The 72,089-nt window shown below is 45.2% G+C and overlaps 1 protein-coding gene and 2 long non-coding RNA genes across 27 annotated transcripts; 2 read left to right on the plus strand and 1 right to left on the minus strand.

Annotated features, from left to right (window-relative positions):
• Window positions 1-17,589: 17,589 nt before the first annotated feature.
• Window positions 17,590-19,144, plus strand: LOC120320559. The gene is made up of 2 exons (XR_005560076.1): window positions 17,590-17,724; window positions 18,852-19,144. It is a non-coding gene; the product is annotated as an uncharacterized LOC120320559 (long non-coding RNA).
• Window positions 18,994-28,985, minus strand: LOC26535904. Of its 24 annotated transcripts, none has more exons than XR_005560073.1 (6): window positions 28,959-28,973; window positions 20,187-20,283; window positions 20,062-20,102; window positions 19,666-19,823; window positions 19,309-19,604; window positions 18,994-19,246 (listed from the first exon to the last, which is right to left on the minus strand). It is a non-coding gene; the product is annotated as an uncharacterized LOC26535904 (long non-coding RNA). The 24 variants fall into 24 exon arrangements; XR_005560069.1 differs by having other exon boundaries at window positions 20,062-20,119; XR_005560072.2 differs by lacking the exon at window positions 28,959-28,973 and adding an exon at window positions 28,639-28,934.
• Window positions 28,986-29,977: 992 nt separating this feature from the next.
• On the plus strand, window positions 29,978-32,011 carry LOC6539194 (zinc finger protein ubi-d4). Of its 2 annotated transcripts, none has more exons than XM_015189786.3 (3): window positions 29,978-30,614; window positions 30,689-30,949; window positions 31,008-32,011. In XM_015189786.3, the coding sequence occupies exons 1-3, from the start codon at window positions 30,167-30,169 to the stop codon at window positions 31,784-31,786; spliced, it is 1,488 nt and encodes a 495-aa protein (XP_015045272.1). In that variant the 5' UTR covers window positions 29,978-30,166; the 3' UTR covers window positions 31,787-32,011. The 2 variants fall into 2 exon arrangements, with proteins under 2 accessions (XP_015045272.1, XP_002086095.1); XM_002086059.4 differs by having other exon boundaries at window positions 29,981-30,614; window positions 30,689-30,955.
• The last annotated feature ends 40,078 nt before the right edge of the window (window positions 32,012-72,089 follow it).

A 72,089-nucleotide genomic window follows, 5' to 3' on the forward strand; every position in this document is an offset into this window, starting at 1 on the left:
GCACTGGTCTTACAGTTGATGTGGCAACGCCACTCGCTCATGATTGCCCTCCAAGATAAGTTGGCAGCGCTGTCAGCTGTTTTATCAGCTGCAAAAATTGCAAACTTATATATTTTGCTAACCACCTGCAACACGCGGTCATTCAGCACGCCTATGTTATGAACTATGGCACACGTCCACCGTTTGTTTTTGCAGATTTGCCGCTAACACTGTTCAACCACGTTAACACGAGATTTTCGCGCAGCGCTATCGAAAGACGTCCGCTTCCACGAATGTGTTGACTTGATTCCGATAAATGTTTTGATATTTTAAAATTTGTTGATTAGGTTTGTAAATTTCCTAAATGTGTTTATTTTTACTATTTCTCATGGATTTATCCATCGATATCCATCCACTCTAAAGTGCACAAACCACCCAAAACTGCAACGTCTACACTTTTGAAAAATATGATTTCATTGTTTTATTAGTGTTGTATATTTCAATCGATATGCCAAATATTTTTTGCTACATCCCCAGTTTTAAAAATTTTTATGGTATCTGTTAATCGAAGAAGTCGACTATAGCGTTCTCTTTTATTTTAAATTTTCGGCGGGACTAGAAACGGTTCAGTTTGCTGCGGACATGTGTTGAAAGTTGGCGAAAGAAGTGCAAGCCAACCACGAGCACTGATGGTTGAAGCCAGGCTGATTCTCAAGCGCCTTTGAAAACCAAACCTGGACGACGAGCACAACTACAGACAGCTAAGAACCCCAGTAGAGCAAATAATTGGGCTGCAACAACGCGGAAGAGCGGACTGGATATCTGAAGGGACCTGGGACCTGATTAGAAGGAGGAACAAAGCCTCTGGCGGACCAGCTCATACAGAATCGGTGGCGCCAACACTTCATGGGAATTAGCCACACCACATCACCAAACGTAGCTACGGACTATAGAAGCATTGCTCCACCAAGTGGAAATACCAGGATACCCTCTACACCCCCGCATGTAAAAGAGATTGTGAATGCAATAAAGAAGCTAAAGCGCAACAGGGCAGCCGGCGAGGACAACATACCAGCCGAACTGCTTCAAGTTGATACTCAGCTGATGGCTGATACGCTGCATTTCGCACGCATATGGGAAGGCGAGACTGTACCTGACTCCTGGAAAAGCGAAATCATCGTGAAGCTCCGCAAGAAAGGCGACCTCTGCGACTGCAACAACTGGAGAGGGATAACACTGCTCAACACTAGCTATAAAATCCTAGCTACACTGCTGAACGAACGCCTCCAGGAAAAAATTGAGCCAACAATCCGAGATGAACAGGCAGGCTTCAGACCACACAGGAGTTGCGTAGATCACGCAAACACACTACGAATGATTACCGAGCCAGGAATGGGTGTGAATGTGGAATGGAGAGCCCCGCTTTACCTCCTGTTCATCGACTTCTAGAAGGCGTTCGACTCAGTTGAAAGGGCAGCAATATGGCGATCACTTGCAAGAAAAGGAGTACCTGCGAACCTTATCGCTGTCATCAAATCGATGTATGACGATGCCAAGTTGGTGGTACTGCACAACGGGAAATTAAGTGAACCTTTCCAGACGAACACCGGAATTCGGCACTTTAGGAATTAAGCATTTTCCATACCTCAATACTAAATTTTTAATATAATATGAGAATCAAAGAGGAAAGAGATTTTTACGTGTAATGCAAAAAACAATTTACCTAAAAAAATGAACCCTTTGTCACTGGTGCAAATGCAGACCGTATATTAATGACAACTTTTATACCTAAAATAAGAATGAAGGAGGAAAGTGATTTTTAAATACTGACAAGTGTTTTTCATTCAGAAATTTTGTTTAAAGTCACAGGTGTAAATGCAGACCGTATATTAATGTAAGGTTTGAAAATTATAATATATATTTAAGAAATCAAAAATAATGGTTGTGTAGCATATCTACCCTACCAATACATTAAATGATTGGGTATAACTTAGCGGCATTCCAATACCCAAGTAATACGATCTAACGCTCATACATAAGCCGATCGCTGAGCGTGGGAATGCTGAGCTTGCACTTTGCAGCTCAAGTGGTCAAGCTATACATAACATATGCATGCTTTCTGCATACATTTTTTTTTTTTTTTTTTTTGTATCGCCTTACGGTAGGAAAATTAAAATCTTCTAAAGATACCACCTACCGTCCGTAGGTGGCATGCACGATTCATAACCCCTAGTGGGATTATGCCTACGTACTAAAACAAAAACCTCCGTATGCTCCTCTGTCCTATAAACGCTCACCGGAACTGCCAGTCAAGGTAAGACTTCGATGAGCAGGATGTGAAGCCAGGTCGCTCTCCCTTCCTGATGCATTGGCCATGTAGCGCTCCTCCTTTCCACCCTTTAGTCGCCTTTTACGACAAGCCTGGAACGCTGAGGTAGTATTCTTATCCCGCTCCTCACAGGAACACTCCTTCTGTGTTTTAATTGCCAACTCTGTTGGCCGTCTCGTCGGCACGGACTCGTTTCATCATATTTATGATGATGCGGTGTCCCAGCTCCCATTTATTTACATTCGCTGTCATCGCCGTGATCAATCCATTTGGACTAAGCGGGTCTCCAGAAAACGCTTTCAGCTGTTCGCTCTCCGCCGAGAACCTAGAACAGTGCATTAGCACTTGTTCCGCGGTTTCCACCGCATCAATGCAGTATAGGCATTGGGCTGAGTCTACATGGCGGAAACGATGTAGGTAGGCCCGGAAGCAGCCATGGTCCGTGAGGAATTGGGACATGTGGTAGTCCAAGGTTTTATGGCTGCACTGCGTCCATGCGTCTATCTCCGGGATGAGTTGGTAGGTCCACCTTCCCCGTTGCGACATTTGCCATCTCGTCTGCCACTCTCCAACCACCTGTTCGTAGGCCTCGTCCCGTGTAGCACCATTGCTGATGAGAACAAGAGCCTTGATCTCCAGATCGGCTGGTGGCATGCCTGCTAGAACTAATGCTGCATCCTGAGATATCGTTCTAAAGCCTCTTATTAGCCTAAGGGCCATCGACCTTATCACCATCCGCGCTCCATTTAAGTATGAGCCTTTCTTTGTGGCGTCACTCCAAATTGGCGCAGCGTATAAAAGCGTTGCCTTTGCTACGGTTACCAATAGCCTCCTGGCTGGGTCTCTGGGGCCTCCCACGTTGGGCATTAGTCGAGATAAGGCTGCCGATGTGATGGCTGCCTTTCTGCTAGCGTATTTAGCATGGTCCTTGAAAGATAGCCTGTGGTCTATGAGGACTCCGAGGTACTTCAAGCACTCAGCTGAAGACACCTGGGTTCCGCTGACTGAGACTTGCATGCTCTCCACCTTTTTCCTGCTGCTTAATAGGACAGCTTCAGTTTAATGTGCCGCTATTGCTAGACCAGCTTTTCAAACCAGTCGATGGCCGCTCGAATTGTTGAGTTACACTTCTCCTGGGTTTCCATAATCGTTTTGGCGACTGCAGTTATAGCCACGTCATCTGCGAAGCAGTGCAGCCCAGCTCCTGAGGGCTTCCTGATTGCCAGTAAGCCATCGTACATGATGTTCCACAGGATCGGTCCAAGTACAGATCCTTGTGGAACACCAGCTGAGACTCGGTAGCTTTTTGGTCCATTTTCCGTATCATACCAGAGGATACGATTTCTGAAATAGCTGCCTACAGCTATGGTTGAGGGTACTCTTTCCCTTTCGAAAGCCATATTGGTGGCTGCTTAGACCGTGTGTGCTCTCGGTTACCGCCTCTATTCGGGCATATAGGATGCGCTCAAATAGCTTTCCTACTATGTCCAGAAGGCATAGTGGGCGGTAGCTGACTGCAGCTTGTGCTGGACCTTTCCCTTTAGGTAAAAGTACCAGCTTCTGGCTTTTCCACCTTGCCGGAAAGACTCTGTCCAGAAGGCACTGCTGAAAAGTGTCCCTGAAGATGTCCGGTCTAGACAACGCCACTGCTTTGACGACTACTCCCGGAATGCCATCAAGTCCAGGGGCTTTGTTAGCCTTGATGCGCCTTGCTGCCTCCCCAACCTCCTGTGCAGTGATGTTAGGGAAGTCGGACACTGGAGCTGTGGCTAATGGCTGCCATGTGGTCGACTGCATCGGAAAAAGCTCCGCAACGATGTTGGCCAGGACATCAGGGTCCGAAGGGGGGACATCTCTCTTCCGCAGTTTGTTGCTTACCAGCTTATAGGCCAGACCCCAGGTGTCGTCGTCTACGCTATCCAGCAGATTCTTGTAGGCCTGTGCCTTGGCCGCCGAGATTCCGTGCTTGAACGCGGTTCGCTTGGCTTTAAAAGCTTCCAGCAGCTCCGTTTGATGAGGGCTACCTCTGGCTCGTTGTGCTCTCCTCCTAGCCTTGAGGCATTCCGATCGCATCTGTTGAAGGACGGGGCTCCACCAGTATACGGGGGGCTTACGCTGCACCTTTTTTTTGCGAGGCATTGTCGCATCGCACATTGCTACGAGTATTTTCATAAGCTCCGCCGCCATTGTCTCTGCGTCACCCGTTGGGATTAGTAGGGTGTCGATCTGATATTGCAGCATATCCTTATCGAACTTCCGGGTATCCCATGCTTGCCCCAGTGATCTTCTCGGTTGACTTCTGGTTGTGCCAGTCAAAGAGACGCTAAAGGTGATCAGAGCGTGATCGCTCAGCGTTACCACGTCCAGTACCGTCCAGCTTGAGTTAGCCACTAGGCCTCTGCTGACAAAAGTGACGTCAATAAATGAGGTTCCCCTGTCATTATTAAACGTGGGCACGCGGCCGTCGTTCAGCAAGGTCAGGTCCAGCATCATCATAGCATCTATCACCGCTCTGCCTCTGGGATTGGATACCCTGCTGCCCCATTCGACTGCCCAGGCATTAAAGTCCCCAGCAATAATTGTCGGACAGCGCCCTCTCGCATGATTGACAAGAGTGTCCAGCATCTCCTCGAATTGGTCAGTGCTATCGCTAGGCGGGGCGTAGCAGCTATAAATATGCACACCCTTCACCCTGGCATATGCTATGCCGCGCATCGGCAGGTAGGCCCGTTCCTGGACGTGTAGAGGGCTGCAACACTTTATGGCCGCTTTGCCTGACTCGTCCAAGATCATCGAAGGGTTTCCAATTCCCGGAGAATAGGGCTCGCTTAAGAGCATGATGTCTACGCTGCGCTCCGCCGCAGTATGAGCCAGCAGGCTCTGAGCAGCTGCGCAATGGTTGACATTAAGCTGGATGATTTTAATTGCGTCCAGCATCATCGCGACGGCACTTGACTCCTTTTACGATGTTCGCCTTATAGGTGGGGCACGCAAAGCCACCTGTCGAGTGATTCCTATCAACATTCTCGCTGCAAATGAGGCATTTTGGTGGGGCCACGCATCCTTTTGCCTTATGCCCTTTCACGCCGCACCGCAGACAGCAGTCGGAGCGGTCGGCTGCCTTGCAGTTGGTTGCCCTATGGCCATATCCCAAGCACCTGAAGCATCTTGTAGGACGTACATCCTGATTGATGCGGCACCGAGACCAGCCTACGTTAACCGAGCCCCTTTTAAGCACGGTGATTGCATCGTTTGCACTGAGCATCACAGTCGCTATCTGTGTGCCGTCACGCATTTCGCGCAGGCCCCTCACATCTTCTTGGGCAACATTGATGCCTTCAAATTGTGAGACCATGCATCTATGGAGTTCCTCAGCCGTGGTCGCCTCATCCATTCCGCTACAAGTTAGCGCCATTCTCTGCGTACCCGTGCGTACCGCCGCCATTTCCTTAAGGGACTCTTCGATGGCTCCTCTGTATAAGGGTACGTTTTCGGAGGCTTTGCCCTTCACCTCGAGCAGTAGCTCCCCCTGTTGAGTCCTTCTAATTCTCCTCACTTGGTTGCCAAACTCGCTTAGGTTCGGATCTGCTCTCATCTTAAGCAGTATATCGGCATACGATGCTTCGCCAGTTTTCTTTAATATGAACGCCTCGGGCTTTTTGCGTATGCGCTTAGGCTTCACCTTTGTCCATTCAACCGTGCTGCTAGCGTTCTTAGCAACCCCTGCATAGCTGGCTGGGTTTGGTACCTTTGCCTTGGTAGCAGCCGCTTTGGGAGCCTTGTTTGGAGGAGGTAACACTGGAAACTTCTCCGTTACGCTTTTTAAGGCCGACGATGCTGGACGCTTCTTCTGAGCCTCTGTCTGTGTAGCGATGTCTTTAGCGGGGGCCGCTACGTTGACTGTGCTCTGCTGCAGCTGGATCGCTCTTGTATTAAATGCAGCCAGATCCGTTATTGCACCTTTAGTCTCCTTGGTGACATGTCGCTGCGTCTCAAATGCGCACAACACCATATTTATCTTGGCATTCATCATGTCCAAGATGCTCCTCAGATTCTCGTGCTGGAGCGCTGACAGGTCTAAAGGTCGTATTGGCGAACCAGGTGGAAATTTCGACGCTAAATTCTGCGTCGGCACGCTGATGAGATCACTGATCTTTTTCTGGCTTGTTGTTATGGTTGCTGCCGGAGCCAGGCTAGCTACCGCAGCAGTGCGGTTGCTCGTTATCGCCGCCGTCGTATGGGGGCCCGTTTGATCCCCTTTCTCAACCGCCGGCGCGTGGGTACCAGCACCCTGCACCGTTATTTCTACTCCTCTCGTAGGAGACCGCGACATCCTGGAGCTTCTCCTGATGGGGTCGTCGCCTTTGGGGGCACTGCCCCCCGCTGGACTATCCATTGTACAAACGTGGCACAAGAAGGGTGAGAGGATGCTTCTCGGTCTGTCCCAACACGCGGATCAGCTTTTTTGAAAAGAGAGTTCCCACGTAGGCCACAGATTTCCCCTAGGCGTTGACTGCTGGAGGTTATTCCGCCTCTTCTCGGACACCAGAGCCTCTACTTAGGCACCGCAAGGGTGAGAGGTTGATTTTCGGTCTGTCCGCGACCTTTGTGCCGACTCCCTTTTCCGAAAGCGACCGCGAATTTGAATTTAGCTGGTTGCGCGCCCTAACCGATCTCCAATGCAGGTCTGGTAGCGCCGTTTGTCTGGCAACGCCGCTCGGACTAGATCGCCAACTGCGATAGGTTGGCAGCACCAACAGCTGATTTAACAGCTGACCTACAACAAAAAATTGCAAAATTGCAGTGTCAGACCTATTGCAATAATACCACCTTCTGTTTTATTGTTTACGCGCTCCTTTATGTCGATTCGATAGTGCGGCGAACACCCGCGCACTACCGCTATGGAACACTGCACGAAAACCAATTGTTCTGGCCACGGTGACACCAAAATAATCGAAATTTTGCGCAGCGTATAAAAAACACGTCCGTATTAGAAAACACTTTCTCACTTCTCGTCCTCTGCATACATATGTATATGTATATATGTAATCAATAACACAGATATAAGCATTATATGAGCGGGTTAGCTGAACCCAACATTGGTCATTCCAATAAAAACCTCAACCAGAGCAGAAGCCCACTCTTCAGCAGTGACACGAAAGGGCAAGAGAGATTGCTAGTCCCTGTTGAAGAGTGGGTACTTGTTGTGTGTGTTGAAAAAATGAAGCAAAAAATAAAAGCGCTGAGAGCAACTAGAGAAAACCAAACGCATTCGGCATTTTCAGCAGGAAAAGTGCTATAAAAATAGCATAATTAGCCATTGAAACAAAAAATTCAATTACTCGAAAATAATCCTAACAAAGAAAAGTTACCGCAAAGTCATCGAAACGTACATTTAAATACAGCCACAATTATTGACGACTGCGCCCACCAAACGAGGCACTTGCCGACACTGCAAGAGGTCTTGCGAGACCACTAACAATAGCTGAGTACCGGGCCAGACAAGAGAAAAAGGCACCTAAAAAACACAAAAGAAGTGGACAACGGATAAAACCACTACAGCACCGGCGACTGGTCAAGGAGATGACACAGTTAGCAAAGGACGAGGCATCCCGACAACGCTATCTTCGTTATCTTCATTAAATATATTATTATTATTATTATTATATTAAGGTGGACCAAGACTTGGAAAGTCTGGGCCACTGAGTTTTAGGAGCCATGGCAACTCAGGCCATCAGCTGCAGAAGTGCAAGATAATGCTAATTACAATATATCTTATTATAAATTTATGTCTAGATGTGAATATACATATGTACATAATTCATTGTGTTGGACATGATAAATAATAGATATACAGATAATCTTAAATACTATTGTATAAGTTTACACTTTTTAGTGTCTTTAATAAGAGTGTAATATTTTCGTATGATGGGTTTGTTAATGTGGCTAATGGGGAGGGGTTGAGTCTGAGTTGGGTTATAGAAGGACATGATGCTATAACGTGATCAAGTTTAATTGGGTGGAGGTTACGTAATAAGCAAGTTGGCAGAGGGCTTTTACTTATATAGTGTGCATGAGTTAACTTTGTATGACCTAATCTAAGGCGAAGAAATTTTATTTCGTCCAGTCGAGATATTCGATGTGTTTTTTTTAGAAAATGGGAAATGTTTAATTTATTTTTATTTATGTTTTCGTACCAATTTGAGGAGTGCAGAAATGTGTCATTGGCAAGGGAGTTGAAATATTTAGAGACATATTTTTTTATGTCTCCGCAATTGATGTTAATTGTGTAAACAAGTGGGTAGCGTAGAGCATTTTTGGCTGCTAAATCAGCAAATTCATTGCTAGTTATGTTGACATGGCTGGGAATCCACAATAGAGTGAATTTTGGAAAGTGTCTAAAAAGTAAGTTTCGAATTTCGGTGGCATAATACGAACGATTAGAAGTGTTTTTAATAGCTTTGAGGGATGATAATGAATCTGAGCAAATTATGTAATTTACCCCGATTTGTTTTGAGTGTCATAATGGATTCATAAATGGCTATTATTTCTGCTGTGTAGACGGTAAATTAGGTTGGAAGAATTCCCATTTTTAAGATGCTAGAATTGGTTGTCACTGCAAAGCCAGTGAGATTGTTTATTTGTGACCCATCCGTGTTAATAAAGGATGTTTTATTGCCATTGAGTTCGGTTTGTATTTTGACAAATTTCTTTTCTGAACGTTTCGGAAGATGTAACGTTTTTATTGAGGTAGCTAAGGGAGGTATTTATGGCTTTTTGGTTAAGTGCCCAGGGAGGTGATTTTTGGATATGTTTTTTTGGCCGATTTAATTGTATTTCGAGGTGTTTGTGTGATTATATAATTTTGTCAAGAACAGACAAGTTTTAGGGGTTTTATATTTTTTTATAATATTACAAATGGGCGCATCTGCGCTATTGGTGATGCATGTAAATAGATTAGTGGTAAGGAGCTTTTGTCTAATGGCGAGAGGCGCAATGTTGGCCTCAAACAGCAAATTTCGTGTTGCTGTTGAACGAACGGCACCAAGAGCAATTCTAATAGCTGAATGTAAAGTTGAGTTAACTTTTTTTAGGACAGTTTTTGGGGCAGTTCCGTAGAGTGGTAAAGCGAAATCAATTTTTGATACTATTAAAGCTTTCACTACAGAAATGAGTGTTAATGTGCTACAATTGTATTTTGGATAAGATAGGCATTTAATAATGTTAAGCCGTTCCAGCAAAGCAACGACAAGATGGTCTATGTGTGAGTTCTACTTGTTTATTGTTAAATATATCAGGCCTAAGATTTTAAGTGAGGTTACATTGGGAAGTTGAAAGCTTCCAAAGGATACATCGTATCTGCAATTGTGTTTGTTGCATATATGCACGTGCTTACACTTTTCGGGTGAAAGGATAGCACCAGAATAAGAACACCAGTTAACTATGTCATTATTTAGCACATCTAAATTTAATATCCCGTTTTTTGTTTTATTCATTTTAATAAGCAAGTTGACATCGTAAGCATAGGCGCTTATTTGTATTTCTTTGTGCAACGCTATCAACTCGACAAGATTTTGGTAAGCTATGACAAATAGTACCACATATAAAGGCGAACCTTGTGGGATACCATTGTTGTCGATTGGCAGTGCGTTGGAGAAATGTTTGCCAACTCTAACTTTTATCTTCCTGTTGGTCTTAAAGTTGCGAACATAATTAATGATTTTGGGGCCTAGTTTCCACTTTAATAGCTGGTTGATAATCGCATGTAAACCAATTTTATCAAACGCTTTGTAAAAGTCGAGCGAGATAATAGAAAGATGATGCTTGGTACTCCATAAAGAGTAGACTGTCCATAACTGATTTGCCTTTCCCAAATCCTGATTGGCTGTTGTGGAGAAGTTTGTAGTTAGTTACAAAGCACCATAGCCTTCTGGCCACAATTTTATCCAGCAGTTTGGCCATGCAAGAGTTAAGCGAAATTGGGCGGTATGATATGTCGGTTTTATTTTTGGCAGGCTTGAGAATGGGAATGATTACACTAACTTTATATTGTTGCGGTATATGGCCGCATAGTATAAGATTATATAAGTCGATTATCCGGTGCTGAAGATTCATAGATAGAGCTTTAATCATGTCGTAATTAATTCTGTCAAAGCCTGGATTAATCTCCTCAGTAAACTTGTTAATTGCGTCTCTTTTTAAGATTCTTAGGGAGCGCCTGAAGATCGCTTCTTTTTTCCTGTAGTTGATAATGTTTATGGTGGTTATATTTCTTTTAAGAGCGTGCCATGCAGTATTTTTGGCAATGCGTAGGGTTTGGAGCTCTTTGTTCCACCAAGGTACTGACCTTTGTGCTTTTGAAGAAAATTTGGGTATGCTTTGTGTGCACTTTTTAAAATAATATTATTGATAATGGCTGCTACGTGATTGATATTCGGGCTATTGGGGGTTGTCAGATTAAGTGAGTTGGACAGCGATTCAAACAATTTCCAGTCAGCTTTGTCTGTATTAAATGGAGATCTTTTTATCATTGAGCTGTTTTGGGTGGAATGAAATAAATGCGTGATGATTGGAAGGTGATCGCTTCCGAAAAAATTTGGTTTCTATTTCCCACTCTGCATGTATTGCCAGCTCTGATGAGCAAAGAGTGAGGTCTATATGTGTGAGAGTGTTGTGTGTGCTCAAGTGTGTGGGGCTCTTGTCATTAAGAATGATATAGTTTGACTGCATAATGAATTTTTCCAGGATGATTCCTTTTTTGTTGTTAGTGGGGCAACCCCAGGTTCTATGCCACGAGTTGAAGTTTTTGGGAGCATAGCTCAATGCAGATTGCATTGAAATCAGTGGGGAGAGAAATTTCTTTGAACTGGATTGTCTTGTGAATAAGTATTCCAACACCACCATAAGAAGGTGATGAACTGAGTGTGAGAAAAAGATAGTTTGTGGGAATCGGGTAGATTGAGTTGAATCTAAGATGAGTCTCTTGCAGAGTTAATATATGTGGGTGGTGTTCTTTTATTAATGTTTGCAGTTCACTGTAGTTATTGACATAGCCATTTATGTTCCATTGTAGAGTTTTTAGAGACATAACATTGGTAGGGAATTAGAGAAATGCTATTAGAGAGGGAGCTAAGATGATATGCAGATGTCTGGAGGCCAACACTCTCCGACATCGACAACAGTGAGTACTGCTGTACCCTCCCCCGCCAAGCGCCAGTCCCCACGCCTAGCGCAAATCGATTGATTTGCCGGCACCGGGAGGAGCGCTCGGCGGGGAAAGGGGAGCGTACTTCGTGAACTACGGTAGATAATTAAGTGTCAACATCTGAGTTGTCGGGTGACATGTCTACGTCTGAGAAATTGACATCGTTTGTCTTGTCATAGCTTGTAAGTGCATCGGAAGGTAAATTCTTTTTTAAAGTGTTTAGTTGTTTTTTTTCTTTCGCCTTAAGTAGGGTCTTCGCACGATTAGATAGGTTTTTGGGAAATATTTTAACTGGGGAGTTGAGAAGGGTAGTTGTAGGTGAGGTGGAAGAGTGATTGATTTCACTAGTGGTATTTAGTGGTGTAATATCATTGTACGTGATAAGTTTTCGAGCAGCAATAATTGCCGTATCTTTGGATGTGGATGGGCTTGAATCAGATTTATGTTTTGAATCGTGGTTAGTGGGATTGTCTTTCTTATTATAGTTTATTGTTAGGTTGGTCTTAACTACACTGGAGTACATTGATCCGTCGTGGGGGTGTCTCGAGTTGTAGATAGAAATAGCCTTTTTAACGTCGACTTTTTCTGGAGTTTTTATGGCTTGGATTTCTTGCTGCTCGACAAAGATCAAGATATTGAATATATTATTATATATATAAAACAACATAATGGGATGGTTTAGCGATTCTAGCGAGGCAAAAGATCAGTATTATCTTGAATAGTGGTGAATAGTGTCAAAGTAATAGATCACAGGGTCGATACCCACAAAGAGGGGTCTTATTATTTATCATAACAATAATAATTACTATAATAACCGTGGAGAAAGAGGAGGCCAAAACCAAGGAAGAGGCCGAGGTAACTCGAACCAGGTCAACAATAACAACAATGTGAGAATGGCGCAAAATACGTCGGAAAACTCACAGGACCCTTTAGGAAACGATCAATAAATGCAAAATGTTTGCAATGTTTATCACATCAATTATAGTATTAAAATAATACTTTAAAATTCAAGATGAAAAAATAATAAACACCCAAGGCATAGGCCAAGGTGTGATAAAGTCTCGAGAAACAACCTCAATAGAACTTCAATCAACGAAATATATTATTCGACATGAATATCATATGGATGACTCAATGGTGATAGGATGTTCCGAAACACACATTAAAAACCTAACTGATGATTTTAATTTATGTAGGAAATATAACCTAAAAATGCATCCAGAAAAATTTTCATTTTTCAAGCATAAAGTGACATTCCTAGGTCACAAATGCACCGACAAAAGAGTCCCTTATGATGCAAGACGATTTGTAGCATTCTGCAACTATTATCGTCGATTTATATGGAACTTCGCCGATTATTCACGGCACATAACTAGATCATGTAAAAAGAATGTCCCTTTTGAATAGTCAAGCGAATGCCAAAACGCATCCGAATACCTTAAAGAAAAGCTTATGCACCCCACATTATTACAATATCCTAATTTTTTATTTAAATGGTAAACTCAATTTTTATTCTTTATTCCATTACCTTTATTCAAGGTAATCAAGAACACATATATATAAGCATTATATGAGCAGGTTAGCTGAACCCAACATTGGTCATTCAAATAAAAAACCTCAACCAGAGCAGAAACTCTTTTTTTCGTAACACTTATAACAGTTGCTCTTTGAATCAGCAAACGTACGTTTTTTATTCAAACATTTTTGAATAACTAAAAAATTCATATTGTCTGCGCTGACACCTCCATCGACATAAGCAAAGGAAGCTGCCATCAGTTTTATAATGTTTTCATCCTTGCATCTCACAATTTACGCAGAAATCTCTCTCTTTCTCTTTATTATGAAAACTCAAAATTATGTTGAAAAACGATATGGTAAAGCAAACACAATATTTTTTTCTGGGTTGTATATATGTATGTATGTATTTGCCAGTAACGAAACGTACGACTGATTTTTAGCTATGGAGCTTTTCAGTCGGAAAGCAAACTGTTAAGCATATGAAATTTTGGTTGCTCATCATAAGGTGTTGCGGCCTACTTTTTTTGATGGGACATAGCCGGCTAGACAGTCATCATCAGGGTGGATTTTTCTCCATGTGCCCACAGGTCGCACATAAACAAGGAATAATTACAACTGAAATACGACAAAACTAACTTCGATCTCTTGAACGTGGGCTCGGGGTGTGTATGTTAACAACCCCTTTTACGCACCCTCCCTGCCTGAGATCTGGACTTCTTCCATTTTGGGTTCCTCATTATAATATTTGCTTATATATCAAACTTATATTAGTTAACATTTTCTTTCAAATTTTTAGGGTTTTCATCGCCCTGTGCCAAAGCAAACAATAAAAACAAAGACGACTAACGATCAGAATGAAGAAGATGGGGACACGAAACTATTGCACGGGTGTGTCAGTACAAATATACAAATATATTAAAGAAATCAATAAACCTTCATATTCCTTCAAATTTTCCTGCCTAAATGGAATTCCAATGAGGATCAGGGGCTGAGACGGGTCGTGTTGCTTAAGAAAGGTTCTCACAAGACCGGCCTTGTCTCCTCGCGGATATCGTTTTAATTTGCTTGGACTCGTGCTTGGATTACATATTTGTTTTTGTGTTTATAATTAATCAATTATCGTGTTACGTGCCTTCGGAGGTTGGAATCGATCCACAATGGCACGGGTCCAAGAAAAAGGATCTCGGATCCAAGAAAAATTTCTTCCCGGGTCCAGAATGAGAATATCCCGGGGCCGAGAAAATGCGTTTTCGACCTTCTAAAACACAGATATATTTTATTCCTAATTCTGTTCCCATTTGAAACGGACTCACTTTTCTTTTCTTTCTCCTGTCTGGTATCTTTCTGTTCCTGCCTTCTTCTCCTCGTCGATCTCCGGATTGTTTTTTCTTTTCTGAATAATTTCCCTACAACAAAAAACATCACTAACGATTATATTGGAGCTTTCACCTCCAGAAGACCGACCAAACTAACAAGTTTATTTGCATCACACGATTTTGAACACGGTTCGTATCGCAGTCGCGGATAGCGGTTCGTCCGATTTGCAAATTTTCACTGGCCCACATGGCGGTCACCTTGTCCTATGGTCACCTATATGGGCTCGGTTCTGACGGTTTCCATTCCAAATTCTATTTCATCTTTTTCTCAATCCCTCCCATAGGTCGAGACCCGACTTAAAGGCCAGTGCTCTTGTCTCATATCAGTGTGCGTGGATGCACTCCATCCGTGTTCTCCCTCTCCCCACCCGCAATCCACACTTCCCCTTTTATTGGGTGTAGACGGTAGGGGGCGCTCTAATTGTTTTCTCCTTTCCCCTCCTTCTCGTGGGACTGCCAACATCGCCTACTGGGTCACCTTCGGCTCTACCAACCCACTTTCGGTGCTTATTCCAGACGATATTTGTTTCGCCCGCGTCTATCGATCACCGTCAGGATGAAACAAAGGAACTAGTGAAGAATAAGAAGAATACACAATATTGTTTTTTTAATATGTATGTAAGCCCCAACAACACCGGACAAAGATCTGTCATGGGCCAACATGGAACTGGGACTCGCAACGACAACGGAGAGAGATAAGTGGAACTCTGCCAACTATTCTAACTGGTCATCGGCGGAACAATATTCCCACACATCGCCTACTGGGTCACCTTCGGCTCTACCAACCCACTTTCGGTGCTTATTCCAGACGATATTTGTTTCGCCCGCGTCTATCGATCACCGTCAGGATGAAACAAAGGAACTAGTGAAGAATAATCAGAATACACAATATTGTTTTTTTAATATGTATGTAAGCCCCAACAACACCGGACAAAGATCTGTCATGGGCCAACATGGAACTGGGACTCGCAACGACAACGGAGAGATTAGTGGAACTCTACCAACTATTCTAACTGGTCATCGGCGGAACAATATTCCCACACATCGCCTACTGGGTCACCTTCGGCTCTACACGCGCAACCAGATCGACCACATTTGCATTAGCAGGAAATGGAGACCCTCACTACTGGACGTACGGAACAAAAGGGGAGCATCTATAGACAGTCATTGGAGAACTTAAAATAATGTTGAACCAACTACTCAAGGAACACGGATAACAGCCAACACCAACGAGCGCCCCCCCTGAACCTGCAACTCCTTAGCGACTCCACTCTGAGGACGAGAATGACGTCCACATTGCGGGAACAACTAATCCCCCTAGAAGACCACCCATAGGAGCACACCTGCAGACAGCTAATTACCGCAGCTGAGCAAATAATTGGGCTGCAACAACGCGGAAGATCGGACTGTATATCTGAAGGGACCTGGGAGCTGATTAGAAGCAGGAACAATCTGAAGCCTCTGGCGGACCAGCTCATACAGAATCGTGATGAATATCGCAAACTGTGCAGAGCTGTGAAAAGAGCGGTCAGAAAGGACAAACGAGCGCTACTGGATAGACTTGCGACAGACACAGAACGAGCAGCCGGCGAGAACAACATGCGCTCGTTATACTAGCAGATTGCACGGATTGCCGGAACCCACCACAGACGGAACCAGCCAGTCTGATACCTAGAAGGCAACCTCTTATCCAATGATGAAGCACAGATGCGGAGGTGGCGCCAACACTTCATGGGAATTAGCCACACCACATCACCAAACGTGGCTACGGACTATAGAAGCATTGCGCCACCAAGTGGAAATACCAGGATACCCTCTACACCCCCGCATGTAAGAGAGATTGTGAATGCAATAAAGAAGCTAAAGCGCAACAGGGCAGCCGGCGGGGACAACATACCAGCCGAACTGCTTCAAGTTGATACTCAGCTGATGGCTGATACGCTGCATCCACATTTCCCACCCATATGGGATGGCGAGACCGTACCTGACTTCTGGAAAAGCGAAATCATCGTGAAGCTCCCCAAGAAAGGCGACCTCTGCGACTGCGACAACTGGAGAGGGATAACACTGCTCAACACTAGCTATAAAATCCTAGCTACACTGCTGAACGAACGCCTCCAGGAAAAAATCGAGCCAACAATCCGAGACGAACAGGCAGGCTTCAGACCACACAGGAGTTGCGTATATCACGCAAACACCCTACGCATAATTACCGAGCCAGGAATGGATGTGAATGTGGAATGAAGAGCCCCGCTTTACCTCCTGTTCATCGACTTCTAGAAGGCGATCGACTCAGTTAAAAGGGCAGCAATATGGCGATCACTTGCAAGGAAAGGAGTACCTGCGAACCTCATCGCTATCATCAAATCGATTTATGACGATGCCAACTTGGTGGTACTGCACAACGGGAAAACAATTGAACCTTTCCATACGAACACCGGAATTCGGCAAGGATGCCCTCTATCACCTCTACTCTTCAACATCGTGGTCGACGAGTTAATGAGCAAGTATGCTCGTCCAAGCGAGGAATTACTTGGAGCCTCACCAGACACCTTGAGGACTATGCAGACGACATCTGTCTTATCTCTTATAGACTCAGCGATATACAGAGGAAAAGTGATAACTTCTTAGGATAGCCAGCAGCGTCGGACTCGAAACAAACGTAACAAAAACAAAAGCTATCCGATTCAACCACTCCAACCAAGGAAACATCATCATACATGGGAACCCAATCGAGTTCGTCAACAGTTTCCCATACCTTGGCACCATCATATCAAACAGTGGAGGAGTTGATGATGATGTCATTTGGGAGACTATACCGCATTTGGAGAAGCAGACAAATAAGCCGGCGAACAAAGCTCCGGATCTACAATGCGTGTGTGAAATCCATACTGCTATACGCAAGTGCTCGCAGCGAAGAAAATAACGCAGATACTGCAGGTATTCAGCAACAAATGCCTGAGAATCATATGTGGGATATTCTGGCCAAACAGAATAGGCAACACAGAACTGTGGCGCGCTACGAGCAAGCCCCCGAACCACACCCAAATAAGAAAGAAGAAATGGATGTGGATAGGGCACGCTCTCAGGAGAAACCCTAGTAGCATAGTAAGGATGGCACTGGACTGGAACCCCCAAGGAAGCAGGAGGGTAGGAAGGCCAAGAGCAACATAGAGATGAACCGCTCAACAAGATCTTGCCCAAATAAACATCACATGGGAAAATGCTAAACAGACAGCACAAAACAGAGTTAGATGGAAGGCTCTCGTAAAAACCCTAAGTTCCCGAGAGGATTAAGAAGGAATTAAAAAAAAAATGTACGTATGTATGTATTGTCAATGCGGCAAGTACCACGTGTGCGTGTGAACTGGCTCCACAACTTACTGAAAGTAATTTTTAATTGAAAATATTTAGTCTTAACCGATAAAAACCTTGTTTGAAGGGTGGTCAACTGATTTTGTTTGAAAATATTTAGTTTTAAGAGGTGGGCAAACGAAAAATTTTTTTTTTAGGGGGGTGGGCACACGAAAAAAACTATTTTTAAAGGGTGGGCAAACGATAAAAACCATTTTTTAAGGGTGGTCAAACGATTTTGATTAAAAATATTTAGATTTAAGAGGTGGGCAAACGAAAATATTTATTTTAGGTGTGGGCAAACAAAAAAAAAAACAATTTTTAAAGGGTGATCAAACAATTATGTTTGAAAATATTTAGTTTTGAGGTATGGAAATTGCTTAATTCCTTAAGTGCTTATATTTTCTAAACTAAAAGTTTTTTCAAAATCATGAGTCGATCTGGCCATGTCCGTCTGTCCGTATGAACGTCGAGATCTCAAGAACTACAAAAGCTAGAAAGTTGAGTTTCAGCATGCAGACTCCGAGACATGACGATGGCTAAGATAAAATCACCGACGGCTCTGTAGAAGTAAAATTTAGCCGACTTAACAGCAACCTCCCGAAAACGCCGAGGTGCAAGGCACGCGAAGCAATGAACTTCTAATCAATCCCACCAGCTAAGCAGGCAGAAGCTATCGATGCCGTGTGCGGCTCCCTGAAAAATAGCTATTGTTGTTCTGCAAGCTCACTCTGTAAACACTCAATCCAAATGATATGGTGAAGTACGGGATGCACTCGATTTGCTTCTGGCAGGCTTCCAATAACGTGGTCCCAAGTCACAAGCTTCATTTAAAAACATCAGACGCATGCTTACAATGTAGTTTAGCTGAATAGATAACGCGGCAGCTTTAACGTGGCCATGGCACTCGCACGTTAAAAACTAAGAAGTCCACCAGTGATAAGCAATTCCATCTTCCTAGTTTAGGTCTAAAAAGGAAAGAAAGAAAAAAAAAATTGGTTGATTGTATTTATTTATTTATTTGTGATTATACTTATAATTATACTTATACATATAAAATTTTTTTATATTTTTATGCAAATCCATTCAGGGACGAGATCCGGAACGGTTTCCTTGACATGATGACGTTGATGAACAATGCCAGCGGTTGCTGCCCATGAACCTGGATCGTCAAAGTGGACAAGCCGACCAATTCTAAACCGACTATTTGGTAAAATAGAAACCACTCAGTATTCACTCAATCTTACTTTATAACTAAAACAGTAAGTCTTCTTCGGTGCGCATCCAAAGGATATGTACAAACAGATGGTACTTGTGTGCTTTTCTAATATTATGTTTAAAATTATGTTAAACTAATAATTAAAAGTCAAATAACATTATAAAGATTTGTGTGTTGCCCCCCCGGCGAATTCCTGGCCATTCCATAAGGCTTCGACCGTCGTTGTTGCTTCTAACAACCGTCAGCAACTACTGCTAGTCCTGACACTGAAATTGTATAGCTCGATTAGTCTTACTTTTCATATTAATACAAACTGTGTAAAACTTACAATAATCATTGTTTGTCAATGCGGAGTCAGAATTGCGAGCCCGAATTGTCGTTGTTGTGCCGCTGTCGCTAAATTTGTGTCGCGAATCCTTAGTTAGTCTGACAGCCAAATACAACACATGCTCACGTATTGTTTGCTCGTCCCGTCTTATGTCTTAGACATAAGAGCTCCTTAGGTTTAGGTGACCCTACACGTTCCGTGTTATTCCCTGGTTTAGGAGACCCGACACGTCTTTACATACGTCCGCTTTCTGTGCAGTCATCAAATCCTTCAACCATAACCTTCAGTGGTGATCTCTGAGTTCATAAGGGATTGATAGAAATGTATATATTTGATAGAATTATTTTTACGAATTACCTCATGATTATATAGTCAAGCAAACCTGCTATCCTCCTGGCATTCCAGGTTGGGTGAGTGCAAATGTGCAAATTATCGTCGATAATTATCGATTTTTATGTTGCGAGCTGTGTGGCGCGTTGGAAACTCCGCACTGGGGAAAACATGAGCTAGCGGCACTGCCATAAGTAAGGAAATGCCGTTCGTAAAGAGAAAAAATTTGTTTAAACCGCTGTCTTCAAGTCAACGTATGTGTTATCTGTATTCATAGTTCTTGACACACATAAATTTTGTATAATATCAATAGTTTATCCGTCATGTACGTGTTTGGCGATTTTTTATTTCGATTTGTTGTTTGGTATTTTTTTTTTTTTTCTGTGATTTGTTAATATTCTTACAATCAGTCAATAGGCTCACCTTTTCTGTTATACGGCTACACCTTACGCAATCGCAAAATTCTGATAGAATTGTAAATCTCGAAAAGATTTTTAATTGTATTCGATTTTCTGTGTTAATTAAGTGAATATGCGAACAAAATGTACCTTTCATATGATGTGAATCATTTACACCAACATTTCTTAAAGGCTCTGGTTTTTGAATTCGTAAAAGTTTTTCGATTTGTAAAACGGGCACGTTTGTCTGAAATGGAAAGTAAATGACTTTTTTTTATATAAAATCAGATTATATTTACTAAGGGAAAAAAGAAGTTTACTCCGTAGTGTATTGATGTTTATTACACATCACCACAAGTTCATTCTGCCACTTAGTTATTTTATAAAAATTTTTTTCTGACTTCACCTCAGATTTCAGAAACAAAATGTTGCGGTCGGCAACAACAATTTTCGATTTGGCAAGGGGTCGATATGTCGCCAAAAGCTATCGCAAAGGTAGCTGAAAATCGTCGGACTGTTTTCCCAAGTAAAAACTATTAAAATGCGACTCCGATCTAACAAAAGTAAAGTAAAGTCAGCGGGTGCAATTGGTTTTCCAATTTATTGCGCTGGCGCAGGGTCACGGTTCTATGCTTACGAAACGACTGCTCACAAAAGCCATACCAAATATATCTCTGAGCTTATCTTATCAGAGTAATTCAATTAGCGCAACTACAAATTAAGCTCTATAACGAACTGATTTCTTAGTTTCTGCTCGCTACGGATTGCAACGGCTAGCTCAGAGAGTTTGTTTGCTCGTCCCACCAAATTTATGATTGTGTGACCAAAGAGAAGAGCGAGTTTCTGATTAGAATAGCTTTTATTCAGTGACACTTGACCAAGGGTCTGACCAAGACACTTGACCTACGGTCTTTCTCCGGATCCGTTCCGATGCCTTGATCCATCACGCGGTGACCAAAGTTTTATAGCTCCTTTCTAAAGAACTTGCACTTATCCGCGTTTACTTTCAGGTTTGCCGCCCTTACCACCGGAAAACCTCTCTCAGGTTGCGCATGTGTTCTTGTAGTGTCTGTCCGATTACAATTATGTCATCCTGATACGCATCATCTTGGGTCCCATCACCTGGTCTACCGCCCGTTGGAACGTTGCCAAAACGGAGTCCAAAAGGCATCACTTTCCACTGAAACAGGCCCTTTCCCGGCACCGTGAATGCCGTATATTGAAGTCTGCCGCCCTCTCCACGATTGCCACTGACAGTTTCTCGCGTGGACTGCTTCGAACCGCAACCTGCCGCCAACTCTTCGCTAATGAAACTAGTTGTGGCTCCGGTGTCCATCCTGGCCTTAATTTCCGCTTCATCTATGAGCACTGTCACAAACAGTTGCCTTTTTTTTACCTTTAGCTTGCACATTAACTTCGAGGGGCAGCACCTTGTGAACCCTGGTTGCCCCTCTAAGGGTGGGGTCGCGGGGTGTTTCCCGATCTCGGGAAACCGCACGTCCAGCAAAAACTGATCGGTCGGTTCCGGCACTGCCGCATCCAGTGATCCTGGCTTCCGCACCTAGGGCAGGATTTTACTGAGTTTTACACAAACCCCCGCCGCACCGGGCTTGGCCCTCGCCCGTTCGTGTCGTGCCTCGACGGTCCCGTGGTGTCCACTTGGCACCTTCTGCACACCGCGTTTTGTTCCCCTCTTGGAAAATCCTGCTGGTGACGGGCCCTGTGAGTCCGCTCCGTCTTGAACCGTTCCCATTGGGTGTCCAGCACTTCGAACTAATGTCTCCCAGAATCTATTGTTGGCGATGAATCACTTTAAGGCCCTGCCCTTCAGCAGTTCCGGCCTAGCTCGTGGGATTTGTTTGATGTCCAGTCCGTATGTCATTGCTATACACTCCATATGTTTCAGGAACTCCAACGGCTTTTCTCGCACCTGCGTCGCCACCTTCGCGTAATCTTGCGGGGCTACTCGCGCGTTGACGATCATGGCTGGGCTCCCGCCTCTCCCTCCTCACGCGGCTGCCTTTTCGCAGTTCCCTCCCGAACTCCTGCCTTGCCAGCTGCCTCCATCATGCTGTTAAAGTCGAGGCACCTCATCAGGCCTTCAACGCCGGTGACTTTAACTTCCACGGCCGGTCTCCTTCCATACTCTTTCTCCAACGCCTCCAGTTTGGCGACCGTTTCGGACTCGTCTGTGGTCTGCTGGATGAACTCGGACCAACCCCTCCAGCTTGATCCCAAGGGCGCTCGCTATTGCGAGAAAATCATCAGGCTGTATAGCCACGATTTCCCTAACTTCTACTCTGTTCTTTTGGGCAGGACAATCACGGTTGGGCGCCAGATGTAACGAACTGGTTTCTTAGTTTCTGCTCGCTACGGATTGCAACGGTTAGCTTAGAGAGTTTGTTTGTTCGTCCCACCAAATTTATGATTGTGTGACCAAAGAGAAGAGCGAGTTTGTGATTAGAATAGCTTTTATTCAGTGACGCTTGACCAAGGTACTCCTACGGTCCTCGCCTTTGGGTGCGCGTCGTCTCTTTTTCGTCGTCCTTCTTCCGCTTTTCCCGCGTCGATCTGGGCAGCGTACCCGTGCCGGCTCGACTGAGGCTTAGGATGTTATGGGGGCAGAGTGTATCGTCCGGGAGACAAAATAGCGCTCTTCCCCGAAACCACCTTTGCCGACCAATGACTCCACTGACCCTTTCTGACCAGGCCAGGTCCTTGTAGAAGTGTATTATTTACCGTTTGACCTGGCCGTCCTTGACTCCTTTCGTATTCCAGCCGTCTTCTCTGTTGCTAGGCCGATCTCCTGCACCCGGATTTGTGGGGAGTTTGAAGACTTCTCACTGCTCGTATGTAAGCGGTTATGCAATGTTTACATTTCTTATCTAAGCATACAAATTTCAACAAGTATTTCTTTCTAACTTAAACTTCTGCTTCATCATTCCGGCCGAGTTGGAGGCCTAACCTTTTGCTTTAACCTTTTGGTCTCTGCTAATTGGTAGCAACACGTTTGTGGATGGACCTTTAAATGAAGCCTCCAGACGTCTGCAAAACGCACTCTACCGTCCTAACCGAGCATTGTTGCCACCACGCTTTCTGTAAGCCACCGTTGTTGAAGGAGGTGGTCCTGGTGGACCAGCACCAAACAGCCAACCTCCAGATTGTAGACTGCGGAGCTCCATTTGTGGCGCTGCTGCAGTCTGGCCAGGTAATCCTTGGACCAGCTCTGCCAATACTGCTGCTTGAGAGCCGACAGCATTCGCCACCGCTTCAATTACCCGAAGCCGTCCTTGCTGCCTCCCATAGTCCTCCAAAATGTGGTGATCTGATACACGGTCCCTCTCAGTTGCTCCTGATTGCGGTGAAACATTACGTGCAGATCTTCGAGGATCTTGCTCCTGTTCTGGTAGACCCCTCCATCCGACGATCCTTTTAAAATCAAAAAAAAAGCTGTCAGTAGATAGACCGACGACGAGTTCAAGAACCGTCTTTGACGAGAACACACATTGGTTTTAATGGGGCTTTCCGTGAGGCTTCAAACAAGTTATAAAATGGACCGCAGAAGTCCACTCCACAGACCAAAAATGGGAGAGCTTTCTTGACCCGATCGGCGGGCAAATTACCCATTATCAAGCAGAACAGGTTTATGCCGAAAACAGTGGGCACAGCCACGGACAATCTTTGTGCATGCTTCTCGAGCATTGGTGTGACGCGCCGAACGCGCACATAGTAGTAAAACACAACCCACATTCAAATTCAAACACAATGTGCGCGCGCGCCAAGATCATGCGCAAAGGGTCACTCTGGCCCGAAATAGATCGGCCACACTAATACAGCATTAAATCAGTTGGGATATGCGGGCATACTGTCCTCCGCCAAACCGCTATATAAGGCGCACCCCAGCCCTCTAACAGGCATTTAGTTCGGCCGGCGACCAGGAGCAGGATCAGCGGTAAGGAATCGAAAGAGCCATAGGAGGCAGGCAACGACGTGGTAACTAACTAACCATAGTAGTCTTTGCATATTACGTCTTATTCTCCGGCTCGGTTCACCGACCCGCGTGTACCATTAGCAGACCTCAGTGGCTTCTAAACTCTTCTCATACATAGAAGACCTCATCGGCCTCTAAAACTCTTCTCATACTTAGCAGGCCTAATCGGCGTCTACAACTCTTCTCATACTTAGCAGACCTAATCGGCCTCTACAACTCTTCTCTCAAATAGCAGACCAAATCGGCCTCTAAAACTCTTCTCAAACCTAGCAGACCTCATCGGCCTCTAAACTCTTCTCATACTTAGCAGGCCTAATCGGCGTCTACAACTCTTCTCATACTTAGCAGACCTAATCGGCCTCTACAACTCTTCTCTCAAATAGCAGACCTAATCGGCCTCTAAACTGTTCTCATCGATAGCAGACATAATTGGGCTCTAAACTGTTCTAACCATTGGCAGACCTAACCGGCCTCTAAACTGTTAACTGGCAGACCCAAGCGGTCTCTCCCAATTATTTGCCGTTCACAGGTAGTGGGCAAACTGACGGCTACGTGACTTGACGACCGAGTAAGCGGCCATCTCGGGAGTCCGGCATCCACCCGTATCCATCGCAGACCCCAGGGACGAGACCAGTCGTGCCCGAGCCAACCAGCCGCCGATCTCACCACGAGGACTGCAGCCCATCAAAAGAAAATGTGAACACTTTGTTTTTTCACGAATAAAGACCCAATTATTGTATCCGTCTTCTCCTCTGGGACCCGGGTCGGATTCTCTTCCAGCAACACCACCTGAATAAAATAAATATCTAAGACGACTCCTGGCCATCCTTGAGCAATACGAGCACTGACAGATCGTCACAGTGGCGCCCGAACAGGTGTAGGGGTTGCAAGAGAACTGACACCGAGAGTGGAATGTCGAGTTGGGTGTACCTGGCAACGAAAGGCAAACTAACGGGATACGCAGCCTCGCTCGGGAAGGAGCGAGGAATTGAGGCGAACATTAGCCACATTAGCGAAAGGAACGGATCACAGCGGAATTAACGCGGAGATACAAGAAGGAGAGAATTTCGGCGCGCCATGCAGCACCACTAGTAGTAACGGAGGCAGAGGCACCGGGTGACAAGGAGAGCGAGGGAATCCCGGAGAGGAGTCCGACCGACGAGGAAGTGGAGGAACCTACGGATGGAGCAGTACAAACGTTTCTGGAGACACACAGGCAAGTATACGAAAGAATGAAGGGTGTGAGTAACATTACGAAACAGGATATACTTAAAAGACGAAAAACCGATCAAACAAAGGTATTACCCGAGGAACCCGAAGGAACAGGCGATCATTAACGACCAGGTAGATGAGCTACTAGCGTTAGGGCTGATAGAACCGTCCCGAAGTCCGTATAGTGCACCGGTGGTGCTGGTGAGGAAGTAGAACAACAAGTGGAGGTTGTGCATAGACTACCGGTTGTTGAACGATAGAACGGAAAAGGACGCCTATCCAGTGCCGAGAATGAACTATATCCTGGACCAGCTAAGAGAGGCGAAATTCATAAGCACGATCGATCTGAAGTCAGGATATTGCCATATTCCCATGGAAGAGGACAGTCGGCATTACACAGCCTTCACGGTACCCGGACGGGGGTCTTTCAGTGGAAGGTGATGCCATTTGGGCTAGCCACAGCACCGGCTATATTTCAGAGAGCACTGGATACCATCATAGGACCCGATATGGAACCGTTCGCGTTCGCATATCGGGCGGGATAAGAAGGAGCAGGAAAAACTGCAGGATCTCAATGCCAGATCAGCTGCCTCAAAAGCGACACCATCACTTTGGCACCGGCATGATAATGAGTCCGATGTAAATTCCGAAGGAACAACGTAACGAATTCTGACTTTTGGGAAATTTGGCATTATACGGAATTGGCGCATTAAAAACTTAACCGTTGAAGATTTGTGGCTAACCGTTCACGTTTCTCTAACTTGATGTATTCTTAACTAAACTCCAATTTTTGAATTACCTGGACCAGCCTGAGAAAAGATACCATCAGTTCCTTTTTCGAAATAAACATCTCACGCAGACGTTTCTTCCTCTTAATAAACCAATGTACGTATGCCACGATCCAAAGTAGTTTATTAAACGGCGAACATCTTCCAATAAGTTCGGTAACTACGTTATGTTGGCCACACTTTTCTTGTTCTCGGACAACCTTAAATCGTGAGATACTTTAATCAGATGAAAACTAGGACACTCGTCGCGGCTTCGAAGCATTTTCCCACAGAGTGCAGCTGAAACCTTTTATGTCTGTTCCACGTGAAACCAAATCAGCTGAATTCTCCTTTGTTGGCACATGCCGTCAGACAACATTCTCAGAGAGCTCTTGGATTTTTAGACTCCCTATTTATAACGAACGTTGCTATTGTGAATAGATCTCTTTTTAACCAATTTGGTGTGTCTTTCGAATCCGAAAAGAAAGTAATGCTTTCCAACTTAACGTTGTTACGGAGCAACGGAGCTACATGAGCCCATAACCTGGAAAGAAGATGAGTTGCACCCAATTACAGCCTTGGAATTGATTTTGTTTTTACGGGGGACACTCGTGTCTTGGCGGTGAGCAATCTCGACAAATTATTTATAGACATCAATCCATGAATCAGCACATCCGTGAATCTGGACAGTTTCATAAGCAGACAAACAGACATGTCGAGGTATGGAAATCTAGTTTACCTCTAGCAAATTCGGTTTCAACTGATTACAGCTGGTACGCATCTTCATGGGCACCGATTCATCCCAGTCCAATTTTTGTCGCCACAGGTCCTGAAGCAAGATTTTTGCTCTTGTGATTAACGGGCACAACAACCACAAAGAATCAAACAAACGTGATACGATGGACAAAATGTTGCGTATAGTTGGTGGCAATGAATTAAATAAATCCTACATTGTATAATGAATTCATTCTCAGGATTCCATATCATACAACGTTTTTATAGAAGCGGAAGAGACATATATATAAGCGACTTTTCTGTCGCCTCTACTCGCCAGAAGCCTCGGATGATTTGTGGCCCATTTGCCAAGATCAAAACCTCCTAATTTCAAAACTTTGCTTACATCGCAGCGTATGAACTCCAGTTCTTCTAAAGTGTTGGCTCCTGTGAGCATATCGTCAACAAAAAAGTTGCTTGATACCACCTCCGACGCTATGGGATATGACTCAGCATAGGTCTTCGGATGATTCCCTCCACACGATAAGTTGGAAGATGCGATCATCTGCGGCAACAAGAACGTGCCTATACATTTTCGAGATATCAGCCGTCAATGCATATTGGTGCAATCTTGCGAAAATAGAGTAAAGCTCCCTCTGAATAGTTGCACCCACCATTGAAGTCTCATTTAATGAGAGGTTGACGTCTTACTTGACTTTGTGACTTATTTTGTGTTACTATTAGGTCTCTGATGAGTAGTGTCCCGAAGGATGGGTAGAAAGCAACGATCATATATCGTTGTCGAGGATAAGGTACTCTTTCATAAACTCCTGATACAGGTCGTGTATCTCGAGATTATTATTATAATTCTGAGTTCCGAAGCGGGAATTCTGCGCTTTGCTGTTTCGAGGGAGAGGCCTAGAACATTTGGATTTATTTTAAATGGCTGCTTCACCTCAAAACGACCAGACGAAAACTTGTATATGGTTTGCTTGATATGCTGCAAGCAAATTGCTCAGATGTTTAAACGGCTTTGTTCTCTCTGCAACTGGTTCCAATTCCCAAAAACGTTCCACACGAGAGTCGAGAGAGACGTTGTTTTCATTGATAGTAACGTTACACACCTGGGCTTTATTCAATGCGTATCGAGAGTACTTCGCGGAAAAAATCCATCCCAATGACGTTTCCTGAATTGATGGATGTTCGGAGCCTAACTTTATTTGGCTTACGCTCAGAAGTTCGGAAAAGGATACTGCGCCTATCAGCAAATCTACCTTGGCGGGCTTGTAAACAAGGGTCGGCCAACTCAATGCTTACTGGGCCGCCATTGCGTACAGTTGACTTCATGATCGGGTTGATATGTTGAAATCGATCCTAAGACCCAAAAATTTGTGACAAGGTTATGAGAATTGAAGCGAAAGTGAATTGATTACTTAATTTAAAAATTATTGGAATTTAATTTATTGAAACAGAATACAACATTAAATGTCTGGCACAATGATTGGCGACAGTATGAAAAAATCCGAAAAGTATTTGTTTAGCATATCAAAATGTGTCGTTGAAAACAATTGCTCTATAGCTGGGATTGCACTGCACAAAGCGGAATCACAATTAACGGCACATCACTGTTCATATATAACGGCGATAAGTCAATTGCACCGTTATGTCAGCTGTTTGTTAAATTTTTCAGACTTCCACAGAAATTTCCACAAACGAGGATTTTGTCAAAGGCAGTATACTTTTATTTGTTTGATTTGTATATGAGTATTTCAAATGGTTTTTCAATTTACAAAATGCCAAAAATGTATTAAGGAAAGTTATGCGAAACTTTTATGCAACATACACACACAAGTGGTGGACTGCACACTAATTTAATGTTATGTACTGAATACCTGATTATTTGACATGTTTTCCAAACCTTCCTTACTCAGACGAATCTGCGTTGAAGTCTGCCAGCTAGGTTTTTTTTTTGCACACCGAATAAAAATTAACAAGAGCCGAGACGACGGAAATGCACTAAATTTGTTAAATTTCCAACGCGAATTTCCACGAAAAATGCTTAAGCCGAAAATCGTGTTAAAGTTTTCCGAAGTAAAAACTATTAAAATGCGACACCTATCTAGCAGCCTATCTGGGGATTTTCCAATGTAGTCAGCGGTTGCAATTGGTTGTCAAATATAGCGCTTGTGCTGCTTTACGGTTTTGTGCTTACGAAAAGTCTGCTAACAAGGGCCATACCAAATTATTCTCTGAGCATAAAGCTTCTCAGTACAAGAGTAACCCAATGAGCGCAACTACAAACTAAGCTCGTATGTACTCAGCAATGCTATGTTTACATTTCTTATCTAAGTCAAAAATTTTTTCTTTTAAACATAAACTACTGCTCCAACCAGTTCTATTGGTGAAACAAACCAGATATAATAATACTTATAATATATAAAAGAACTTATAAATTAATTTAAAGTAGGACCAACAGGGTTGTTTGTATATAATTATATTTAATTTAATTACTTAAATGGTTAAAATGGAGTAAAAAAGTAAAAGTGCACATCGGAATTAACACTGTGAAAAAGGTGGCAGCTCTAGATTTTCTCATTCCTTCTAATTTCTGCCTTCTCCTGGTTTCAAAACAAGTAATTTCAAATATTAAAGGCATTTATTTTACGTTGTTTGATTTTGACAAAATAAAAAAAACAGGTGTTTGAGCAGCAAGTAGCGATAAGAAACGACACATTTCGATAGCAAAACGATAGCACAAATTTTGGGAAAACCAGAGTACCTAAAAACGAAATCGAAAGATTGGGCCCAAACCGAATTCGAAAAAAATGTATGATTACAAGAGCATGCCTGATATAGAAGAATATAATCTTTAAAAAATATTTAAACTACGATTGTACTTGGCCCAAGAATTATAAATAATACCAGACGGTATGACCAGCAGTTGTGCATTATGTTATGTTACACTTCGGAAAATTCTAATTCAATGCGGTTTAAAATTCGGAATAAAAATAAATATTCCATTCGAGTGAATAATAATGGATACTAATAATCTTACCCTCCGTTTCATTACGTGATCATATGCTCTTGCAACAACCCTGTCTGTATTTAGGTCGCTTCGTTTTAAGAAGTTCTTATATGTGCACTAGGGACCTCTACAGGAAACGTGGAATTAATCTATAACAGCTATCGTCGACATCTTGTTATGTATATGTTGTATCTATTTAATATTAGAAATACGTTCACACCTTTTCTGAATGTTAATTTTTTTACTTCTTGTCTAGTACCTAATAACAATTATTATTTTCGTTATATTTAACGCCTTGAATTTTGTGTGTGTGAACAACCCATTCTTTTTAATAAATGGTCAAAAATATGTTGACAATTTTGGTTATTTAATTGTATGCTCAAGCAAATAATATCTGCGGCTACCCCCCAATAACATCAACATGGCTTCTAAATCTGCTTACGAAAAAACTTTGGTAGTAAACATAGCCAATTTTGAGAAAATTCAAAACGTTTTAAATGACAAAGAAAAGTACAAGGAGATTCTAGAAAACAGTGAAAATTTTAACACTCGTCTCTGCATTGAACGGCGACTTCGTATGCCATTCCTCGATCCCCAGACAGGTGTCGCACAGACACATTGTTCCCTCTTTATGAAAAAAAAACAGCGAATGCCGGGTCTTCGGCATGGTCAGATATACACTTATCCATCATCCCGGTGGCGCAAACCCAAACGTCAGTACTTACTTAACCCAAATCAAAGTTTCCGAGCCTATCAATATCGCGAGCACAATCTTCAGCACTCTCACCATCAAACGCATCAGCATCACCATCATATACCTTCGTCTGGCGTTGCTGTACCACAAAATCCTCACCTAGCTGAAAGTGCAGGTAAGAAAACAATTGCATAAACAATTGTCATCAGAAGAATTTTTCCAAAACTGAAACTTTATTTTTTATAACAGCCATTGCGGCTACGGATGGAAACTCCATGGGAGCATCGGGAGATAATGATAGTAAGGACTCACATGCAAACGTCGAAAAGGAATGGTTCCACGATGAAATGGACACCTCACATTATCATCATGGCGATGAATTTGATGATGACTTTGATTCAGATAACGATTTTGATGAGTCTTACACCAGCAGGGGCAAACGCAAAAAATGTACGAGACCTCGAAAAACAAATGCAAACGTAGAAGGCACCCCCAAACGGGGTCGTAAAGGTGGTGGTGAGTACAAATTTATTAAGCTAATGAATTGTAAACATTATTAATACCTTAGGCAATCGACGAAAAAATGCTGTTGACGGAGAATCTGATCGAAAACGTAGAGGTGGGGGAAATAGTGCAAACACATCCGCAGCCGCAGCAGCAGCTGCAGCCGCTGTCGCACATGCAGCGTGTACAGCGGCTGCTGCCGCCACCACTGGGCTCTATGCATCTCATTCAAACTCAGCTTCGCCTATTCCCATCAATGACGACAATTCACAATCAGCACTCCTAGTGCCAACAAACATAGCGTCGTCGTACGAAAAGACTTCAAGCGATGCTGGAGCTTCTAATGACTCAATTCCCCTAGCAACAATGGTTGGAATAAACGCAGGACTGGCAACCTTAAATGTTTGCAATGCACTTCCGGCGCAAACAGGAACAAATCAAGCGGTGTTTGCTACTGGTAATAAGGTAAAACAACGTGTAGAACGTGACATAGCCCAACCATCACCTTATTGTGACTTTTGTCTGGGAGATCAGCGAGAAAATAAAAAAACCAATATGCCCGAAGAGCTTGTATCGTGCTCGGATTGTGGTCGTTCCGGTCATCCATCGTGTCTACAGTTCACGGCAAACATGATTATATCAGTAAAACGTTATCGTTGGCAATGCATTGAATGCAAGTACTGTTCCATCTGTGGGACCTCTGACAATGACGACCAACTATTATTTTGTGACGATTGTGACCGGGGATACCATATGTACTGCCTGTCACCACCGCTTATGACTCCACCAGAGGGCTCTTGGAGCTGCAAGTTATGCATGGAGGAGTTCCACAAGATTAAATAAGCTATCATTTATAAATATATAATGCACCAATTATAATAATTCTCAAAAATATATAAAGGGTAGATATTTTTTTTGCTGTATTTCTTTGGTCATACAATATAAACTACTGGGGAGGAGTAATCCCCTTATGCACCTATTTTAGTCTTCTATATAGGTTAAAATTAATTAATAAATTTTTGCCATGCTAAAGAAACATTAATAACATATATTAGAATTTATAAAGTATTTAAATTTGATAGTTTAATTCACATATATTACTGTGTGGTTGGTTGAAATTAAACAGTTAGCTGCCTGATAAGCTTTTCCTCGCTATATGCACAATCTTAGTGTATATTTATACAAATAATTTTTGTGTGCTTTTCAAATTGAAAATTGGCCAAATTAAAATGAAATAAATGAACCCGTATTAAGTAAAAGCTTTTACTAAATATACCAGTTACTCGTAGAGTAAGAGGGTAGTTTTAAAGAACATAACAGGCAGAAAGAAGCGTTTCCGACCATATAAAGTATACATATTCTTGATCAGGATCAATAGTCGAGTCGACCTGGCTATGCCCGTCCGTATGAACGTCGAGATCTCAGGAACTACAAAAGCTAGAGTGGCAGGCTCCAGAGACGCAGTGCAAGTTTTTTATAATAATATAATATAATATAATATTTTTACTCATATCCGTTAGTCTCGTACATTTCTCTTGATTTGCGAAAAATCTTTTGCCACGCTTAATCTAACTCCCACAAACCTCGCCCACACTTTTGAAAAATGTTTTGATATTTTTTCATTTTTGTATTAGTCTTGTAAATTTCTATCGATTTGACAAAAAACGTTTTGCCGAGCCCACTCTAGCGCCAACAATGTTTTCATATTTTTTCAACTATTTGTTAGTCTTTGTAAATATCTCACGATTTGCCAAAAAACTTTTTGCCAAAAAACTTTTTGCCAAACTTTGAGTATCTAATTCATCACCGGACAACGGTGCGCATGTCAACAATAATTGTTGGCTATTAACGACTACAAACGTCGCTCTGAGGGTACTTGTATAAGGCGGATACTCGCCACTGAAAAGATATTTTTATTTAAACAATATTGAACATTGAACATTAAATTTCTATTAATGAAATATATTGCCTTGAAGAGACCAACAATAAAATATACTTTTTTTTTAACCGGACATGCTTCGGTTATAATTACAGGAATATACATATATTTACCAATCGTATAAAAATAAAATTGGCACGAGAATATCTGCATATATAAAAATATAGAGAAAAACACGGGAGCAGTGTTCCGTCAAACTTACCACTTTAATCCGGAGCGATGAGATCTCGCCGCGTTGGATCCTGTGTGTTGCTATATATACTGATGGAATTATACATTCTTATACATTCGTGCACCAATAACTTGTAAACCGAACAGTATCGAAATATACACAAACAAAAAAAAATTATGCACTAAGTAAAGGTCGTCCATATATATATATGTACGTTGGTATGAATACTTGGTATAATTATCAGATTACTTGAATTATGCACTTGTTTGAAAAATTCACTGCTTTTGCTTTGTCTTAGCTGACTTCTACATAAAAAAAAGCACCGGTTCACGTATTCTTTGCTCATATGTTATGTTCGGTTGTAGGCAAGTGAGTTTTCATTGACGGATTGTTTTGGTACTGGAAATGATCCTTTCAGGGTATGGTGATGGTCCCGACGCCGCTGCACTGATCGCTTGTAGATCCTTACTAGTTTCAATAGTGCCAGCAACACTAACATTACGGCCATGAACTCTAAAGTATTCCTTATGCTGGTCCTTGATGTTTCCAGTCTAAGTCCTGGTATCCTGGAGGTTAGTGCAGGGTTGAGTCCTCGCTCCTCTCGTCACTTTTCTTTTGACCGAAGTTCTTGGCGTTTAAGACAGTCTGCACTTGAGTATGATATCGCGAGTATGGAATCTCGAGAAGGGAATCTCGAGAATTAAATCTCGAGTATTGAATCCCCACCATTGACTCTCGAGTATTGACTACTTTCTCGGTGGGCTGAGATCTTTTTTACCGGCTAAAACTTTTTCTGAGCTACTCCGGACATCGGTCTTCTATGCCAAGTGTTCCCACCTAGTTGTCATATTTCTAGATTTCCCCTATTTTGGGAGTCAATACCCCCACGGTGAACTGTTCCCGTAACTGGAGTAGGATTTCTCTGTGGCCTATTGCATTGCATAATTACTGTTTATGTTTATTATTGTTTATTTACTATTTGACTTATGTTTTCTTTATTTATATTATTATTAAATCCTAAAAAAAATATCAGTTCAAGATCAGTTCTTCGGGAGGTACATATTGTGGATTTATCTGCTTAACGTATTATTAATTCCAATTGGTCTTCTGTTTCAACAATTTGTAAATTTACCAAAAAGTTCCAAAGCGACCGATTTAAATTATTTGCCTATATAATTTTATTTACAAGGCATCAATATGTTCGGAAATACCGTGGCACGCACCTGTTAGAATTTTCGGTTTCGTTTCCCTTCTCCGCATTCCCTTCGCATTTGCATTCAATAGTGGCACGAGTAAAGTGCTTTTTTTTAAGCTTTTATAAAGTTAATTATATTAAACACGTAAATAACGTTTTTTCAGTTTTGATTGGTATGTATATTTGTAATTTAACAGATATATTATTAAAATATTTTTCTTTACAGATAGCATTAGTTCATAAGCAGGCCCTGGACCATGCACTAACATTAAAAATAATGCAAACAAAAAATTCCCCGTGAATTTCTCTAGTATTTCTCGGTAAATAAAAACATACTTTTTTCTTACTTTCGTTAGGACCCAAAAACTTTGGCTTCAACTCTAGAAGTGTAAAACCTTAATGGTTTTTGTTGCAAGTTATGTTTTCATGTTTTTATATTGAAGCTATAATGTTTGGCTTTTAGTTTTAAGTCGCAAATCCTTGCGTATGTTTTAAAAGAGAGCTATCGACTAGTTCTTAATCAGTTTGCGAAGCATATTCTTATCTATGTTTCTCAATTTTACTCCCTTCAGGAGCTCATAATGGTGTGGCGTTGATGCTTTTTGAGAATCAATCAACGTGTCTATACCATTTGCTGGAGGCATCCACACTGAGTTTGGAGAGGACTATAATAATTGCAGCATTTAGTCTCTCTAATTGGTCGTTGACTCGTAGTAGACCCGTCGTTTATTTGACTACCTTTTTTTTTATCGTCGCAGTTTTGTAGAAAATTGTAAAAGGTAAAATATGATCCCGATCAGGCATGTCTTCGTAGTTTTTTATACCCGTTACTCGTAGAGTAAACTTTTTTACTAGATTCGTTGAAAAGTATGTTACAGGCAGAAAGAAGTGTTTCCGACCATATAAAGTATATATATTGTAACGAACTGATTTTGTTTGTCTGCTCGCTACGGAATACGTGCGGCTAGCTCAGTAGAGTTTGTGCGTTCGTCCCACCAAATTTATAGAATAACGTGACCTGTTACCAGTAAAAACACTCGCAGTTTCGTTCTCGGGTCTTTATTTGAGCTCAGTTTACAATGTACTTCAATTGTCCGGTCTCTCGTCGTAGCGTCGGACCTTCGCCTGGTATTGCCGCTGACACGCGAGAAGGAAGGTCGAGGGCTTAGGGAAGCGTCACCGTTCCCAGACTACGGTGAACAATTGGTGGGCTCTCAAAGACATACGCCTCGCTAGCCACAACCTCTTGTCCCTTGCTCTGTCCCGGCCGGTCCCGCCAGACGCTTGTTCAGTTCCTTCCGACGCACCGCGCTATCGCCCGGATACGCCGCAGTCCCTGTAGCAAGACGCCCAGTGAAAGACGAACGTTCCACCCTACCTTTTCTCTTCTGCCGGTGCGGTTGGACCTGGATGACCTGCTCGGCGGCCTGGTTCCACTGTCTTACCGCTTTCGTCGTCCTGGGTGGCGCGGACCTTCGTTGTTGGGCGCTCGTCGCGTGGGCTGAGAATTGTTGTCGTACGCAGGCTCACGGAAGCTCACGGCTGTGATCCCCAAGGCAAACGGCTGTGGAACAGCAACGCGTCAACCCCACGTCTTGTTCGGACTGGTGGCGCCGGTACCACGCCTGCTTGGATTGCACGGACACACCAGGCTATCGCCTGGTTCAAGCACGCGATCTCCTACACAGTCCACCGGGTCTACACCACAATCCCTGCCGCTTCCTCGGGTGCCCGCTTAGGTCTGGCCTCTCCTGTTGTTTGCCTCCTGGCTACTCGTGCTTCGTCGTTTGGACCTAGCTACCTGCGTCTCAGTTCGGAGACCTTCTCGTCCCGAACGTCTTGACGTAGCGATCTTGCTCCTTGGTGACTACCACGGTCGTAGCTCCTCTGCTGACTTCGTTCTAACGTTGTTGACTCGTACACTTGCTTTCCTTGACTGTCCGTCCTGCTTCCAGCGCTCGGCCTGTTTATATAGGCCTCCTCTAACGGTTTATCCCTTTGGTCTCCAGTCTCCGGATCCAAAGTCCATGATTTTACCGTTGGCCCGGTCCAAAGTTCGATTTGTCCCGTTATTTGCCTTTGAGCCTGCTGAATCTCCAAACTCTCTTTTCAGCAAGTCCGGAGTCTCCATCCTCTCTCTCTCTCCACTTCCCGAGTCTCCAAACTCTCTTCCTCTAGAGTCTCCAAACTCTCTTTCTCCAGCCCAGAGTCTCCAAACTCTCTTTCTCCGGGCTTCGCACTGCCGTTACTACGCTTTGCCTTGTTACGTAACTGGCAACGTCAGGCCCTCCTTATGCGATCACTATTCGCATTTGTGCGGAGTTTTAACTCCTCACATCTCCCCCTTTCTTTGGGAAAATTTAAAATCCGGCCCTGCGGTTACCGCGGGGATTCCGTCAACGCTCACAGCTCCGTCTCGAGTTCCACAGCGCCGATCTCCTTTGAGTATATTCCTCGTTTTTAATTTCAAACTTTGCCGCTCACTCGTACTTCCGTGATGCTTCTTCGTTCTACGCTCTTCTTCCCGCATTCCATATTTTCGTCTTCTCGTTATCTGGTCACACCATTCGCCGTTGATCGATTGTTACCGATAGATCCCGATAACTCCCGTTGGGGCGGCGTTGCCACTTGGTGACCCTGGTATTTCCGTACTGTGACCCGTCATGTGCTGCTTTTTCCGATGTTTTTGCCCATCGATTGACACTATCGAGTGCCGATCGACCGCCTTGTGATCAAGGCGCCCCCTTCCCTAAGCACATGGTGACTCCGCAAATGTTGACAACAGAAGGAATTTTAGGTAAGTTTTCCTCTTTGAAATTTCCCTTTTCCCTTCCTTCATTCCACTTTCTCTTGGCAGCTTAGGACTCTCTTCGGACCTCCCCCTTCGATGGACCTAGATGTCGCGGATGGCTGCTTTCTCTTCGGGATTTCACCTTCGGCATACACGTGAGTGCCCTATTTGAGTTTTACAGTATATACATTTATTTGAGTATATACATTTTTCTTCTCTTGTGTTTGCGCATGCTGACCTTTTGCTCTTCCGTGCTTTAGATGGCATCGACATGGACCCCTTTTCCTGGAGGCGGACCAGCACTTGCGGAAGCACACACACGTGAGTTCCTGCCTGTGCTTTTATTCTCTTTCACGTGCCCACTAACATTTACTCCTCTTCTCTTCCAGATTTCGCCCTCATGAAATTCTTTTGATATGATGTGAATCTAAATCTACATATACCTGAATATCCTATGTTTTGTGCGCGTTCGTGTGATCCGTCCTTTTAAATAATGTGCTACGTGTTTTTGTGTTTGCGTTTCTTATTATTTTTTTTATTATTTTTAACTCCGGGCGGGATCAGCTACCTGGACATCGTTTACCAACCCAAACAATCGGATCCCAGTCGCCGCTACCCTTACTCGGAAATTTTCGTTTCCGCGGTGCAGGACCACGCACCGGCGGCTACCTCGGCGCTTGGCGTCCCGGATCACCGGCTCATCCACGATTCCCGCGGGCCATTCCGCCTCTGGAATCGGAGCCCATCGCTGGACCTCTGATGTAGACGCCGTCCGCACCCAGGACGGCCGGGATGCGAGGACACCCACCGCTGGAGCGGATGACTGACGCTGGAGTCCGGGCCTTGGGGTGTCCTTGGGTGATGGCCACACCCATGGCCCCTTCTCCAGCTCGGCCGCAGTATCCGGAGTTGGCGGAGCCCAACCGCCATGGACCGGCGCCTCTTCTTCTTTGGGCACTTCGGGGCCAACCGGCCATGTCCACGTGACGACCTGTTGCCGCCATCGTCTGCCTCCTTCGGTGTACTCCCGCACTTGGTGCGACATCCTGGCTTGCGGGGTCGGAGGGTCCTTGTTTTCCACGGGGTCCTGGGGTTCCGGGTGGGTTGGTGGAGCCGTGGGTGGACGGGCGGTCGGCACCGGGTTAGGTGGGGGGCTGGGGGGCTGGTTGGTCAGTGCCGTGGCCGGGGCGTAGGTGGGATCCTCGCCGACGCTATGGGTGACGGGGGTGGGGACGCCCGGAGCCGTCTCTTTCTTCATCACTTCCTCCGAGTGTATGTACCGCGGAGTGGCGGGTACCTCTCTCCCTTTGCCACCGGCTTCTCCCTCCTCGTGCCAGGCGACCAGCTCCCATGCCACGCACTCCTCCTCCTCTGCCCTTTCGAGCTCCTGGAGCCACCTTTTTTCCTCCTCCTCCCTGGTCCTCGACCTCTGCAGGACTTCGTGCATGGCCGCCATGGCTGCCCGCTGCAGCATGCGGACGCGCGTTGCCTTGGCGGCCTCGTACTCCTCCCTCGCTGCCATCCGTTCCGGATGCAGGGCTCCCATGGCCACCACTCGGTCGGCCTCCAGTCTCCGCATCTTCACGATGGCGTTTGCCATAGCTGCTGACGTCCCCCCGGTTCCTCTAGGGTTCTGCCTCGCCTCCTCGAACACCGGCGCGGTCCCCGGTTCCCGGATCCGGTTATCGGCTCCGCTCCTGGCCCTCTTCAGCCGCCAGGTCCTCATCTCTTTTTTCGGGTCCTCCCCCCACTCCAGCTCGCTTTCGTCTGACGTGACAACTGGCTCCGGGTCCTCTCCCCGATCGTCCTCGGCACCACGCCTCGGAGTTTGGGTGGGCCGAGGGTTAGGCATACGCCTACCCCCCGACCGTCCTTGCCCCTCGACGGGTCCTTCGACCCTCTGAACCATAGTGGCCAGCCTCCTTGTGTTGTGCGTTTCGGCAGTTGCGCTCATCTTAATTGTCGAACTTCTTGTGACTTGAGCCCTTCGCTCGGCTCTCCATTACACCTCGGTTTCGCCGCTCCCTTTTAGACCTTTACCGTTATGTCCCACGGCGGCCTACGTCGGCGTCGATCTCTTCCCACTTTCTATCTGCTCTCTGGTGTTGGGGCTTTGGGCCCGGGCTTTAGTCTGACTTTGTCGGTCTCCGACTCCGGACGCTCGTTCTTACGGTACTGTTTCCTTGACTCTCGTACCGTCTCTCCTCTTTCTTCGGGACATTTAACGAGCTTATTGCCCGGTTGCATAGCCTCTTTGTCTTTCAGTCCTGGACCCGTAGTCTGTTTCTGCCTTCGTGGGTTTTTTTTTTTCAGAGTCCGATCGGGTCCCCCTTTCCGGTGGTGGGCTGTTGACCCAGCTGCGCCCATCCTTGTATTCCATTCTTCCCCTCTGTCCCGCTTCCGTCGGGAATGTTCATTGGTGCTCTGGTTCGCTCGTGGCCTGCCTTCGTTGACTCTCGCCTTGGCCTGACGCTAAAACGGTTGTTGGCCTCGCAGTCTTCACCCGTTGACTCCCGCCCTGGCCTGACGCTAGAACGGTTGGCGACCCTCGTCCGTTCTCAGGTTCCGTTGTTCTTCCGCTTCCCGCCGTTAGTGGACTTATTACCCCCTGGTTTGGTTGTTGAGGCAATATTCTGGTCCGCTCGTGGTCTGCATCCCTTGACTCTCGCCTTGGCCTGACGCTAAAACGGTTGTCGGACTCGCCGTCTGTCCCGTTGACTCTCGCCTTTGCCTGACGCTAGAACGGTTGTCGTGCCTCGTCCGCTCTCAGGTACTGTCATCTGTCAATACTCTGGTCTGCTCGCAGTCCGCAGCCGTTGACTCTCGCCTTGGCCTGACGATGTAATGGTTGTCGGACTCGCCGTCTGCATCCGTTGACTCTCGCCTCGGCCTGACGCTGTTGTCATCTTCTCCTGCATTCCTTCCCTGCTTCCTTCTGACGGATCCGACTCCACGTTCTTGTCCCCATTCTCCTCCTGATCCTGCTGTTTTAGGTCGCAGACATGTACCGTGCGTTCCTTTTTGTTCGTCCGGTGGCGAATCTTACATATCACTGGCGATATGAAATCCACAATTTGATACGGTCCATCGAACCTCCGAGCTAGTTTGGCCGCAAACCCTTCAGCCGCTTTAGACAAATGGTGCTCCTTGGCCCACACCACTTCACCAACGCTTGGCTTCCACTGTCCTCGCCGTAGGTTTTAATGCCTTGCTTGGTCCTGGGACACCCTCTCTAGGTTCCTGCGCACAATCTCGAAGACCTCTCTCATCTTCTCAGCGTTTCCTTCCGGTGACTCTGGTTGCCTTCCCGTACCTAGCGTTTCTCTGTCATAGAGTGTGTTCGGTAGTCTTGGCTCGCGGCCCTGTGTCAAAAATACCGGTGAGTAGCCTGTGGAATCTGAAACACTGGAATTCACAGCCAGGATAATTTCGGGCCATCTTTCATCCCAATTCTTCTGGTTTTGTGCGGCAAACTGTGCTATCATTGTCTTCACAGTGCGGTTGGCTCTCTCCGTCGGATTCTCCTGCGGGATGTACGGTGCCGTACCCCCATGTCGTTGAGGAACTTCTTGAAGGCCCGGCTCGTGAACTGCTCGCCGTTGTCCGTGATCACCACCTTCGGTACTCCAAATCGTGAGACTATGCGTTCCCTGAACGCTTTCTGCAACGTTTCCGCCGTGGCTGTTCCCAAAGGCACCAACTCCGTCCACTTCAAAAACCTGTCGATCAGTACCAACAACATACTGTTTCCGTGTTTCGACCTCGGTAGTGGTCCGACGAAATCGGCGCACACTGTCGCCCAGGGTTCCTCCGGCATCTTTCCCGCCGCCTGCCGCTGATTCGGTTTGAGCCTGGCGCAGTCCTCGCACTTCCGAACGTAGGCCCTTGCGTCTCTCTGCCGACTGCCTACATGACCGGCTGCTGGGGAGTTGTGGTTTTCACGCAAGACCGCTTCTCTCAGCTGCCGCGGAACACATAGCTTCCAGGTCACTACATCTTCGTTCCCTGCTCTATGCGGAATCTGTCTGTAAAGGGTGCTACCCTCCCACACGTAGTCTGGGAACTTTTGAGGCTGTGCTTTTAGTTTTTCTCGCATTTCCTTGATTCAGCTGCACTCTGACTCGGCCCCCTTGTCCTGCGTTCTTCTCAGCATATCGGGTTCTGCTGAGACCGACTCTGGCAGTGGCTGCCTCGACAATGCGTCTGCTACCACGTTCAACCGGCCTTTCCTGTATGCTACCTCGAAGTCATACTGCTGCAGCTCCAATGCCCATCTGGCAATTCTTCCCGAAGGGATTTCTATGCTGTTCAGCCACTTCAGCGCCATATGATCCGTCACCACCTTAAAGTGGTATCCCTCAAGGTACGGCCTTAGCTTCCGAATAGCCCACACAATTGCCAAGCACTCCTTCTCCGTTGTCGAGTGGTTCTTCTCGGCTCCGTTTAGGGTCCGGCTGGAGTATGAAATGACCCTTTCGCCATCTTCTGTGTCCTGCGTGAGGATTGCCCCAATCCCGTAGTCACTGGCGTCCGTTTGCAGGATGAACGTTCTTCTGAAGTCGGGGCACGCCAAGACTGGGTAGGTAACCAATCTGGCTTTTACCTAATCGAAGGCTTGCTGGTGGTCCTGTGACCATGTCCACTTGGTACCCTTGCGGAGGAGGTCGTTGAGTGGCCTTACAATGCGCGCGAAATCAGGCACGAAACGTCGGTACCACGATGCGACTCCAAGGTATTGCCTCAGTTCTCGGACCGATGACGGTGGTTCTAGCTGGGCTATCGCTGCTACCTTCTCTGGGTCCGTGCCTATCCCTTGGCTTGTGACGCGGTGCCCTAGGTACAGAAGTTCTTGATTGAACAACTGGAATTTTTCCGGGCTTATCTTCAGGTTCACTTTCTTCAAGCGACTGAATACCTCCCTAAGGTTTCTCTTGTGTTCCTCTAGTGTGCGGCCAATCACGATGATGTCGTCTTGATACGCAAATGCATGCGGCGACATTTCCGTTCCAATCACCTGATCCAGGGCCCGTTCAAATGTGGCCGACGCGGAGTGTAACCCAAATGGCATCACCTTCCATTGGAACAGCCCTTTCCCTGGGACCGTGAAGGCCGTGAAGCCCCGGCTTGATTCTTCCAGTGGTATTTGCCAATACCCATCCTTTAGGTCCAGGCTGCTTAAAAATCGCGCCTCCCTTAGTTGATCGAGGATGTAGTTTATCCATGGCATCGGGTAGGCATCCGTTATGGATTTCGCGTTTATCTGCCTGAAGTCCACGCATAGTCTCCATTTTCCCGTTTTCTTCATCACCATGACTATGGGTGAGCTGTACGGGCTCCTTGAATGCTCTATCATCCCCATCTCCAGCAGTTCGTCCACCTTCGCGTTGATCTCCCCTTGAATCTTTGGATTCTTGGGGTAGTATCTCTGCTTAATTGGTTTATCGTCCTTCGTGGTTATCGTGTGCTCGGCTATACTCGATGTTCCGGTCATGGCTTGAAACTTCGCGAGCTCTGTTTCCAGGAATTCGTTCACGTCGTCCTCTTCGCCGTCCTTTTGGACTAATGCGACCGACAACTTCTCCTCGAGCCACCCGTTGTGTCTGCCTCTGGCCGGTATTCGGATTTCATGACCGGCGCACTTGATCTCGGCCCCGACTTGCGTGAGGAAATTCCACCCCAGCACCAACGCATCCACTATCCCTGGTAATATTAGCAGGCTCATGACGAGCCGCCTGTTGCCGAACTCCACTCCTATTTCGAGCTTTGCGTTGATTTCGCCACACCTTCCATCTGCCAACCTAACCTGCCGTCGTATCCTTGTAATCGCTCCATGGGCAGCCAGCTTGTCCGCCAGCTCTTCACTTATGAAGCTTGCTGTTGCCCCGGTGTCGATCGTGGCCTTGTACGTGTCCCCACCGATCGTTACCGCTGCGGACAACTGCTGCTCCTCCTCGATTAGTTTTCCGGTTAGTTTGGAGGGGCGGCATCTTGCGACCCCGGCTCGTCTCTCTGCGGCTGGGATCGCTGGCCATTTCCCGCTCTCTGGCAGCATTCTGTGCTTCGGACTCCTATTTTCCCGCATCCAGCAGAACAGCAGCCTCTGTTTTCGGCAGCCTCTTGCCCAATGGTCGTGTCCGCCGCACCTGCGACACTCTTCCTGTGGATTGGCAATATGGGTTGGGTTCTGACCCGGGTTGCCCCCTGACGTTGTTCCAGTGTGTCTCTGTGTGGTGACTGGCGGCCTCCATAGGGTCGTGCTTTGTCGCCTGGCCTGGACCGGGGTATATTGCGCCCACTGTTCCAGGGTATGCGTGCCTGGATCTCCTGAATCCTCACACCTTCTGCACGTGACGTGTGTTGCGGCCGTGGTTTTGTTGCGGCTGTATTTGTGCTCTTCCGTAAATGCCTCCCGTTCCCTGTGCAGTTCCTCGTATTCATCTGCCAGGATCATGAGAGCCTCTAGGTCGTCCACGTGGTAGGATCTCAACGCTATTCGGAGGTCTGGCGTGCAGTTCTCCTTGATGAGCTCCAGCGTTTCTTTCTTCCCATACCAAAGGGGTCTTATCAGGGTCTGCATCTCGACCATGTAGTCCTTGAATGCCTCCCTGAACCCTTGCTTCCTTTGTCTCGCCTTGTCCGCGAGCTTCGTGAAATATCCCCTGGGCAGGAAATACGTCTGGAAACTGTCTATGAACTCGGCCCAAGTCCTCCAGTGCTTGTTGTTGGGTATGTACCACTTCAGAGCCTTTCCCTGCATTAATTCCGGCAATCATGTTCAGGTCCAAACCGTATGTGTTTGCGGACCATTCCACCTGCTCCAGGAATTCGAGGGGTTTTTCTTTTCCGTCGAAGCGAAAAGACCACTCTCTTACTTGCTTTGCTACTTTCGCGTAGTCTGGCGGGCTGGGCCTGGGTCTTTCTGGACTTGGCCTCCTTTCCCTGCTTGTCTCTCCCCGTTGCCCTTCTCGAAACATCTCCTCCATGTTCAGACTTGCGATTAAGTCTTCACCCTCGGGGTTCGTAAGCTTTATGCTTGCCTGGTCTGTCTGGATATGCTGCCTCCAATTCTGTCCAGACTGCTGCGAGCTTTGGGTCGTTCTCTGTCTCTGTGATTTTGTTTGTCTGCTCGCTACGGAATACGTGCGGCTAGCTCAGTAGAGTTTGTGCGTTCGTCCCACCAAATTTATAGAATAACGTGATCACCCTGTTACCAGTAATAACACTCGCAGTTTCGTTCTTGGGTCTTTATTTGAGCTCAGTTTACAATGTACTTCAATTGTCCGGACGCCTCTGCTCTCTCGTCGTAGCGTCGGACCTTCGCCTGGTATTGCCGCTGACGCGCGAGAAGGAAGGTCGAGGGCTTAGGGAAGCGTCACCGTTCCCAGATTAGGGTGAACAATTGGTGGGCTCTCAAAGACATACGCCTCGCTAGCCACAACCTCTTGTCCCTTGCTCTGTCCCGGCCGGTCCCGCCAGGCGCTTGTTCAGTTTCTTCCGACGCACCGCGCTATCGCCCGGATACGCCGCAGTCCCTGTAGCAAGACGCCCAGTGAAAGACGAACGTTCCACCCTACCTTTTCTCTTCTGCCGGTGCGGTTGGACCTGGATGACCTGCTCGGCGGCCTGGTTCCACTGTCTTACCGCTTTCGTCGTCCTGGGTGGCGCGGACCTTCGTTGTTGGGCGCTCGTCGCGTGGGCTGAGAATTGTTGTCGTACGCAGGCTCACGGAAGCTCACGGCTGTGATCCCCAAGGCAAACGGCTGTGGAACAGCAACGCGTCAACCCCACGTCTGGTTCGGACTGGTGGCGCCGGTACCACGCCTGCTTGGATTGCACGGACACACCAGGCTATCGCCTGGTTCAAGCACGCGATCTCCTACACAGTCCACCGGGTCTACACCACAATCCCTGCCGCTTCCTCGGGTGCCCGCTTAGGTCTGGCCTCTCCTGTTGTTTGCCTCCTGGCTACTCGTGCTTCGTCGTTTGGACCTCAGCTACCTGCGTCTCAGTTCGGAGACCTTCTCGTCCCGAACGTCTTGACGTAGCGATCTTGCTCCTTGGTGACTATCACGGTCGTAGCTCCTCTGCTGACTTCGCTCTAACGCTGTTGACTGGTACACTTGCTTTCCTTGACTGTCCGTCCTGCTTCCAGCGCTCGGCCTGTTTATATAGGCCTCCTCTAACGGTTTATCCCTTTGTTCTCCAGTCTTCGGATCCAAAGTCCATGATTTTACCGTTGGCCCGGTCCAAAGTTCGATTTGTCCCGTTATTTGCCTTTGAGCCTGCTGAATCTCCAAACTCTCTTTTCAGCAAGTCCGGAGTCTCCATCCTCTCTCTCTCTCCACTTCCCGAGTCTCCAAACTCTCTTCTATAGTCTCCAAACTCTCTTTCTCCAGCCCAGAGTCTCCAAACTCTCTTTCTCCGGGCTTCGCACTGCCGTTACTACGCTTTGCCTTGTTGCGTAACTGGCAACGTCACAATATTCTTGATCAGGATCAATAGCCGAGTCGATCTGGGCATGCCCGTCCGGGTATCTGTCCGTCGGTATGAACGTCGAGATCTTAGGAACTATAAAAGCTAGAAGCTAGTTAAGATTAGGCGTGCAGACTTCAGAGACATACCCGCAGCGCAAGTTTTTCGCTTTATTTCATATTAGAAGTCTTCTCGTAAAATATTAATATATATTATATTATATCATCATAATGCAAAAAATATTGATTTGGTCAACCATGCTAACACAATTATAAAGTTTGTATGCATGGGCTTACTTAGAGCAGTGTCGCCATGGAAGTTGCTCAGTTTTTACCAGCACAACTAGCCACCACTGCCACAGTTAACTTGGAATTTAATGGCTCACCCTAGGTCCTTATGCCAACTATCTAAAGAACGCACTACAACGCGGACAAAGAGTAAGCTGGGTCAAACAAGTTAAATTTGGGAAAGGACGTGTTGTCGATACGTACCGTAAAAATTTGTTTCAAATTAAAATGTTATAATTACTTGTAGAGTAAAACGGTATAGTAGATTCGTTGAAAATTATGTAACAAGCAGAAGCAAGCGTTCCCGACTATATATAGTGTAATATCGCGCTTCTTCAGTGACGTTACACAGTTTAGACTTTCGGTTGAAGTCAATTTATTGCTAATATAGCTAAGACAAAGTAGTAGTCCTGCCGTTGTCTCACCGTGTGACATCAACTTTGAAGTCATCCCGTTTGCTTACGGCCAATACGGTGGGGTTCTTGTTTTATGCCGCACGTCTTGCAGTAGTTAGAGAACTCCTCGCTAACGTACTGGTGTCCAGTTTCCATTCCGGTATTCAGGACATCCCAGTCTTCAAAATATCTCTTTCATCGCCTCTACCAGGGTCTACTTATACTCCATATATCGTGAGAAAGTGTTAATAAAGACCAGAACATATTCAATGTTGGGTAAAGGACCTAGCAAATCTGATGATATAATCTGATGATCTATATCAGGGACTGTCATAGATCTTAGGATTGCGTTCTGCGAGAGGCGTAGAATGCTGTATTCCGTCTTGAAATCGATTGGTTTTACCATAGGCAGTTGACAAAGTTGAGATAGCGCATCTGATATGTTGTCTTTTCCGGATATTTTGATAATGGTGAATCTATATGCGTGGAGAAGCAGCAGCCACCTTTTAGTGAGGGCAGGGGGCTTTGATTTGAAAGCTACTAATGTTTTGTGATCAGTTACGAGTTCGAAATGCAGACCTACTACGTAATAGTACAATTTCTCCACCATTCTCTCTATTTAGTAGAGCATTATTTTTCTAGAAGGTATTGTACACTTCTTCTACGGCGCTATCGATTTCAACGTCGGTCGAGCCAAAGTTGATTATGTCATCGATGAAGTTCATAGTGTTAACTTTCTGCTCGAGAAGGCGTTGAAAAATTTTAAGAGCAGCGCTTACTCCAAACATCAGACGCTTATTTCAGAAAAGTCCCCTTGGAGTTATAAAAGTTGTTATCTCCCGGCTCGGTTCAAAAAAGCCACCTGGTGATAAGCGTCCTTAAGGTCTGACGTGCGTAGAGCTAAGCCTTCTTGAGACTGGTTATGATAAAGTCTAGAGGCCTTACGAAATAACCGATAGAATTGCTTTTCCGAGTGGGTTCTTACGGTAAAGACTGTGTATTTTCTCTTTACCAGGTTAGACCAGTCTTCGGGGCTAATTAGGGTAAATGTGCAGCCTGAACCGATGAATAGGGGAATTTCACGGCCTCCCACTTGACATTGTATGAACTCCTCTTCATCTTCGCTTGAAACTTTAAAGTAATACTGATCGTTTTTTTTGGGGCTGGTGGCCTCCTCCTCCACACGGCGTATATACGTACGGGGCCTTTTTAGGTTGCTCCTGTTGGACTTAGGGAATCGGCCGTTCAGGTTAGTTCGGCATTTCCTGCGAAGGGTCCGGGCTTCAAGAAGCATTAATTGCAGGTGGAATTTCTTGCCGGACATGATGGGTCATTTGATGCGTGACCAAACATTCCGCACCTTAAGCATTCCCCACTCTGCTGGAAACCGCGATTTGCAATTTTACAAATGGGTTCTGCAACTGGTCTTGATGTCATTGCTTTTGATTCCTTGTTGATCTGTTGCTCAAGCTGACACGCTTTGATCACTTCTTCTAGTGAATTTTCCTTTCCCAAGAATCTTTTCTTGAGGTCTAGAAGTTCCCACACATCTATGATTTTATCTTTAAGTCATATGTCCTTAATATGCGATTTTGAAGATTCGAAAGGACATCTTTGCATTTGCTGACGGAGTCGCAGCAAGAAATCCGTAAAGCTTTCCGTGTCTTCAGTTGTCAGGCCTCTAAATAGATGTCTCTCAAACATTGAGTTCTGCTTCGGTGAGAAGTGTTTATTTATGTGGTCGATGAGGATTTTGTAGATGTTTTCTTTATTTTCGTCGGTTGTCTCAACCAGCGCACCAGGTAAAGGATTCTACTGACTGAAGCTGGACTTTCCCCAAGAGTAGTAGATTACTGCTCTTCTGTTCTTCGGTTTCAGTACCCTCGGCCTCGAAGTATATTGGCTTAGCCATTTCTTCATTTCGGAGGATCGCTCTGTCGATCCCCTCGCACTCAAACAATTTTATGACACAGTCAGTCATTTCCAATATGGGACCTATAGTTGGGTTATACAACGAAAGCAACATTAGATTTATAACTTAACTTGTAATTAATACCCATCCTCAGTTCAATAATATCCCCAATTTACATTTGGGGTTTAGTTGTTTTTCTTTATTTGCTTTTCCTTCTTTGGCTTGTGGAGGACAGCCTGCTCCAACCGACCTCAATATGTATTTTTTTTTTGCAACTCAGATTAATTTTCTAGCTCTTTTCTTAAAAGCTTGTATTTATTTGTCCTCTCTCTTGTTTTTTTTTTTAGTTTATTTGTTTATGTATATTAAATAATGTCTTTCATTCTAATATTCTTATATGTTTTGGCTTGTATCCCTACTTAGCTCCTATCTTTAGATGCGTACTCGGCCTTAAAACTCTTTATTTTGTTATTCATAATATGCTTTGGCTTGTACCATTACTCAGCTTCTCTCTTTAGAGCTTGTGATGCGTACTCGGCCTTTAAACACTTTATTTTATTTGGCTTCCTTTGGTTGCTAGAGAGTGTCTCAGTTACTCAGCAAATGTCAGGACTCCGAAGAATAATACCTTCACTTAGCCTATTTAGCGGCTTGCGTGTGTGGAACGAGAGAGGGAAGGGGAATAATTATTGCATGCAAAACCACTCATTTCACTTTGTGCTCAAAGTTGGATTCTGTTTGAAACGTGCAGACTTGCATTCACTCTGTTTATTCCTTCTCTCTTTTTCCTTATTATTTTCATTTATATGTCGGGTGACATGTTTATATCGGTTCTTTTTCTTCAGAGTTTCAAACACACACACTTCATCGTTTTTTTTTTTCTCTTCTCTTTTTTTTTTCAGCTATTATTATTATGTATCGATTTTTCTACTCTTCGCCAATGTAATAACCCGCTTCTTCAGTGACGTAACACACTTTAGGGTTTTCGGTTGAAATTAATTTATTATTTATTTTGTTTAGACCGTGTCGCTCGGTCGTCTACACTAGAAGTCGACAAACTTGCGCTCCATCTCTGGCCCTGAAGTCTACATGCTGAATCTCAACTTTTTAGCTTTTATATTTCCTGTGATCTCGACGTTTATACGTACGGACAAACAGACGGACCATATACCCCTTTACTCTAGGAGTAACGGGTACATAATGTTTTCTGTGGTAATGTGAGATGTAAGTAATGCCTATGCTAACCTTGTAATCGCAAAATATGTGCTGAATTCAAAGGGCTTTAAGACGTTAACAGCTTAAATTTTAGTTTTTCCCATTTCCCTACTCTACGTTGAGTGGGTTTAGTGAAATATTAGAACAGGATGCTTAAAATGCTTAAAAGTGAATACGACCAATAGAAGCAATCGCGGAATACTGGTGTCAACCCGCCATTTCATAGATTATATAAAAACTATGTGAAAATTTTGGAAAACTTTTGTACTGAAATTAAGTTGAAACGAAGTTCTCTTGCCGACATAGTATCTCAGTCGTGGCCAACGAACCTTAACAAGATATTTATATAGAAGGGTTGGTACTTGTTATTGTTTGGAATTTATATTGGAGCGTATAAAATGCCTAAAAGCGAATGGATGAACACCACGCGGTTGGTCTGCTCAATGAGTGTTTCAATCGCGCCACCTGGCGTTCGAATTTGAATATTCAGTTTCGGACTAATCAGTTTCTAATAGCGTCGCATCCTTTTTTCGGCTGGTAAGAATCTTAGCTTAGACGTACAACTATTAGGGTTACTTCTTATTCCTGTCCCCAAGCTAACCTTTCGGTTGGGTTTTTCACTGGGCGAATCCCTCCCGCTCTTGAATTTCCCTGTCGGACGTATTCCGCGCACTCAAGTCGTCTACAAAGATAACAAAGCAGCCGCCTTTCCACAACCCCAAATACCATGCTCCGGACCCCAAAGTTTCTCCAGACCTCGAAACGCGGCGAGAGCAGTAGCTGTGTTTCGAGGTCTGATGCGAATCTGCACCAGCTGGAGAACTTGCTATTCGTCGTCATCACCAGGGAGATGCACCTCATTCACTCGCATCTTGTTTACTTGCCCATATAAACAAATCCATCGCATTTACGAACCGCGCTTTTAAGTCTCTTAAGCCTTTCTTGATCACCTTTAGCAATTTGAGCCTGTGCTTGGCGATCCAGGTCCTTCAGCAGCAACCGCCAGCTTTTTCCTGTTGGCTTCAACACATCGTTTATTATCCTTATCATGTCAATAAAACAGTTTCGAATGTCGACCCTCAACGCCTCGCTAAATCCTGCGATGAGCGGTAGGTGTGCCGCGCATTGAGCAAGCTGCGTTTACCACCGATTCCACTGTAGTGTCGCGTTTGGAATTCTGCTTCTTCTGAACCTCTTGATCTTGAACCTGCAGCTTGCCCATTTCCTCGAGTATGGTTTTAAAATCAATGTTCCTTGGCGACCGGTATTTTTGATGGGGAGTCGCTTGATCTCTAATCCCACCAACTTGTCCTCCAATAACCGGCGTTATGGGTAGCTTCTACAATAGGTGGACCCTTAGAACTAACACTATTCAATTGAAATAACTAATAACTATAAATAAGTACATAATATAAATAAATCAAGAATGAAGAAATAAGTAATTATATACTGCCACCCTTTATTAAAGAGACACCCTTTGTTCTTATTTAAGCAGACGTGATCGGCCTCGGGCTGAACCCCCACGGGAGGACTTGCGTGTGTATGGAAAACCTTATGGACCATGGTTAGGGCCACATAGATTAAAAATAAAACTCTGGACTCTGAGGGGACTCTGGATCCTCCCGAGCACCCCATGGGAGCGGCCGCGAGAATACGCATCCGTTTCCCCTGGGCAGGACTCCCGCTTCCGATCCACAGCTGGAAGCAACCCCCGGATACGCAGGCGTCTCCGTGGTAAAGCTCCGTCCCCGCAGCGATTCGCCCCGAGCCCTACCCTGGGAGTGGCCCCGCGGATACGCAGCCTCTTACCGGAGTGGGACCTTAGATACGGTCCGAGATATGCGGCGTTCACCCCTCTTCGTTCCACAGCCGTTAGTCAACGACAAGCACGGATAACGAGCCAGGACCTCAGCAAGGATGATTTTAGACTCTATCCATAGTAATTGACCACGAGGCAAGCCGACCCTGCCCGCGAACATTTAATACCAGTCGTCAGCCACCACGGAAGGCGCAATTAAAACCTATCCCGGCTAAATCGAGCCGCGACTTATATTATTGTGAAAGGGAAATCACGTGGACAATAAGAAAGGGGTCACGTGGATATTGTACCGCAAGAAGTACGAACTTGAAGTCATCATCCATAAGTTGATCTGTTTTGCTTATATGTGGGGCTTTCGATTTAAGGTATTGATAGTTTATTACGAATGTTAAACAACTTTGGAAAAGCTATTAGCCAAAATTTCAGTACGGGGTTTGAATCATCACCGAGTCGAACGATTTGCTTACCACGTAAGCACTTTCTCTTCGACCTAGATCTCGTCGAATACTGCCCCTCAGCTCGTCGCTTTCGTTGTGTCTAGATATTCGCATCTAATATTTCGTCGTTGTCATCGTGTCTTGAGACTGCGCCGTCTGAACACATTTTTGGACCTTCCAAGTTACCGACTTTGTGGACATCGTAGCCGTTGTTATGCTTTACTGTCGTTATTTAGTAAGCACTCGAAACTTCGGCCTTAACTTGAAACTACCTCCAAATTGTATTATTTGTATGGCTAGGATATCGCCTTCATTGTTAAGCCTTTCTGGCTTTTGTCGCAAGTATTACGTATTCTTGTTTTTAGATTAAAGCATTAATATGCTTTAATCGCTTTACTTTTAGTCGCAGATCGTTGCTCGTGTTCTGAAAGAGGGCTTTCGACTCCTCGGTAATCAGTTCGCAAAGCTGTTCCTTATCTTTGTATATCATTTTTACTTACATCCTGAGCTGAAAAGGTGTTCCGTTGATGCTTCTTGAGAATATAGAATGTAGGCAGCTCTTTTCGAAGTTGTCCAGTATCTCACTACGACTTCGGAAACATAGTTTTGCTGAAGAAGGAATACATTCCACCGTTGAGATGGCATCTTGAGCGTATCCAGGAGGTTATACCCGGCGGGGATGGTGTCAGCAGAGGAACAAGAGAACCGTCGCCAATATAGCCGTTCTGCCGGGAAAGTATGTTCGGAGCACATGCCAGCGCCTAGTCATGCGCGAGTTAACTCCCCGTTGATTCGAGGGTGTGGAGCTTGGAAAAAAATAATAATTCCGCTAGAGCTGAGTTGGAAATTCTGAATGATCTTTGTATTTCTTTAATAGCTTTTTACAACTAGGTTTGTTAAATTATAATAATATGCTGATCGGCTTCTCAAGTGCTTACACCTTGGGCTTGTAAAATTGTGACCAGCTCACTTTAAACTCCTACGCTAGGCAGCGTGTGCGGCAGTGCGCCGCCCAATACATGTAAATGGCTGTGTCGCAAACTTTCGTTCTTTATTTAATATCCAATTCACTTTTCCTTATTAATTTATTTATTTACATTCCGTGTGCTTAAAGTTAAGAAACTAAAGATACAGGGGGGAGGAGAGCGGCTATAGCTACTATGGCTTTAGGCCGGCTTTTTGTTTATTTTTTTTTTATCTTTTTTTTTACATAATCTTAGTATCTATGGTATGTATAATTGTTTTAAACGGGATTCAAATAGTTTTGGCATGATTTCATTTTTCTGTATTTTTAGATTCTACTAATTTTAATGCTAGTCAAAGTTAACGCTTTATTGTTAAAGAGAATTGACAATATTTGTGTTTTTAAAGGAAGTTTAGGATTTTATGGATGTTAGTAGTTGAAGGCTCGGAGAGGGAGGAAATGAGGTTACCATTAGGGAAGTGCATGCGGGCTGTATTAAATGCTGGACACTCGTTAAGAATGTGAAAGGTCATTGTGTTTTGGTTGCAGAATTGGCAGGGGTTAGATGTTGCCTGCAATAATCTATATTGATGAGTGAGTCTTGTATGGCCTAGACGTAGCCGAATAAACTTAGTTTGGTCACGTCTTGAATGGCTTCTGTGCCATCTAATAGTGTTTCCGGATTTCGTCCTGCAGACGTTGGTAGTATCGGGGCGGCAGGAGGAAATCTTTGAATTCCCGGCGGACTTCGGTCCATGTCTTTCCTTGTAAGGCTGTTTGGAATAAGGTAACGTAGAATATGTATAATATGTTTGAAAAAACTTGGCAAATAGATCGGCTATTGCCTGATCCGATGTTACCGCAGTATTTTCAAAAAATAGCGAGGAAGGGGAACTGGTTGTTTTGCGCTAACGAAATTGTAAAACTGTTTGGGATCCTATGCGAACTGGAACTTACAACGGTTAAAATAATTCTTATAACACTGAGCATTAAGCACGGTAAAATTTAACCGAGCACTTACATATTTAGAAAACATAGACTGAGAACAGGTATTTTTATACCCGTTACTCGTAGAGTAAAAGGGTATACTAGATTCGTTGAAAAGTATGTAACAGGCAGAAGGAAGCGTTTCCGACCATATAAAGTATATATATTCTTGATCAGGATCAATAGCCGAGTCGATTTGGCCATGTCCGTCTGTCCGTCCGTCTGTCTGTCCGTCTGTCCGTCTGTCCGTCTGTCCGTCTGTCTGTCTGTCCGTCCGTATGAACGCTGTGATCTCAGGAACTACAAAAGCTAGAAAGTTGAGATTAAGCGTACAGACTCCAGAGACATAGACGCAGCGCAAGTTTGTCGATTCATGTTGCCACGCCCACTCTAACGCCCACAAACCGCCCAAAACTGCCACGCCCACACTTTTGAAAAATGTTTTGAAATTTTTTCATTTTTGTATTGGTTTTGTAAATTTCTATCGATTTGGTAAAAAACTTTCTGCCACGCCCACTCTAACGCCCTCAAACCGCCCAAAGCTGCTACGCCCACACTTTTGAAAAATGTTTTGAAATTTTTTCATTTTTGTATTGGTTTTGTAAATTTCTATCGATTTGCCAAAAAACTTTCTGCCACGCCCACTATAACGCCTACAAACCGCCAAAAACTGTGTTTAAGACTCTCCTTCTCCCTTCCACTAGCTGAGTAACGGGTATCAGATAGTCGGGGAACTCGACTATAGCGTTCTCTCTTGTTAAAGTTTATATAAAGTCTAGACTTAACATTTCTTAGATGTGTCGACTCTTTATTCAACTAAGGAGATTTGTTCGAGACTGACGGATAGTACATCGGAACACGCGAGTTAACAAATGCAGTATAAACAAGAGAGAACGCTATAGTCGAGTTCCCCGACTATATGATACCCGTTACTCAGCTTGTGGAAGTGCGAAGGAGGTCTTCAACACTGACAGTTTTTGGCGGTTTGTGGGCGTTGAGTGGGCGTGGCAAAAAGTTTTTTGGCAAATCGATAGAAATTTACAACACCAATACAGAAATGAAAAAATATTAAAACATTTTTCAAAAGTGTGGGCGTGGCAGCTTTGGGCGGTTTGTGGGCGTTAGAGTGGGCGTGGCAAAAAGTTTTTTGACAAATCGATACAAATTTACAACACCAATACAGAAATGAAAAAATATTAAAACATTTTTCAAAAGTGTGGGCGTGGCAGCTTTGGGCGGTTTGTGGGCGTTAGAGTGGGCGTGGCAAAAAGTTTTTTGACAAATCGATACAAATTTACAACACCAATACAGAAATGAAAAAATATTAAAACATTTTTCAAAAGTGTGGGCGTGGCAGTTTTGGGCGGTTTGTGGGCGTTAGAGTGGGCGTGGCAGCATGATTCGACAAACTTGCGCTGCGTCTATGTCCCTGGAGTCTGTATGCTTAGTCTCAACTTTCTAGCTTTTGTAGTTCCTGAGATCTCGACGTTCATACGGACAGACAGACGGACAGACGGACGGACAGACGGACAGACGGACAGACGGACGGACAGACGGACATGGCCAAATCGACTCGGCTATTGATCCTGATCAAGAATATATATACTTTATATGGTCGGAAACGCTTCCTTCTGCCTGTTACATACTTTTCAACGAATCTAGTATACCCTTTTACTCTACGAGTAACGGGTATAAAAATATATATAGCATCGGTCATTGTGTTACAAGAATAGAGATCGGACCAATTAAAGCCAGATATAAAATGATTTAGCGTTCGGAAGATTGATTTACAAAAACAATGAATTCGTTTGGTTGACTTATCTGGCCTTACTTTTATTGTGGTCCTTCCGCTTGGCATGGATTTCCTGTGTTACGGAGCAGCGACTCTTCAGTTTGGTGGGCTAGGACTCAGGTCACCCACTCGGAATAGAGACAACTCAGTAGCCGCCGCACCAGCGCATCCAGGGCAAAGCAGACGAAAAGCCGTCGCACCGGCACAGCCCCAACTGGGCAACGAGACCGCAGCCGACGACACCATCACTAGCCAGGACACGACCACACCCCCGCGCCCAAATCAGGGGGACACCTCTGCCCGAATCACACACGCCGACGAACCCACTACTTTGAACAGGGCAGGGCAGCGAAACGAGTCCGATTCCGGGCCTGTGATCGCCGACACCGACACACAGCCCGTCTTGCCGAGGAATCCCGCCACGTGAGCCGTCATTAATCGCCGTATTAAAGTCCAAAAGCCCACGCAGCGAGCCGATCGTCATCGCCGCTAAAACAAACGGTGACGTCAGGATATGTATTGACTACAGGCAGATAAACGAAAACTTATCCATCACATCCTGAAGCGGCTACGACACGCCCGACGTTGGATCTAAAAAACAGATACAGGCAGATGCCAGTGGCAGACGCCAGCCGTGAATGCACAACGTTCACCGTCCCTGGTCGGGGACCTTCCAGAGAGCCTTAGACACCGTTATTGACCCACATGGAGCCGCATGCCTTTGCCTAAACGTGGACATGTGGACGGGCCTTGCAGATACAGTGCGCCGACTTCGTTGGACTCTAAACAAGGAAACACAGTCCTCCTAGTGTTCCTGGATTCTTTCGGCAAGTGCTTGGGGTAAATTTCCAGGCGCCACGCCACCGTGCCATACTTGGAGCCAGCCTTCCGGGAACGGATTCTCAGCTGATTCGGGGTCCTAAGAACATTAGTTTTCGACAATGGGACGTAATTCATGAGCCAAGGATTCCAGGCGTTCTGCAAGTCCATGGGAATAAAATTACAGCACACCGTGCCTTACACGGCACAACCGAACCGTGAAGACCATTACAGCGCAATATCTTGATGACACGCCATAGAACACATGGGACCAGCTACTCCCGGAGTTCTCGCTCGCTGTCAACAGCAGCGTATCGGACACACCGGATTCAGCACGGCCTTCCTTGTCCAAGGACGGGAGCTACACCTGCTCAACGCACTTTACGACGAGGTGACGCCAGGACGAGGGACAGCTTTGATCCCCCCGAAAGAGATGAGCCAACAGCTTTACAACATGTACCAGATCGCCCGGGATAACACCGAACGTTTTACCGCCGAACAAGGCCGGCATTACAATCTCTGGCGACGAAAATGGAGACCAGAACTGTGCTCTTCAGTTCTCGTGCCCAAGCCACTCTCTATAACGCTGCTGAAGGACATGCCGCTAAACTGGCTACAAGATACGACGGACCCTATCGGTTCGTGAAGTTCCTTTCGCCGAACATAGTCAGGCTACAGGATACCAGAAGCCGCCGCCGCCGCACTCCATCTGAAGCCCTATCATCACGACAGTGGTCGTCGTCACTCATGAAATGACACAATGCGCAGACGGGAATTATTGCAGACGAGAACTATGATGACCAGTGTATTCGAATCCTGTGCGAGGATACCACTTGATGATGGGGGCGCTTAGCCAACGTCCCCACCACCGCTGGGGGGAAAGTACACACGCCTGGTTTGTCCCGACCCAGTGACCACCGAATTACTTACGAGCCTGGGCCTATCCAGACAGCCCCATGACCAGCTTAAAACCGCCAGGACGCTAAGCGGCCCACGCCGCCTCCATTAATTATAAACTTTAAGTCTTCCACAGCACTCAGCTTTTGAAAGGCACCCCACAAGGTTGCCAGTTCCGCCAAAATCAAGGAGTCGATGACTATCGACCGCCCAACTACTCGATTACCGAGGGCGACACGATAACGACCGTAACGGTTCAATAGGAACGTGGAAACCCAACGACCAACACCAGCTACTGTCAACGTAAAACAAAAAACACAAGAGAGAACGCTATAGTCGAGTTCCCCGACTATCTGATACCCGTTACTCACCTAGTAGAAGTGCAAAGGAGGTTCTTCACCACTGACAGTTTTTGGCGGTTTGCGGGCGTTAGAGTGGGCGTGGAAAAAAGTTTTTTGGCAAATCGATAGAAATTTACAAGACTAATACAAAAATGAAAAAATATCTAAACATGTTTCAAAAGTGTTTGCGTGGCAGCTCTGGGCGGTTTGTGGACGTTAGAGTGGGCGTGGCAACATGAACATGAGCAACGAACTTGCGCTGCGTCTTGTACTCTGGAGTCTGTATGCTTAATCTTAACTTTCTAGCTTTTGTAGTTCCTGAGATCTCAGCGTTCATACGGACGGACAGACAAACAGACGTACAGACGGAGAGACAGACGGACATGGCCAGATCGACTCGACTATTGATCCTGAACAAGAATATATATACTTTATATGGTCGGAAACGCTTCCTTACATACTTTTCAACGAATCTTTACTCTACGAGTAACGGGTATAAAAATGTGGAAGAACCGGGACCACCACACTCCCAGGGCGCGATCTTGGCCTCCACCTCTCGTGTCCATCAGCGCAGCACCCGCCGACGACCAGCAGGATCCGCCCCGCCGCGGGTGGCCCCCATGTTGCCACTGCCACTGATCACCATAGCTGACGGATACTGCTCCCCCTTGATCAGCTAACACAAACACTAAACGACGTCCTGGACGCCATACAGGACGAGGTGCCAGTCGATACCAGGATCGGCGCTTTTCACGTCGACGTGACCCCACCACGCCCCGCCCCCGTGTGGACACCGTCAGTTCGCACAGGCGGATCCTCGGCATTGGGACCAACCCAGCCACCTCTTGGCTGGATATAAACCAACACGGCCACGCGCTCCCTGCCGGCGGGTGACCACGCCGGATCACGCCACCACTAAAGTCCCATCGTATAAGGACTACGTACACTTGGTGGTGGCAGCTGTCATGGATAGGCTGGCCATCACATCACAGGCCATCACAAGAGAAAACAGTAGGAACCAAGGTAAGGGCAGACTAGATTTTAAATAAAACTCTGGACGTTTCAAATCCTTTCTTTCAAATCTTTTATTCTACCTGTCTTACGAAATATATATTTCCGTGGAGGATCCTGGACTAGCTGAGTATTTATCCTGACCCGTGATTAGTATCCTTACAATATGTATGTTCTGTTCAAAATATAAAACTATAGGAATAAGCTTACAAAGTAGTTTGGCTGTATAGATAACGCGACTGCTTTAGCGAGAGAAGAAAAAAGGACGAAAAGAAAGACTCGAACAGCGCTGCAGGTTCAGGTAAAGGTACACTCACCTATGAGCGAGTTACCGCCTTAGCATCAACATCAACGGTACCCCGCTGAAACCACCACGGCAGCCAGAAGTCTAAGGGGCACCCATAAACACTTTGGGACACCCCACTTGAACCTCAGAGTCTCAATATCAACTAACACTTGAAACGCTGTATAGGCTAACACTTAACTCGCAGAGTCTTTGTATCGATAGCACTTGAGATGCTGAATCGATCCCATCATCGGGGCACCCCAAACTCCATCATCCATAGGCCGAAGCACGAGTTCATCAAGAATGCACGAAGATCAAGGACAATGCAAATAATATGATTTATAATATCAATGTAAGGAAAAGAAAACATAAGACAAAATAGAAGAAACCACAAGTAATAATATAAAGTTGTTAAAGCAATGGGATAGTAAATGCAAATTGCGAAATGAGTAACAAGGAAATAATAACTAAGCCGGATTAATCTAAGCCTATATAATAATAATGAAGGCATGCGCGAAATAAAAAAATCAATATATATCTAAAATTAAGAAGCTATGTTCATATATGATTGTGGAAAAGTTTTGTGCAAGTCCAAATGTATTGAGTAAAATAAATTAAAAATTAATTAAAGCGAGTTGCGATTAAACGAAGCGGTATGCATGAAAAAGAATTTGGTTAGACCAAACAAACGGTCGGTCGCGGCACCATTCCACAACGAACGGCTCGATCAGACCTACGACCGTCGGCAAACGGTGTCGGTTATCGGCAGTTCGATGTAATGTACAAAGCAGGATCCGCCAGCAATCATTTCTATATTTATTTTTGGTTTTGTTGTGGAGCATAGCTCCGTTTATTTAATTTGTAACTTCTTTCTTTTGCTTCTCCAAATTGACTGATTCATATTGCTCAATACATATTTCACTTAGGCTATGAAGTGCGCCTTCGCTGCCTGGTGAAGCCGGCAGAGAAGCGGCTGCACTATGTATTGCTTATGCTATATGCGCACATTGTGTACACAGCGACTTATGGTTAGCGTGAGATGCTAACCATGCACTTTTGCAGTGTGCTCCATAAGTCGGCGATCCGACGAACTTCCACTTGGACATTATTGTTTATGTTAGCACTGCCAATGTATGTATATTGCTGAATTGTGCAAGTATTCTGAGTACAGTGTATTCTCGATATGTACGCATACCACATCTCCCTCCTTTTGAAAAATAACGTAACATAGTGTAGTTATTTTATTATATAATGTATATTTTTTTTTTTGTAAATATTTAATTTGTTTTTAATTTGGCTTTAGTTATAGCATATTCAATTTTTATATTTCCATTATTATATTGATATTTGTATTAAATCATGACGTCATATATGAATAAAAAATGTTTAATCGATCTTTGTGTACTATTTGTTTTATATTTTTATTGTTTGATATTGTTATGTTGTCTCTTCTATCTTTTTTACTTTATAGGGTCCCGTATATTTAAAATCTAATTTATGACCTACTTCATTTCTTTATAAAACTTTATCGCCTACTGTTATTTCTATATTTTTTGTTTGTAAATCATAATTTTCCTTATTTTTTCTTTAATGCTCTTCAAGCATAGTTCTAGCTCTTTTATATGCTACTTCTAATCTAAATTTTGAAGTGGAGTGGGCGGATTTTCTGTCCAAGATAAGTTGACTTCTGACGTCGTTGTTGTTGCTGTGGTGGCTGCTGCTGCGGCTGCTGCTGATAAGCTCCTCCAGAAAAAAATCACGGGATCGACTTCAATTCGCACTTTATTACAACACTTGTAAATTAAGACTAACTTAAAACTAACATTGGGAGTACCGCGGGACCGCGGAGTGGTGAATAGAGCGAGAGGAGAGAAGGAGAGCGCGAGGAGAGAAGGAGAGCGCGAGCAGCGGTGCTTGCGAGCCGTGGAGGAGCTTTACACTGCTTACACTGCCGCTCAATTGTTTGCGCCCTTCTGGCGTGAACATTCTCCCCCCCTTGCGTATGCAAAGGTATCCCTGGCCGGCTAGACAGCAGGATCGGCCTCTTCATTCCGTGCACGCTCCAGAAACGGTCCATCCGAACGCCATGTTCTGCGCGACGGGCAACCCATCCTCAATCTTTAGGAACCCCGGTTGGATCAGATTGGCATATACATCTGATCCCAACACGAGGGAGATGGTGGCCGGCCGGTGGAAGCGCTCGTCCGCGAGACGAACACCGTCAAACTTGGCCCTTGCGGCGTCGCTCAGAGCTCGGATGGGTGTCCGGATCCTTAGGCTGGGTTCGATCTTCAGGACGACGTTGAGTCGGAAGGTGCTTGTTCGGGACCGGAGTGTCACCGAGCAGACCTCGTCGTCTACCAGCCGTGTGATGGGCAGCCGGAACGCAGCCGCCAACGACCGGTCGATGCTGCTCACCGGCATGCATGGGTCGATCATGGCCCCGGTCTCGAAAGTCTTCGAGCCCGTGTCCAGCACGACGACGGCTGTAGGCAGGATGGGGACAGCCTTCTGCTGCCCCGTTGCCACCGACGGAGACGCGACGGAGACCTTCGGACGCGGGCGATTGTTGGCGACTGGGGCTGGTGGCGGAGTGCAGGAAATCCGGACCGGACGAGGTGCAGCGGGATGGCGCTCTCTGCGCGTCGAAGCTGGTAGCGCTGCCGGGGTCGGAGCGGGGAGGACCTCGTGCATGTGGAGTAGTGTGTGGTGGTCTCCTCCACACTTCTTGCATCCGTCTTGGCTGCGGCAGTCTCCTCCTGAGTGCTGATGGGCGAGGCAGTTCGAGCAGTACTTATTAATAAGTACTGCCCGAAGGCGCTTTTCAGCGCTCAGTTTGTGGAACCTCTTGCACTTCCGAAGAGGATGGATTTCAGAGCAGACTCGGCAGCGGTAGGATTTAATACCTCGAGTACGTCTGCTCTCCAACGACTGGGTGGCACGAGGACGAGGACCCATTATTGTAGGAAGTGAATAGTAAGTCTGCCAATAAAAGAAATAAAAAGCTTAGTATGAGCCGACTACTATTTGGGCATCGGAATGGGGGAAGTGCCCTAATCCCTAGGAACGGAGGACTCTTTGTCCTCCATCGGTGGAAGAATAACCTTGTGGATAGGGCGTTTTATGGTGCCGCGAGACGTACGGATCTCAACGACTCGAATGCGGTCGTCGGCTCCTGGAAAGGCAGAAACGATTCTGCCGAGCCGCCATTCGTTCGGTGGTAGATTGTCCTCCTTGACAACTACCATATCGTCGGCTTGGAGGTTCCTGGTTCGAAATTGCCATTTGTTTCGTTTATGGAGTTCTTTAAGATACTCCTCTTTCCACCGTGCACTAAACTGCTGATGTTGTGCCTTGAGGTGTTGCCATCGATTTATTATCGACTTGGCTTCGCCCTTTATCTCGGGTTCCGCCGTGGAAAGCAACGGCCCTCCAATAAGGAAATGGCCTGGTGTGAGGGCCAGCAAATCTGAGGGATCTTCGGACATAGGGGAGAGGGGTCTAGAGTTGAGGCAAGCCTCAATCTCAGCGAGAAGCGTCGCCAGCTCCTCAAATGTGTATTTGCGGGCTGACGTCGATTTAAGGAACAGGGTTTTGAAGCTTTTCACCCCTGCTTCCCACAAACCTCCCATATGTGGAGCCCCTGGTGGGATGAACCGCCATACGAGTCCCTGATGGCTATATGCATCAGTCACGGACTCTTTGGTAGCTTGGAGAAAGTCCCTGGAAATCAAAGTTGCCGCCCCCACAAAGGTCTTACCATTATCCGATTGGAAACGAGCAAAGGCCGCTAGAAATGTCTCGGTTGTTAGATCGAAAGTGGGTTCCAAATGGATAGCCTTCGTGGAAAAGCACACAAACATATCCCTTCGTTATGAGACACGCTCTCCCTGTATAATTTTTTATTTCGAAAGTGCCGGCATAGTCGACCCCCGTGTACGTGAACGCCCTCGAGAAGGAGACTCTATTTGTCGGGAAATCGCCCATCAGCTGTGTTTGGAGTCTCTTCTTGTAAATCGTGCAAATCTTACACGGATTGACCACAGCCTTCATCAGATTCTTGATTTTAGGAATCCAATACTTCGATCGGATCAGGCGTACGATCAATTGACTACCGCCATGAAGAGTAATCTGGTAGGTAAATTGGACGATGAGGCGCGACAGTCTACAGTCATAGGGGAGAATAATCGGATGACGTTCATCATATTGCAGGGTTTTGGAGGCAGTGAGACAGCCGCACGCCCTTAAAAGGCCGTGTTGGTCAATGAACGGGAACAAATTCACCAAAGGACTTGACACTGGAAGAGGCCTTTTCTCGGTCAAATGCTGAAGCTCTTGGCCATATGCTTTGCGCTGCGCAATGGAGGTCAGAGTTCGTTCTGCCTCCCGGATCTCTTCACTTGTAGGGCGTGAAATTGGCAAGAACGAACCTTTGCGGCAGCGTTTAAGGAAGCGTTGAACATCGACCAGAACTCGCAGGGCTTGTCCAATTTGGAGAAACGTTCGAGAAAGTCGATGGACGGGGCCTTGACAAAATGCACTTTGACCGCGCGCTGTTCTAGCTCTGTCACTGGAAGAGTATCGCTTTGTGCTGGACATAGCTCTCGTGGCCCTTGCAGCCACTCTGGTCCGTTCCACCAGATATGGTTTTCTGCCAATTCATGTAGGGATACGCCTCGACTGGCTAGATCGGCGGAGTTTTGTTCTGAGCGAACGTGTGCCCAACAGTCGACTGGCGTCGCCTGCGTGATCTTGGCAACTCTGTTGGCCACAAATGTGGTCCAGTTGCACGCACGCTTTCGTAGCCAGGCTAAGACGATTGTGGAATCTGTCCAGCAGCGGATATCTAAACTGACGGAGGGCATGTGCGGAAGGATTGCTGTCACCATTTCGGTTAACAGCACGGCACCACAGAGCTCTAGCCGAGGAAGGGAGACGGTTTTTACCGGGGCCACTCGTGTTTTGGCTGTAAGCAGGCCAGTCAGGATCTTTTGCCCCATCTCGACGCGGATGTATATAGCCGCTCCATAGGCTCTCTGAGACGCGTCACAGAAACCGTTATGCTCTATGATTACCTCAGGCTGGTACCAGATCCATCTCGGAACGCGGATCTGGTTGAGGTCGGAATACTCGTCTAAAAACGATTGCCACCGCTGACTCATTTCAGTGGGAAGCTTATCGTCCCAGCCTAAGTTCTGCAACCAAATCTCCTGCATGAACATTTTTGACCGGATTATGAACGGCGCGAGCCACCCGGCAGGATCGAACAACCTAGCGATTTGGGACAAAACTTCTCGCTTTGTATAGGAGGGTTCCGCAACTATTTCGGGGAACGAAATAGAATTCGTCGGACTTTGCCCTCCACCGAATACCGAGCGTCTTGGCCGTGCTTTCGGCATCGATGTCGAGGAACTCGCTATGAAGGAGGTGTTCGGCCGGGACGTCTTTAAGGACGCTTTTGTGGTTCGAGGTCCACTTTCTTAGCGGAAGCCCGGAGGCACTTAGGGCTGCTTGCAACTCTCGAATCGAACTTTGGGCTTCGTTTACGGAATTCGCCCCTGCCAGAACGTCGTCGACGTACATGTGCTGCTGGATGATGCGGCTGGCATTTGGAAATGGCATTTGGATATCCTCTGCCAGCTGTTGCAAGACTCGAATGGCGAGGAAGGGGGCGCAGTTGACCCCGAAGGTAACTGTTTTTAGTTCAAAGTCTCGGATGTCTCCTTCCTTGTTTCGGAACAGAATTCTTTGAAACGGGGTATGTTTTGGATCGACCCAGATCTGACGATACATTTTCGTAATGTCTGCACTGAAGACGTATTGAAAATAACGCCATTTCAGGACCTAGATCGTTAGATCGGATTGTAGGACTGGACCAGCATGAAGGATATCATTTAAGCTGGTCCCATTTGCCGACGGACTTGAAGCGTTGAATACAACGCGAAGCTTTGTAGTGGTGCTGTCGGGCTTAACTACCGCGTGATGAGGAAGATGATACGAGGGAGAATTGTGAGTCGGCGGAACTTCTTTCATATGACCCAGATCCAGGTACTCCTGGATCACGCTGTCATATTGCTCTTTTAAGGGAAAGTCTCTTTTTAAACGATTTTCTAAGTTTCTAAGAAACTGAGCTAACGCAATGGACCTTGAATATCCTAAATCGGATCCGGTATTCTCGGGGTCCCGGAACGGGAGCGTCACCACGTACCTCCCGCTTGCGTCTTTTGTTGTTGCTTGGAGGAAGTTCCTTTCACAATAGGAGTCCGACTCTTTTACCATCTTTACTGGTAGATTCTCCACCTCCCAGAACTTGCTGAGAAGCGTGTCGAGCGAATCAGGGTCGCCTATTTGGTGCACCTGGGTCGTGAAGGATGCGACCCGTTTCGGCTTACCCTTGGAAATCGGCCCCGTTAGCACCCACCCGAAAATAGTTTCTTGGCCCAGGAGCGAGCCGCAAATATTTTGTCGGGTGCCATCCATCATTATGGATGGTAGAATGTCAGCCCCGATCAGTAGATCAATTTGAGAGCTCTCAAAAAAGGTAGGATCTGCCCAGCGGAGTGCGGGCAGGTCCCTCAAAGATTTCCGAGGGATCGGATATGAAGGCAGTTTGCCTGAGAGCTCCGGAAGGACGTACGCTTCAGTGTCTAACTGTAGACCTGGCTTAGTAGGAGAGCGAATCCCGAAGTGACACAGCTTCGAGGATTTCGCGGAGACCGAATGATTTAACCCGGAGACTTGGGTCTGGGTGTTGCGGAATGGCAACTTGATGCGGTTGAACAGGTTGCGGAGAAAGTTGCAATTGGGATCTGGAAACAATAGCTCAAATTTATATAAAAACAAGAGAGAACGCTATAGTCGAGTTCCCCGACTATCTGATACCCGTTACTCAGCTAGTGTAAGTGCGAATTACAGTTTTTGGCGGTTAGAGTGGGCGTGGCAAAAAGTTTTTTGGCGAAAAGATAGAAATTTACAAGACTAATACAAAAATGAAAAAATATCAAAACATTTTTCAAAAGTGTTGGCGTGGCAGCTTTGGGCGGTTTGTGGGCGTAAGAGTGGGCGTGGCAAAAAGATTTTTTGCAAGTCGATAGAAATTTTCAAGACCAATACAAAAATGAAAAAATATTAAAACATTTTTCAAAAGTGTGGGCGTGGCAGTTTTGGGCGGTTTGTGGGCGTTAGAGTGGGCGTGGCAACATGAATCGACAAACTTGCGCTGCGTCTATGTCTCTGGAGTCTGTGTGCTTAGTCTCAACTTTCTAGCTTTTGTAGTTCCTGAGATCTCGACGTTCATACGGACAGACAGACGGACAGACGGACGGACAGACGGACATGGCCAAATCGACTCGGCTATTGATCCTGATCAAGAATATATATACTTTATATGGTCGGAAACGCTTCCTTCTGCCTGTTACATACTTTTCAACGAATCTAGTATACCCTTTTACTCTACGAGTAACGGGTATAAAAAACTATGAATTGCAAATTTCTAGAAAGATAGCTAAAAAAAGCTACCAGCTGGAGTCTGGATAATAGCCAATGATTTATAAAAAATCGCTACCGATTGGAAATCCCGAAAAAAAATAGCGACTTGAGATCCCGAAAAAAAAATAGCTAAAAAATAGCTAACAGATGGAGTCTGGGTAATAGCCAATAATTTATAAAAAATCGCTACCGACTTGAAATCCCGAAAAAAAATAGCTAATATATAGAAAATAGCTATAAATTCGAATCTATGGAAAAATAGCTAAATAATAGCTACCGAATAGAGTTCGGATGATAGCTAATAATTTCAAAATATAGCTACCGGATTTAGGACCACAACGAAAAATCGCGACAAACGGATGCGAAACATAAACACCAAAAAAAACCAACAAACACGCCAAAAAGCCAAGTTGGGAGGCTGATAAATTTGGGTGGAACTGATAAATAATTATTTTAATTTAGGAACCAGAAATAGCTTGTAAAAAATTATTATTTGGCTTAAATAATTATTAAATAATCGGGTCAGTTTTTTCTTAAATTTTGTCTTCGGACTTATTTATTTTATTTTATGTTTCGATTATAGGGTATTCTCTCGTCACTATGCGCCGGTTTTTGTCAGGGCAATAAAGAACAAAGAGGAGACGAAAGAACTTGCACTTGGCAAGCCTATGTAAGTCGCGACTGTGTGTATGTATGTATGTATTATTTGGAGTTTAAACATATATATGTAATGTAATAACGGAAGAAAAAGTCAGATTTTATTTTATTCTGTATGTCGAGATTTGTGTTTTATTTTGAGCCAAGAGATAAAATTTTTTCTCAGTTCGGATTCGATATTATTTATTATTTTTATACCCGTTACTCGTAGAGTAAAAGGGTATACTAGATTCGTTGAAAAGTATGTAACAGGCAGAAGGAAGCGTTTCCGACCATATAAAGTATATATATTCTTGATCAGGATCAATAGCCGAGTCGATTTGGCCATGTCCGTCTGTCCGTCCGTCTGTCCGTCTGTCCGTCTGTCCGTCCGTCTGTCCGTCTGTCTGTCCGTATGAACGTCGAGATCTCAGGAACTACAAAAGCTAGAAAGTTGAGATTAAGTAAACAGACTCCAGGGACATAGACGCAGCGCAAGTTTGTCGAATCATGCTGCCACGCCCACTCTAACGCCCACAAACCGCCCAAAACTGTCACGCCCACACTTTTGAAAAATGTTTTAATATTTCTTCATTTTTGTATTGGTCTTGAAAATTTCTATCGATTTGCAAAAAAACTTTTTGCCACGCCCACTCTAACGCCCACAAACCGCCCAAAGCTGCCACGCCCACACTTTTGAAAAATGTTTTGATATTTTTTCATTTTTGTATTAGTCTTGTAAATTTCTATCTATTTGCCAAAAAACTTTTGGCCACGCCCACTCTAACGCCCACAAACCGCCAAAAACTGTCCTTCGCACTTACACTAGCTGAGTAACGGGTATCAGATAGTCGGGGAACTCGACTATAGCGTTCTCTCTTGTTTGGAAATATGTTTTATTTGTGTATTAAACTATCACTATGGAGTGATTTTTATATATGTATGTAGATGTAAATTTTATTGGAATATGTATATGTATATTTATATGGATATGTATATTTATATGTGTATGGATATATATGTATGGATATGTATATATTTTTAATTTTTAGATATTTGCAATGATCTGTGATGATTGAATTCTTATACTCTGTACCCATGTCCGTAATGAATGTCTTCATTGGACCGTAAGTAAGAATAAAAGATTCAAAAATTGCTTTAGCTACTGTTGTTGCGCTTTTATTCGGTATGGGAATTGCAAATAAATATTTAGTTAAGTCACAAATGAGAGTGACTGCGTATTCGTTGCCATTTTCCGACTTTAGTAGAGGACGTATGTCTACTATCACTCTGTCAAAAGCATGTTCAGGGGTTTCAGATAAAGTCATTGGAGTCTTTGTATGCTTTGTTATTTTCGCTTTTTTGCATTTTTGACATTTTTTAATGTAGTCTGTTATTTGTTTAGACATTCCTTTCCAAAAAAAATGTCTGTTGACCTTGGCCAAGGTTTTTACAATGCCTGTATGACCTCCTTGTAATGGATCATCATGTAGTGTAGATAAAATTGCTTCTTTTTCATTGCTTATTAAGGTCACCGGGTTGAGTAGCGCCACTCTTAATTTTGTTAATATTTTATTGCCCTTTTGTTTAAAATAATCTATGGAAACGTGTTCAAAGATATTTTCCCACGGTGCCATTTTTAGATGACTGATTTTATATTTCAAGCCTTTGGAAAAATTTATATAAATCAAGAACTCCATTTGTATATAAATCATCAACATCATATCTTGCAGTAATCTTTTTTCCATGTTTAAAGAAACATATCTGTTTGGGAACGAGACACCGCGCGAACCTTTATCTTTGTTTACATTTACATTTGCATTTGTCTGCAGCTGCAGCGGAGCTTATCAGCGGAATCAATGTAATTGTCCGCGAGCTTGCCCAGTACTTTTCCAAACTTCTAACTTCTTCTAACTGTAACTTGTTTACGTCTTATGCTAGTTTAATCGTATGGCGTGAGTACAGCCAAAGCTTAAGTCAGTCACATTTTTGATCTACAAGAAATCGTACGCATCGGTATCGAACTAATTAATATTAAGTGTCGGAAATTAACCAATAAATCAAACTAAACAGTAACACTGGCGGTTTATTTATGAACATAAAAAATTGGTCCTTCCAGCCGGATTACCGGAACTGCGTTTCTTTCGGGCATTTGATTTTGATTATTGGCCTTTTGGCAAACGGTGATCTATAGATTCCTACATCGTATAGAATCGTTCCCTTCTTTCGACCACCATGCGGAGTGTGATTCAGCAACGGGGCTTCTGCAAAAGCCAAATTACTCGTGCGCATAATAATGCCTTAAAATTTGTTGATGACATTCATTCAGTGCAAACAATAGTTGTCCGCCTGGCGCAACTACAGGAAAATTATTTGCGGTTCGTACGGCTCTCGGAAGAGCTGTATGCATTTAAATCGGAAGCCGATTGGGAGGACCCTGACGAGGATTTTGACGCATATGAGGACAAACATTATGCTACACACGCTATTCTCAGCAATACTTTGGAGGAGTTGTGACGGGATGTCACCTCAAACAGTGTTGATGCCACAGTTCAAGCCGCAGGCACATCCCAGAGAAGTCATGTCGATTTTCAGTTCGAGCGAATTAAACTTCCGACTTTTTCTGGAAATTATGAGGACTGGAAACATTTTTCGGACATGTTTATTGGATCGATTGCTTCCAATTCGAGCCTGACGGATTGCCAACGATTTCATTATTTAAAATCGTACCTTGCCGGAGACGCGCTTGCATTAGTTAAACATATTCCAGTTACTAATGACAACTATCGGGAAGCATGGGATCGGCTGGAACAGCGATATAACAAAAAATCGCTAATTATTCGATCGTTCTTAAACATAAATGCTATAAACATAAGTGCTATAAATTCAAATATCGGCACAGTGCGGAAAATTGCCGATGGTGCAGACGAAGTTATTCGTGGTCTACGAGCTCTTAATTGCGAAGAGAGGGATCCCTGGCTAATCTTCATTTTACTTTCAAAATTGGATAGCGATACCCGCTAAGCCTGGGCTCAGTGCGCAGAATCCGAGGAAAAAGGTGTGACCATCAACCGATTCCTGAAATTTCTCACATCACGCTGCGATACGTTGGAGGCTTTTAACTTAACTCAATCAACCCAAGCTCGACACGCATCCAAGACGGGAAGAGCCGAAGTGCACATCGTGCCAGCAGAATCACCAACTGTTTAAGTGTCCTCAATTCATCGCACTCGACATTGCATCTCGCCGAGACTTCCTCAAATCAAGAAAGCTCTGTTTCAATTGCCTCAGCCTGGCTCATATGGTGGGCAACTGTACATCGAGGCATACTTGTCGGATCTGCCGCCGCAAGCATCATACTTTGGTTCATGGCTCGTCGCAGCCAATTCAAAATGGCAACAACATTGATACGGCAAGTGTTGGCAGCCGCGATCGACCAGCAGTCTCACATGCGGGATCTACAATTGGCCACAATCAACCGCTAGCACAATCGGGCTAAACTGTCGAATTGGTCTCGTTCATTCTCAACTCGCTGACGTCATCACTTCCTGCCCAAGTTATTGACACCTCATCCTCTACGTGGAGGCAAATCTGCGAGCTTCCTTTGGCAGACCCAACGTTCTGCACACCTGGAGCAATCGATGTCATTGTTGGATCGGATCAACTTTGGTCTCTATACACAGGAGATCGGAAACACTTTGGTAACGGCTTTCCTATCGCTCTCAATACTATATTTGGTTGGACTCTTGCAGGCTCTTACTCTGCATTCAATGATTACCCTACTTCTGCGGTTACTTATCACGCGGACCTAGACACGATGGTCCGTTCATTCATGGAGATGGACAGCATTCAGCCTAACCAGGCTCTCCTGGACGCCAGCGATCCCACAGAGCGTCATTTCGCTGCCACACACAAGCGCTCGACGGACGGGGTGTACGTTGTCGAGTATCCCTTCAAGGAGAAGGCACCGCCTATTGATTCGACCTTGCCACATGCCATCAATCGCTTCTTCTCGCTGGAACGCAAATTTCGTCGGTATCCAGAATTGAAGCAGCAGTACGAAGCCTTCCTGGACGACTACTTGCAACGTGGACATATGGAACAACTGACCTCGGCTCAGGTTGAGGAGTCCCCAGACACCTGCTTCTATTTGCCGCACCACGCTGTCATCAAACTGGACAGTCTGACTACCAAATGTCGTGTAGTTTTTGATGGATCAGGAAAGGACAGCTCTGGAGTATCGCTCAATGACAGACTACATATTGGTCCACCGATTCAACGCGATCTTCTTGGCGTTTGTCTACGCTTCCGGCAGCACCAATATGTTTTATGCGCAGATGTCGAAAAGATGTTTTGAGGCATTAAAATCTTTAAGCCACACACCAATTATCAGCGCATTGTTTGGCGCAAGACTGAGAATGAACCTCTGCTTCATTTTCGCCTGCTGACGGTTACCTACGGATTGGCACCGTCACCATTTCTGGCTGTTCGAGTTCTAAAGCAACTTGCCGACGATCATGGCCATGACCCTGCAGCAGCTCACGCTCTTCTGCACGATGCCTATGTGGACGATATCCCTACAGGCGCCAATACATTCGAGGAGCTTATGATTCTCAAGGATGAACTTATAGCCCTCTTGGATAAGGGAAAATTCAAGCTACGCAAATGGAGTTCTAATAGTTGGCGTCTTCTGAAATCATTACCAGAGGAAGATAGATGTTTTGAACCTATCCAGCTCTCAGCTATCAAGAATTTATGATCCGCTTGGACTGGTAGCGCCGGTCACAGTTCTACTCAAGCTAATCTTCCAAGAAAGCTGGACAAGTGTCCTGCAGTGGGACGACCCCATTCCTGAAAGTCTACGTACGCGCTGGAGAGCCTTAGTAGAGGATTTGCCAGCACTTACGCAATGCCAAGTACCACGGTATATTGCGTCACCATTTCGAGATGTTCAACTACACGGATTCGCCGACGCATCCTCGCACGCCTACGGTGCGGTAGTTTACGCTCGAGTTGCAGTTGGATGCAGCTTTCAAGTAACTCTAGTTGCCGCCAAAACACGGGTGGCCCCGATCAAGCCCGTATCAATTCCACGTTTGGAGCTAAACGCTGCGTTACTTCTATCTCGATTGCTGTCTATTGTCAAAGCATCACTAACAATTCCTCTTTTCAGCACGAGCTGCTGGACAGATTCAGAAATTGTGCTACACTGGCTTTCAGCTCCCCCTCGACGGTGGAACACCTACGTCTGCAACCGAACTTCTGAGATATTGAGCGACTTTCCCCGTAGC

This window comes from Drosophila yakuba, chromosome 2L (assembly GCF_016746365.2).
Source record: "Drosophila yakuba strain Tai18E2 chromosome 2L, Prin_Dyak_Tai18E2_2.1, whole genome shotgun sequence".
NCBI lineage: Eukaryota > Metazoa > Arthropoda > Insecta > Diptera > Drosophilidae > Drosophila > Drosophila yakuba.

Coding starts and splice junctions, on each gene's coding strand:
- LOC6539194 (XM_002086059.4), top strand. CDS start 30,167: ATGGCTTCTAAATCTGCTTACGAAAAAACTTTGGTAGTAAACATAGCC. Junction 30,615..30,688: donor TCACCTAGCTGAAAGTGCAG/GTAAGAAAACAA, acceptor TTTTTATAACAG/CCATTGCGGCTACGGATGGA. Junction 30,956..31,007: donor ACGGGGTCGTAAAGGTGGTG/GTGAGTACAAAT, acceptor TTAATACCTTAG/GCAATCGACGAAAAAATGCT.